Below are 72,089 nucleotides of genomic sequence, written 5' to 3'. Positions count from 1 at the left end.
AAGAAAGGGGAAGTGCTATACACTTTCGAACAACCAGATCTCATGAGAACGCATTCACTTTCAGGAGAACAGCAAGGGGGAAATCTGCCTCCTTGATTCAATTACCTCGCACCAGGTGCTTTCCCCAACACTGGGGATTACAATTCAACAGGAGATTTCGATGAGGACACGGAGCCAAACCATATCAACCTAACTTGAAATTTTCATCTGCTAAGACATAAAAAACCAAGTTATAATTGTTCTTAAAAATCAGGGTGGCTGACTGGCATGTGTAGAGAGATGTAAGAAAAGAGACTGGGTGCAGTGGCTCAAGCCTGTAATCCCAGCACTTTGGAAAGCCGAGGCAGGCAGATCACCTGAGGTCGGGAGTTTGAGACCAGCCTGACCAACATGGAGAAACCCCGTCACTACTGAAAATTCAAAAATCAGCTAGGCGTGGTGGTGCATGCCTGTAATCTCAACTACTCAGGAGGCTGAGGCAGGAGAATCGCTTGAACCCGGGAGGCGGAGGTTGCAGTGAGCTGAGATGGCATCATTGCACTCTGGCCTGGGCAAGAAGAGCGAAACTCCATCTGAAAAAAAAAAAAAAAAAAAAAAGAAAGAAAGCAGCTGAAGCTTGAGATGCAAAAACTACTTGTAAAAGGGATTAGGTTTGGAGACACTGGAAAAAACCTACTGGTCCAGGGCTTGCTAACGGATAGGTTGGAAGGACATGGGGTTATAATGGAGACGGCAAACTGGTGGCTCATAGACTGAGCTGAATCTGCTGCTATGGTTAACCCCTCTTTTGTAAAACAAACAAAAACAACTATAGTTTGTTTTTAACAATTAATAATAGGAAGAATTCACAGCACAGCAAACTGTGGAGTTCTGGCTTCTTTTTGAAAAATCAGAAGATAAGGCAGAGCAGAATCTTCCCTCTCCCAGAGCAAACACCACTGTGGTCTCTCTCTCCATGGGTGCTCCCAGCTCACCACGGTCCCTGTTCTACTCCTTTCTGAATTAACGCAGGTGGCTCCGTTACTTTACGTGGTTTACCTGTTCCCTGTAGCCACTGGAGTTTGCAGCTCTCACTTAAAAGGCACTGAGAGCCTAAGGACAAGGCAGCAAGGGCTGTCTGTTGGGACATGGTAAAGAAAGGTGACTTCCAAGTAATGAGTTAGTCAACAGTGCTTCAAAACACCTAGTACCAAACACAAATTACAAATTGTACCCCATAAAAATGCATGATTACAGTGTGTCAATTAAAAAAAAAATATATATATATATATATATATTTATTTATTTAAATAGTACCTAGACTTAGGGGCTTGGAAGGCAGGCAACACACATTTTTATCTTTGTATTCCAGTCCCATTAGGTCTTGTGGACATTTGTTAAAAAAAATAAATAAATGTTGTGAATATTTAAAAATTAGATCAGGCAGTTTCTTCTCCATCAGTAATTATAAATTAAGTGTAAATATGGCATATAGGTGCGACTAAGACCTTCAACTTCAAGATAGTTCTTATAAAAATGTATCTTCCTAGAACAGAACTGTCCAATAGTACTTTCTGTGATGCTGAAAATATTCTTTATCTGTACTGTAGACACTAGCCACATGTCTAGTGTCTAGTTTTAAGTCTAAAATTTAGTCTGAAGAGTTAAATTTTAAAATTTTATTTAAATTGTCATTAATTTAAATTTAGATAGCCACATATGGCTATTGGCTACTACCTTGAACAGTGCAGAATACAGGGCAAGCATGTCTAAGTTTAGAACTATGGAAGTTTAATATTTACTCATTCTATATTGTTAAGGGCAGAAATAATTAAGAACAGATTATCAAAAAAGTCAGATTCTATTGTTATATACCTTTAAAATGTGCACATGAGTAGAATACATCTGAAAAGATAGGTTCAAAATATTAGTAATATGTATTTCTGGAATGGAATTATAGTCTTGTTTTGTTTTTGCTAGGATTTTTATGGCTTTTTATTCTTCTGTATTTTCAATTATCTCTAAAATAAAATAGACAGTTTATTATAAAATTTTTAAGTGATTATTCTCATATTTGTCCACAAACTCCACCCCATCTCCAAGCACAGTGGTTGTAAAAAGTTTTTATTGCATTTAATTGATATACTATCATGTAATTGAGTTTCCTCCCCTTGCCTAGAAATATACACAAATTTGCACAGCAGTAGGAAGAGAGAGAGACGCAAAGGGATTTGGATGTGTGACATGCAGACATAAAGAAAGGTGGAGGCAGAGAGCCCACACCCCTTCTGGCTCTGGGTGGGCAACCTGGAGCATCACTGGGGCCCCAAGGGCCTGGGTACCCAACCTCAACCCATGATTTCAAGAAGCCCTCTAACACAGAGGTGAGTCATGGTCCTGGTGGAATGGGTCCTGATCCTGGGACTAAGCCAGTGGGAAGGCCAGACCCAGCACCACCCTCTAATAACAGACACAGACTCCAGTGGAGGCCAAAACAAATGCATTGCATCATCTTGGGTTGCTATCCTCTATCAAAGCCTCTATCCCTTGGGAATAGAAATTGGGTGGAGACAGAAAGGGAGGAAAAAGAAAGCAGGCTGTAAATATGTTCTGCTGTAGACAGATTAGTCCTCTAGGATCTGAATACCCATGGTGAAAGGGATCTAGAGGGGACATTGCATCCGCTCTCCTGCCTCTACTGCCGGAACCCATATCATCTCAGTTGTAAAGGTACTCTGTGTTTCCAGACCACACAGACAGTGATAGAGATAGGAAGTGATTTCTTGTGTTTAGTGTAAGTATCTCCAGGTGACAGTTCATGATACTTGCTTACTGCTTTGCTAGAGATCTATTGTTCTGTGTATGTACAAGTCTAGTCTCACTCACTTTCCCATACATGGCAAATACCTGTTCATTTTAGGTGTGTGTAATTAAGGTGTCACTCTAGAGATTATTTCTTTCATTCTTTTTCAAGTGGACCAACCAAGATAAGGTGGTAGGGAAAGAAAGAAATTCAAACTCTCAGTGGTATAAATTATATTGGGATAGTCATTTGATAAGTATGCCTTGATGATGGAATTAGAAAAAAGAACCCAACTTCCTTTTTTCCTAGATTGTTTACAAATGTGTGACCAAAGATATACATGACAAAGAAAGAAGATTGGAATATCTCTTCCTATGCTCCAATATTTCCCTTCCACATAGATGACCCCAAGTTGTAGACCCTACTGAAATATTTCCTCACTTAGAGTTGGGAACATTTCTCATGGATTTATAGTCCTCTCCCATGTTTTTTTTTCCTCTCTAATCAAACAAAAAAATCTTCATAGGAAGAAAAACATCAAAAAATTTTCCACTTCACATCTCCCATTTGAGATCCAGTGGATTTCTTTTTTTTTCATACTAAACACACTGAAACTCAAGATCTGGAATTTTACTAATGCAGATAATAAGAGAGACGAAAGTGAGATCGAATCAGGATGAACTAATCAGTCTCCAAGAATAAAGTATACAATCTCCCTCTCAGACACCACCTGCTCCATTTGTAAAATCCCATTACTCTGGTCAGGGCAGCATGCTGTTTTATCTGTACTGTAATACCCCCACTGACCATCAGAAGGTGAAAAAGATAGAGTCGAGGCTCTAGGACTGCAGCTGGGATGGGTCAAATGGATTGGGAATGGAGAAAAGAAAGAGGTAGCATTATCTCAGTAGTAAGAAAGGCTGGGCCTGGTGCAGTGGCTCATGCCACTTTGGGAGGCCGAGGCTGGTGGATCATCCGAAGTCAGGAGTTTGAGGCCAGCCTGGCCAACATGGTGAAACCCCATCTCTAGCAAAAATACAAAAATTAGCTGGACGTAGTGGTGTGTGCCTGTAGTCCCAGCTACTCGTGAGGCTGAGGTAGGAGAATTGCTTGAATCCAGGAGGCGGAGGTTGCAGTGAGCTGAGATCATGCCAGTGACTCCAGCCTGGGTGACAGAGCGAGACTCCATCTCAAAAAAATAAAAAGAAAAAAGAAAAAGGCTTGATACAGGATGGACAAGGCGGCATAAGCTCCCTCAGCTTTGCTGAAGCCAGAGACATACCAACAATGCTGGAGTTGAAGTTCTATGTTGGGTTGTAGTATTAGAAAAGGAGAGCCTGGGATACTAGTCTGAGGAACATTGACTCAGTATAACTGGCAATTTGGAATCATTGGAAGCTCAAGCAAAGGGATACTATGGCAAAAATTGTATTTGAGGAATATTAATATGTCAGGAGTATGCAGGCTTCATTTACAGGACAGAAGAGTGACTGCAGACAGAAACACCAGTAGGAGAATATTGCAAGGATCCTGGCTTGAAGTGATGAGGACTTGGAGAGAAGGCTGGCAAAGGGGATAATAATAAAAATAATGATATAGGTCATTTTAACTTAGCTCTTACTATGTGCTAACCATTGCACTAAGGGTTTTACTTTCATCAGCACATTTAATCATTATAACAATCCTATGAAGTAGGTCTATTATTATTTTCAAGTTTGGAAACTGAGACTTACAGCTGCTAAGTAAAAGCATGAATCGGAGAGGCATTTCCAAGGTACATTCAAAGGATTTGGAGCAGGCAGGGTTAAGGGAGGAAACAGAGAATGTTTTATGAGCCTGGATAACTGGAGGCATGTGGACGTCAGTAATAGAAAAAGAGTTTTGCAGGAGGAGTCCATTTGTGGGGGGAAGGGAGAGAAGCAAAGGGTCTTTTTGTATGAACTTTCCATTTCCTTCAAATTTTCAAATTCTGAGTTTCTAGCACACTTTCTCAATAGAATCTCCTTCCCCCAACATTTCTATGGCTTGGGAAATAGACCTACCTCATGGAGAAAACTGGGATCTGGCAACACTGACCCAACAGTGAACCAGACAGTGAATGAGAATTCTGTGATGAGGGTCTTCGTCCTTCCCCATGTGGGCAGGGGCTGCCCTGGTACCTTCTCGTTGGCCATGGGACTGGCTGAAGGCCCTGCTCCTCCCTAGCTCTTTGCCACGCCCAAACTCCCTCAATCACTGCAGGCTTCTGGGAGCCTGCGGGGACAAAACCGTCTTCATTTCTCCACAAAGGCACCATGTCATTCCTAGCACTTTGATTTCCTAGGGTCTGGGAGAGGGGTAGTTTGTGGGAAGATAAGAGCAGTAAAAACGTCTCTGTGAAGGATGGGACTTCCAAGGGGGTCTGGGAGCAGCATCCACCAAAGGCCAAAGGGAGGTGGGGTGAGCAGTTCTGACGTCAAAGAGCCTCCAGGGTCTTGACACAGAATGAGAGAATGGCTTTTTTTCCTGAGGGAGCAAAGCCCCCCTTGTCCCTAGGGTCTCGTGTAACTTGGGGCACTAGGAGGTCAACCACAGATGAAAGTTCTGTGCTTACATTGAGAATCTTCTCCCTGTTAGGTTTGCCTTAGAATACGTACTTATGTGACACACATATGCTCATAAATGCATGCTCTCTCTGGATAGAATTTAAATGTGACTGGTTTTTACTTCCTTATCTCTTTCTTCTGTACCTCTTCTCTTCAACAACCCCCCTTTTGACCTCCTCTTCCCCTTTTCTTCACCCCAGCAAGTTAGAGAAACCCCAGATTGCATGACTTCTATGAGAAGAGTGAGGGCAGATAATTTCTATTCTCCACTAAATCCATCAAGCTGAAGTCAACTGACCCATAGTCTAGTTGAATAGTTATCTGGGGAGGCATAGGACTCTTCCTAATGGTTTGAAGTATGGGATTCAGGTTCACTGAATGAAAGCCCAAAACAGCCCAGTCCTGAATTATGTCATCCTTACCAGACCTTACAGGTGCTCAGCAAGACCCACCATCCCATCTCCAGGTATCCAGGTAGGACCTCTGAAAATCTATCTTCTGTTGGGGGATCATAAAGGAAATAATCGAATCCATAGCTTTCCAGATTGGGTATTTTCAGAGCAGACAGAGCTTCCCTTTTCTTTCTGTATCAGAAGGTAGGAGTGCTCCTTGCCTCAAGATCTCCACATAATTGCCCTGGTGTGTAATTTCACTTTGCTCACAACATCTATGTCTAAAGTATTCCTTTTCCATTAGCATAAGAGTAGAGCTGTCTGATAATTTTGACCCTAACTTTTTATATAATATGGCAAGAAATCAATCAGTTAACAAATTAGTATTCTGACTAGAATGATGTGCATAGGTGGTAAGGTACTTCATATATTGTGTCCTCCCACAGTCTTTCAGGAAATGTGGGCACATTGCTAATGGTTTAGTCATTTGACTATCCCCACCTCTCTCATGCCCCATAGAACCTTTTGGCATATCAGTGTTGAAAGATAACACCAAACCCGAAAGGAGATGTAAGGAATAAAATCAACTTTTATCATTTTGCCTGGTTAGGAAGGCAGGTTTTTGTTTGCTAACTCGTCCCCCTAAGATTCAATGACGCTCTGACATGCACTTTGATGGGCAGAGGAGTTTCTTTGTAAGTCCTGCCTTCATGAGCTGATAGCTGGAGAGCACAGCAGCGACTTCCATGGGTCCAAGTGCACTTAAATTCCTGTGGCTGCTGCAACACAGTGCCACCAATTAGGTGACTTAAAACAACAAAAGTTTATTCTCCCAGTTTTGGAGGCATGAAGTCTGAAATCAAGGTGTCAGCAGAGCCATGTTCCCTCTGAGACTCCTTCCCTACTTCTTCCTAGCCCTGGAGGTGGCTGTGGAGCCCTGGTGTTCCTTGACTTGCAGCTGCATGGAGTTCCTTGGTTTGCAGATGACACTCGCTGTCATTATCACATGACATTCTTCCTGTGTGTCTCTGTTTCCTTTTTCTTTTTTAAATCATAATTGTATATATCTAAGATGTACAACTGAATACTACAATCAGGCTAAGTAACATATCCATGTCTTCCCATAGGTACCGTGTGTGTGTGTGTGTGTGTGTGTGTGTGTGTGTGTGTGTTAAGAACACAAGATCTACTCTCTTAGCAAATGTCAAGTATATGATACAGCAGGGATCCCCAATCCCTGGACCATGGACCAGTACGGGTCTGTGGCCTGTTAGGACCTGGGCCACATTGCAGAGGCTCCTTCCTTACTTCTTCCTAGCTCTCGTGGTAATGAAGTGGGCGGCGGGTAGGCAAGAGCAAAGCTTCATCTGTATTTACAGCAGCTCCCCATCACTCACATTACCGCCTGAGCTTCACCTCCTGTAAGATCAGTGGTGGCATCAGATTCTCACAGGAGCACAAACCCTATTGTGAACTATACATTTGAGGGATCTAGGTTGCACACTCCTCATGAGAATCTAATGCCTGATGATCTGTCACTGTCTCTTGTCACCTCCAGATGGGACTATCTAGTTGCAGGAAAACAAGCTCAGGGCTCCCACTGATTCTACATTATGGTGAGTTGTATAATTATTTCATTGTATATTACAATGAAATAAGAATAGAAATAAAGTACACAATAAATGTAATGTGCTTGAATTATCCTGAAACCATCCCCCCATCCTGGTCCATGGAAAAGTTGTCTTCCACAGAACCAGTCCCCGGTGTCAAAAACATTGGGGACCACTGCAATACATTATTATTCACTCTAGTCCCCACACTGTACATTAGCTCTCCAGAATTTACACATCCTGCGTAAGTGAAACTTTGTATTCTTTCACCAACCTCTACCCAATTCCCCTATGCCTCCACCCCTGGTAACCACCATTCTACTCTCTGCTTCTATAAATTTAACTCTTTTAGATTCCACATATAAGTCAGATCATGTAGTGTTTTTCTTTCTGTCCATGGCTTATTTTACTTGGCATAATGTCCTCCAGGTTGTCACTAATGGTAGGATTTCCTTCCTTTTTAAGGCTGAATAATTTTCCTATATATATGAATAAAGACATTGTGGCATATATATACCACAATTTATTGTATTTGTCTACCAACAGACATAGGCTGTGTTCATAATTTGGCTATTGTAAATAACAATACAATGAACTTGGGAGGGCAGATATCTCCTTAAAAACTGATTTAATTTCCTTCAGATATATACCCAGAAATGAAATTGCTGGATCATATGGTAGCTCTATTTTTATGGAACCTCCATACTCTTTTCTATAATGGCTATATCAAGCTCCATTCCCACCAACCGTGTATAAGTATCCCCTTTTCTCCACATCCTCACCAACACTTGTTGTCTTTTGTCCTTCTGATGACAGCTATTCTAACAGGTGTGAGGTGATAGCTCATTGTGGTTTTGATTTGCATTTCCATGATGATTAGGGATGTTGAACATCTTTTCTATACCTATTGGCCATCTGTATGTCTTTTTTGGAAAAATATCTATGTCTTTGTAAGTACTTTTTTGCCTATTTTTTAAGCAGGTTATTTATTTCCTGTTGAATTGTATGAGTTTCTTATCTATTTTGGATATGAACTCTGTCAACCCTCCATATCCTTGGGTTCCAGATCTATGGTTTCAACCAACCTTGGAAAAAATATTCAGAAAAACAACATTGTTGCATCTGTAATGAACATGTACAGACTTTTTTCTTGTCATTATTCTCTAAATAATACAGTATAACAACAACTTATATAGCATTTACATTGTATTAGGTATTAAAAGTAATCTAGAGATGATTTAAAGCATACAGGAGGACATGTGTAAGTTAATGTAAATACTATTCCATTTTATATAAGGGACTTGAACATCTGCAAATTTTGGTATCCACAGGGGTCCTGGAATCAATTTTTGTGGATACTAAGGGATGACTATATATGGTTCTGTCTTCTTAGAAGGACATCAGTAATGTTGGATTAGGGCCCACCCTAATGATTTCATCTTTACTTGATTTTATTTGCAAAGACCCTATTTTCAAATAATGTCACATTCACAGGTACCGGGGATTAGGACTTGAACATATTTTTAGGAGACAACACAATTCAGCCCCTAACAGCTACCCGCTTCCCCTTCATCACTTGCAAACTCACATGCAAGCAAGCACACAGCCACACAGCCACACAGCCACACAACCACACAGCCACACAACCACACAGCCACACAACCACACGGCCACACGGCCGCACAGCCGCACAGCCGCACAGCCGCACAGCCGCACGGCCGCACGGCCACACAGTCGCACAGCGGCACGGCCACACGGCCACACGGCCACACAGCCACACAGCCACACAGCCACACAGCCACACATGGCCAAGCCTTGCCTGCTGCAGAGGCAGTGCTGAGAGATAGGCTTGGCCATTAGCCTGCAAGCAGCTTCTGGCTCTGGGCTGATTAGCCATCTGACTGTGAGCAGGCCACATACTAATCCCATTTCTGAACAAACAAGGACACTGAGGCTTTTGAGAGTTTATCTAGCTGACCAAACACACAAGGAAGTTATGAGGATGGAATAAAGTACACTTGTGAAAATAAGCTGTAAAACCTGGGAAGCTGTACAAATGTGATGGAAGTCCTCATTTTCCAGGTCACTGTGACCTTTATGATGAGATAAAATCTTATATTTAAGAAGGTAGAACCAGAAATGTTGATTTTTTTTCCCCAGTGACAGATCACTTCCTTCTTTTCCAGTTTCTTCCAGAATCCAGAACTCTTCCATAAAATCCCAAGCATGTTTTTCCTGGAGCCCTTGTTTCCTCAATCACTGTTCCCTCCTGGGATTCTGAGAATATCCCACCTTCATGCCTGATATGTATGTACAAGGAACTTAGAAGAGCTTTTGCTCCCATTTCTGAGGGATCCATCTAAGTCAGAAAGTGGTTGGACGTTAGCCGCAAAAAAGACCTGTCTATGGAGCTCAGTTCTGACCATTTAGGAAGTCTGGCCACTGGGGAAGGACCAGAGGCACTGCAGTCCTAGAACTTGAGGACAGTTCAGTGTTCAATGCTATGGAATGGAGATGTATCCCTTTTTCCATGCCCTCCTGCCATCCTCTGCTGCACTTGCCACCCTGAAACCAGAATGATTGTTCTCAAACCCAAACCTGATCATGTTTCTCCCCTGCTCAAAAGTCATCAGTGAGTCCCTATGACTTACAGGGTAAAACACACCACTCTTGTCATGACTTGTCAGCCCTTCATGGCTTCGCCTGTCTCCACCATCAAGCCACATCTCTCCCCATGGATTTTCAGTATATCTGTGAAGATCTATTCTCTGTTTTCTGGATATGCCAGCCTCTCACCATTCATTTCCGTTTTATATTCTAGTCTTTCAATTAGAAGGAAAACAAAACATAATCATGTCTGATATTTTACCCCCAGATGCGGATCATGGCCCCATGCAGCCCAGGGGATTTGTGAAACTAAAGGTAAATTTTTTCTTTTTGGTCATTTTCAATCCACTTTCCCATGTTCTGCCTCCATTAGAGCAGGTGTTCAACTCCATCAGCTTCTGGGGTTCCTTCTACATTTTTGCAGCTGTTGTTGTTGTTGTCAGATCATCCCTCAGATTAGAGTCCAGATCACATGGACCTGGGAGAATGGAAAGTGTGTACACCCTGTGTGAACACCCACACAATGACAATAAATCATAGTAAGCGACATCAGCATCCCTGGTCTAAATTTTTCCTATCTGTGGAGGAGGCTCGAATCCTTGCATTTCCTCCCTTCCATTCTCCCTTCCTTCTATCTCCTCCTGTCCCAGGCCCTCACCCTGTCAGAGCAGGGCTGTCACAGGGGAACGTGGCAGGCCTTTCTGGATGCTCCAACTTGGCCTCTCCTCTCTGGGCAGTGCTTTTCCTTTCTCTCTTCTCTCACCTCTCTAAGTTCTCAGATTCTTTGGAAATTCCTGTTTCTTTTGTAACTTTCCCATCGATCTCCTCTTCCCAACCACTTACATTAAAAAACAAACAAACAAAACTCACTGTAGACACTGCAGAGAGGGTCAAGTAGGCAACAGTCTATCCCATACCCTTAGCCATAGGCAGCACTTTACATTCTCAGCTGACTACCGTGACACCCAGACATACCTTCCCAAGGATTACCTGTTTGGGGTTCTCAGCTCCAGGCCTTGCTTTCTGTCAAATAGGAGCCTAAGCATCCAAATCTCTCCACCAAAGCCTATGCCTGACTATACCAAGACTCAGTTGTTTACTCTCTTAAGTAGATAGAAACAAACATCTTTGACTTACCTGAAGCACAAACATAGGTGAGGACATTTCTACATCTCTCCCTTAGATAAATCAAAATTAATAAGGTGTGAGCAAGCAGGATAATCTCACTCAGAACCTCAGGGCAGACCAAGCAAGAGATGAACTATTATGAGTCTGAATCCTAAAGATTCCATTGGTGTATTGCCCTACGGATTCATGTTTTTGTGCGTTTTAATGTGAAGCATTCAGCTGTGACTTGGCCTGAGAGAGGGTGGGGGTGCTCAGAAATAAAGAGAGATACCAAGCTAACATGCCGCAAACTCAGCTTCCCAGTGACTTGCACCCTGAGAAATTCAATTATCACTTCTCAGACACACAGCCCAGAGGGACTCACAGGTCTTGGATAAGGTGCCAAAAATAAGGAAAATAAAAAATATAAAGAAATTTAAAAACTCCTGATCCTGCAAAGCATTTGCTTGATAATGCAAACTGAAAACTTGACGAGCTTCCATGAACTGGGAAGAGCACACAAGCTTACCTTTCTTACCCTCCACAAAAGAAAAGAAAAGCTCAAAACAGAAAAGCAAACAAGCAAGCAGCAACAACTGAAACAAATGTATACACTTTAGTTTTGTAGGGTGAAGTGGAAGGATAAGGCATGGCATAGGGCTTTAAGCAGTAGTTAGGTTCTACTATTAATAGATCATTCTCTTAACCTCTCTGACCATGTGTTTCATTGTCTATGTGTAACCCTAATAAACTCAGAGACCCATGTGCTTCAGTCTCAGAGCAGTTTCAGATTTAAGCAGCAATGTCCCCAAACTGAAAGTAACAAAGATGGAATTCTATTTATTATTCATGCCGCTCTGAAGACACTAAAGGGGATGAAAATATATGGTTCTCAGAAACACTTATGCAAATTCTCTTGCGTCTCCAACCTACTTTCTTATCGTAGCTGCTCTGGTTCTGATCTCCAGGGAGAAAATAAAAGGCTTCCTCTTTCACTCCTTACTCATACAGTTTTCTGCCACTTCCGTCCTCCCTCCCTACCCTCCAGTACTGTTATACGTAGATTTATCTCTTCTATCATCAAAAAGAATCTTTCCTCTTCGAAGACCATAGGAGGTGAAAATTGGACTAGCATTTACAGGATTCTTTTTGGTGAGGTTGGAAAAGGAATAAGTCTATAAGCATTTCTAAATTATTTATTCCTATATTATTAATTTTTGTCCCATAACAGGAAATGTGATCCTCTAATCTCTCCTTGCTTACATCACCAGTTTGTTGTATAGATCAAATAAAATGTTGCACATTCCTTTAGGAAATCATACATCACTATAATCATGTACAGTATTTTTATATGAATCTATGGTAAAAGGATGGGCATAATTTCCCTTTCTTGGATGCCAAGTCAAAAATATGGGGACAGGAAGGGAAGAGTTTCTTTCTAAAATAACTTTAAATAATTATACCTCTGAAACTGGTAAGCATATCCCTGTATTTTTTTAAGATGCCTTTTTGTTACTTTTCCAGATTTGTCACTCCTAAGAATCAGGTTTTGTTTTTGTAATATTGTGCATCTGTAAATTGAATGCTGCATTAATTAAGTAGCTAATCCATCCAACTAATAAAAATTTGTCACTAAATTAGCAATTCCTTCTCACATTAAAAAAAAATGTCTTTCATGAGTCAGGCACTGGTGTTAAATAAATCATAGTCCTTTCCTAAAGGAACTCACAATCTAGTGGCTGAGGTGACAATGTAAGCAGATATTTTAAGTCATTAATTCCTGATGGAGCAAATTCCAAGGAGAAAGGTGGGAATTAAGAGCCCAGACTACTGATGAAGCTACTGTTATTGTTGATACCTAACCCAGGTCCTAATTCTCCTGTGGACTAACACATCCAGAGGGAGCTCAACAGCTGTGGCAGATACTGTCGTTTGGCCATGCTTTAGCTATTTACATCACCTCTTCCTCTGCCCACGTCATACAATAGAGACTGAAATGTACAACTCACAGTTTCTAGCTTCCCTTGAAGTTGAGGTATCTATGGAACTCAGTTCTGGCCATTAGGGAAGTCTATTGAAGAGCTTTGTAAAAAAATTATTCCCGGCCGGGCACGGTGTCTCATGCCTGTAATCCCAGCAGTTCGGGAGGCCGAGGCAGGCGGATCACGAGGTCAGGAGATCGAGACCATCCTGGCTAACATGGTGAAACCCCGTCTCTACTAAAAATACAAAAAACTAGCCGGGTGTGGTGGGAGGTGCCTGTAGTCTCAGCTACTCGGGAAGCTGAGGCAGGAGAATGGCGTGAACCCAGGAGGCGGAGCTTGCAGTGAGCTGAGATTGCGCCACTGCACTCCAGCCTGGGGAACAGAGCGAGACTCCACCTCAAAAAAAAAAAAAAAAAAAAAAAAATTACTCCCTTGCAAAAGAAAAGAGAAGCAGAAGAAGGAAAATTTCCTGCTTGGTACCACTTTTTATTTCCAACCTTTGAAGACATGATGTGCAATTATACAACATGCATTCTGCAAATACATGTGGCAAGTTGGGGAACCTAAATCAATGAGCCTGTGTTCTTGGTGACATCATTGAGCCAACAAATTAACTAGGAGGCCATCTATCTCAGAAGTAAACAATAAATATTCATCCTTTAGGCTACTGCATTGAATGCATTTGGGACTAATTTCAGGCTGAGGGCCTGAGGAAACTCAGCCTGAAATTAGTGCTGTGGTGGAGAGAAAACCACGAGGAACACTGATTCAAGAGAACGTGGATCTGACACTGCCAGCTGCTGATAAGTTGTGTGATCTCAAACTCATCTCTTAAGCTCAATTTCCTCACCTGCACATGAGGAGATGAAAGCAGATGGACTACTCTAGCCACCAACTTGGACATTCATTCTAAGGCCCTCTGTGACTGACCTGATCAACGCAATGGCCACAGTGTTGCCTGATCATGGAGAACGCACACCCAGCTGGTCCCAGAGCTTCTCAGCACCTCATTTCCCATTGTGGCCCAGGGATCCTCGGAACCTCAGCAAAGTGGATCTCAGTCTGCATTTTCTCAGGGGCCTGGTGAGGAATGGCATGGCTCTAGGGCCAAGATAATCACAAATGGTAGTTGTCTTACCTGTTTTGTGTGTCTAGGGAGGATCCCAGCACTGGTGGGGAGAAATCACTCTAAGCATCACTTACAGAATACTGGCCAAACTCCAAACATGATAAAGTCTGTACCTGTAATTATCTGAACACTAATGGTGGAAAATACCCACTCCCTCTATTAGTGAATGCAGGTGTTTGGCACCTGCATGATCTTTTATTCTAGAAGAGGTTAGTGGCATCGACTGTCCACTGAGACAGCCCCTCCCAAACAACAGCCTGCAGGTTCACATGCTGGAGGCCCCAAAATAAGATAGCAGATTGACAACAGTCTAAGCAGGACCAAATCACAGAGAACATTCTGCGGTTATGGAAAGTAAGGGCCAGAGAGGTCACATAACTTGCCAAGCTCATGAAGCAGGGTAGAGACAAAGTCATGGTCAACTTGTAGCAACTCTAGAAGCCAGACTTGTCATCAAAGGATAAACAGCAGAAATAGTTAGAAGAACAGCTTTTAATGCAAATAGAAAGAAGAAATATATACCAGTAGTGAGAAAAATATCATCAAAATATAAACATGGGCTTCCAGAGTGAGTCTTTGTTGGATAAAACACTCATTTACATGTGTCAATCATATATGTTTATTAACAGTTAATTTGCAAAACTATAGTCACAATGCGTACATGACAATTTTTAAGCTCTTTTTGAATGTTTCTGGCTTACAAAAATTGGATTATATCAAAAATTTAACTCACGGCACCTTGCATTTCCCCTATCATTATGTTCATCACATTTGAAACATCAGTTTTCAATGTTTGACTGCTTCCCTGGACTAACGGCTTCTTGAAGACAAGAAACTATGTTTATCTTATTTATTGCTCTACTCTCAGTGCTAAGCCAAGCATATGATATGTGCTTTATATTATGTGACAGATGGATGAATGAATGAAAAGTTCTCCTAACTCCCCATCCAGAGCTCCATACTGCTAGTTAAACTTACTCTATTAAGGAGGTAAATATTTAAGGATTAGGAGAGCCTGGTTCTTTTCCCTTATGCCTAACCTTGTAGCATTTGAATTGTCTTTGAAAGCTGTGGTTTCACACTTGCACGTAATATCCTGACTTGCTGTCCAATTCTAAGATTGGGAGGGTTTCAGGGTCCCCCTTCCTCCATGCAGACTTTACTGCAGCTGAATCACCATTAAATTATATTCGTCAGTTCAACAATTACTGAATATCTATTCAGTATAAGGCAAGACAATCTTCTCTTCAATACCCAAATTAGAGTTAAGGGCAGGTTCCATGATTTTTTTTAGCCCTCAAGGGCCTATCATATATGTGAGTGTTTAATGAATACTTATTACTCCTTCCCCAGTTTAGTTCTTAGCAGCTGGCCTGTACAGAAAGTCCAAGCTGCACCTCACTGCTTCTGCTTGGCAGTTTTAGTTCTTTTGTTGATCCAAATTGGTGGAGAAAGAGATACGTGAGTAACTACTTGCGTAGAACCTGGCTCTGTTAAAGAGCTCCAATCTTCTTCCCCTCCAAACCACTAACCCTTGTGAGATAGAGAGGCCAGGGTTTCCCCTTTACATTTCTCTGTCTTTTTTCCAAGCTGATGACTGCACAACCACAAAGTAGCCAGAACTCTTGGTTCCTAAGTCCTCCCTTTGAGCTTGTTCTCTAAGGCCCTCAGGGTTCTGGGCTGCATAGGACCCTGGGGATAAGTGGTAAGGAGGGGCTTAGTCACTGCAGCAGCACTGGATGAGTTCATGTAATGGGGGATCCACTGGCCAGAAAGACTCTGGGAATTTGTTGACCAAGTCCCCTCTATCAGTCAGTTCCCTTCACAGGCGACACCTGCCCTGAGCCACCCACAGTGCTGCCTTGCAACACATTCAAGCCATCCTATTTATAACACAAGCAGATTATTCATTTTAGTGGTTAAGTGGAGCATGTGTCAGAGAGTCTTCAAAGCAGAACCACACATCTTCCCAAATTTTCAATTTTTATTCAGCTTGACGGCTCCCTCTGCCTAGAGTCAGAAATCTTCAAAAATAGGATGCTGGATCCATCTCAGCCTCCAATCAGGGATCCACAGGACAGCTTCGATGCTGTCCTAGCATACTTGCTGGTGTCAGCTGTCAACCTCATCCCCATCTTCAGCAAAAGTGACAGAGCAAGGAAAATTAGAAGAGGAAAAGGCCAGCCCAGATGGTGAGTTCTTATGTCTAGACAGGCTAATGAGTAAAAAGTGTTCTCAGAGGTCCATGAACCAGGAAAATAACATCAAAGAGTGACTCAATTTTTCCTCCCATCAGCCTATGCCTTCTGTCCTGAGCTCCTCGTCCCAGGCTAAGTGGGGGAAGACTGCCTCCTCTTGGCACTGAGGACTCTGCTCTGACAAGGTGAAGCCCAGCCTCCACCACCCACTCCCCTCCTGCCATGAGGTCCATTCAAGGCCAATGAAAGCAGGCTCACCTTCTTGGGAGTCTGTTCATCAAAACTGTCCTTTCAAAGATACATGGTATGTGGTCCCCAGTAGGACAAAATCTGAGTAGGACTGGGATGCTCCATTTCTTAAGATTTCGCATTACATTCCTTAGTGGTCCCTCAATTCTCTAAAATGCACAGAATCCCTTAATCCCTAAGTTGGCAGGTACCCTGAAACCTAGCCATCCTCTCTTTCTGCAGGATTCTACCCACAGAAAATCATTCAGTCTCTACTCAAAACCTTCTAGATATGGGGAATTCACAATTTCTCATTCCGTCTTTGGTCAACTCTGTTAGAATGGCTCTTCTTTTTAATTCATACCAAATGCCTATATTTTTGTAACAAGTTGACTGGAATTTTAGAACCATGGCACACATAGAAGACCTGGAATGGAATGTAGAGGAAATCTAATTTAGCCCCCTCATTTTCTAAGGAGTCCTATGCAACCAATTCTTGACTGACATCATAGCAGTAAGTCAGTGATACGGGCAAGACCCGAGTCCAAGCTTCTGATCAGTTCCAGGTGACCAGAACAACACACCAGCAGTTCCTCCTTCTCCTGGGACAAAATTCCACCATAGTAATTGTAGTCCTTTGAGTCTTAAAGCCCCAGTGTGTGGCAGACATGACTTTAAGTTGGTTCCTAACTATTGCTCTGGTTAAATGTCAGGTATTTTCCAAAGAAAAGCAAAAAGCTTCAATAAAAAACCCAAGATGGGCACCAGGAGGTGGAATGGATAAGCAGGTGATGGAAGTTTTGAAGGATAAATCTGTGTGCTCCTGTCCAGCCCCTCTGGGGGAGAACAGCACTCCAGGTGGTTCTCCTCTGGTCTGTCATCTCTAGATGCAGCTGGAAGCAGGGGGATGATGTGGGGAAGACATTTGGTCTTCACATTCACATGACAAAGTAGACTAAATTTATTCCTATTTTATAGAAAAAGAAATGGAGGCTTGCAGAAGTTAAATATGATTTAATCAAGTTCAGAGAACTTGTCATTGGCAGAAAAAAAAGACTAGAACCAAGATTTCCAGACTCCCAGTCCAGTGATGTTTTGCTATGAACTATGACCTAGGCAATGAGGAATGAGCTATCCATAAACAGTAAAATAATAGAATAGCGACTATGTATTAAGTATTTATTGTGCCTCATGAATGCTTCTGAGTATTTTTATGTTTCAAAGCATTTCATCTATCACAACCCTGTGATGTGGGTATCAGTTTTATTTCCATCTTAGAAGTGAGAAAACTTAGGCACAGAGATATTAAGGATGCTTAACATCTCTGTTAAACTAGAAAAATACCAAGTCAGGTTCCAAACCCAGGGAGCCACCTCAATGCACTGCCTCTCTGTAGGTGCCCCCAAACTGGCAGCTACGAGCTGCAAAATTCTCTGCTGGAATTTGAAGTGGGGCCCTGCCTTCAGTGAAACACCAGAGAGAGAGTTTAAGGCTCACATGTTTGTGCCAAAGCTCATATTCTCCGTCCTCAACATCCTATCAGTCTGTTGAGGCTGATAGTGTTTGGGCCAACATTGTCCTTCTAGCTGTCAAGCCTTGAAAACTTGACTCTTGGTTGTGAGTCAGTTGATGAGATGGAGGAGAGGTCCAAGTACCCCCCACCAGTGCTCTTAATGTCTATCTTCCCCTCCACTTCTCACCTCCTTCGGAATTGCTTGCCTCTTCTTGCTTGGTTTTCTGTCTTCACTTGTTTGACTGCCAAGAGTCTTTCTTCTTTTCTCCACCCTAACCACCCCTGTCAGAGCAGACATGACACACTGATGCTCTGAAATCTTCAGTGGCTCCCATTGTCTACAGTCTTAATTGTAATACATCATTACGCAGATTTCAAGGATCTCTATCATCTGACCACAGCTTACCTTTCCAGACAGTGAATCAATCTGAATGTTGCTTTCTCCAGAGTGGATCAGTGACCACTGGGGGATTTTCAGGCTCTGCAAATCAGTGAGAGCAGAGAGTGGCTCCGGCCCCTGCCCTACCATACCTAACATCCTGATCTTCCTTCCCTACACTTTTGCATCTACACAGTGAAGATTTAGGCTCATCCATGGGACTCTGAGGTCCCTTCAGCTCTGAAATTCTGAAGGAGTGGAAGGAGCATAAACCTAGACCTGAACTCTATGTGGGATGGAAAGACGAAGCAGGGGGGAGATTACTTAGAGAGAAGCTTAGAAAATGGGGACTTAGCTGCAGGGGAACTAGGACAAAAAGGGAAGATCTTGAAAAACTTCAAAGTTAGAGGTCCCAAGTCAGGGCCTGATACATTGGGGACACATTGAAATCACCTGGGGAACTTTATAAAATTCTGAAGCCTGGACCCCACTTTCCAGAGATTCTGATTTAAATAGTCTATAGCATGCTGTACTCATTGGGATCTTTAAAAGCTCCTTAGATGATTCTAATGTTCTGCAGTTTGAAAGCACAACCCTAAATGAAAGACAGGCATGCAGGGAAAATGACATGACTTTTATAAAAAGGAGATGTTGTCTGCATCAGAGTTCAGGGGAACTGGCCAGAGGAGACAAACAATGCAGCAAAACACCATAGGACCTACAACTCTCCCAGCAAATGCTGAATATTTTCCTAGGACACCCACCTCTTCGGGCCAGCTCAATTAGATTTACTCAGAGAAGTCTCCATGTGAGAGGACTGACCTCATTCTTATTACTAATTCCTGAAGACCTGGTGCCTCCAGCTCCACTGTCTGCAGGCCTGAGTGGCGCTGTAGGTTCTACCTGAGGTGCCAATGTTGATATCATCAACCCTGATGTGGACTCAGGTCTCAGCAAGCTGTGTCTTCCCAGCTCACCTTGAAAGCCTACTTATTTTTAGCCTTGCTGACATCCCATGTAGGTGAAAAGGCCAGGTATCTATCAGGTCAGGTAACTTTTCCCTCCTACACTGTCCCAAGTGAAGTGTTGAGCAGTACTAGAGAAGCCAGGAGACTGGTCTTAGAAACATTCTAGGGAGAGCTTTTGACCAAGGCCTCACCTTCCGGATACAATGAGCTGTGCCCTTTCTCAGTCAAGGGTCAGAACAGCTAACTCTGCTCTGGGACTGGAAGTGTGTGTGGTGCCAAGCAGCTGTCACTGGTCAGAGGATGGGAACTAACCCAGATAGTGGGGTCATCCCGGAGTGGGGGTTCACTTAAAAAGTAGAGTCAGCCTAGAGAGGGAGGGTCAACTGACAGCATAGAGGGTTAACCCAGAGAGTGGGACCAAATCAATGTATTTTTTACCTCACTGCAAAAGTTTCATATTAAAGTCTTTGGACAGAAGTTACCAAACAACTGAGGTTAAACACCTGAGAAAGTAAAGTAGAGATAACAGCAACCTAGGAAAAATTCCTGTTCTTTGCTTCTTTTTGTGCCTTCTGTTCATGCTCTGTAAAACTTTACATGTTTATTTGGGGTATGTGAGATATATCTGCCATTTGCCGTCCACATACACATCCCATTCTTTTCTACCCTGTACAACAGACTGCATGCACTCTCAACGAACTTTATCCGTCATCTCATACTGGCTGACCTCCAGTTGGATTTGACCAATGGGAGCAACAGGAGATGGAAGGGAGGAAAAAGAGTGATACTGGAATGTTTAATGTTGTATACTACTGTGTTTCTCCATTAGAGACGACAATTCCCATCAAACTGTTTTTCCTCTGTTTTCCAGTAATCACTCCCGTCTCTTGCTCCTTCTTGATTCATGGGTGTGACTAGCCTGGAGGATCCTGCACCATCCCTTGTTGTGCTTTTCTTAAACTGTGCCCAAGTCTCCGTAAATAGCTTCTTTCTTAAATTCTGCCTTTATTATACTCTCCTACTTGGACCATGAATGATTCAAGAGGTATATGTGTACGTGTGTGTGTGTGTGTGTGTGTGTGTGTGTGTGTAGTGGTTGGTTGAGGAACACAGGCTTGCTTAGGTTTGATCTTCAAGCCACATTCTTATGACCACTACAGCTGCATTCTGTCATCATGAGGTGGGACTACTGTCACACTGTTACAGGTCTGCAACTTTGTCATTCTGAACGTTTCAGTGCACACCGTCAAAGTCAGTTTTCCTAACATCCTGATTTCCCTGGAGCTATACAAGCAACAAAAGCTAGAGTTAATGGCAATCTTGGTCCTATGTTATCTCTGAATAATAGATAATATCACCTTCATTAAGAAAACTGAAGTTCTGAGAATTGAAGTTCTCATTCACTTCTTGTTTCCTTCCTTCGTTAAAAAGCATGAATTATCTATTATTTCCTCAATACTGTACCAGTTACTGTGACTACCAAAATAAGTGAAAAATTGTTTCCTCCTCTAAGAGTCTTGATATCTAGGATAAAGATGGAAATCATGAAAAAATTGATTTACATATGTGCAGCAAAGTGTTATAAGATTGAATGTCATATAGGTAACTTTTTACACAACAATAGAAAGCCAATAGGTCAACAATGATCCTAATCAAAGTATTTCCAATGTGATGTCTTTAGTTTTTTAGGTGGATTTTATGAGCAGAAATATTATCAGAGGTCATTTTATGATTAATTTTGAATAAGTACTCTATTAATAAAGGTTTTACATCCAAAACTATAGTTCTCCTTTAATCTTTTACTTATCACCTATAAGTCTTATATTTCTGATATGGACCTAGTGAGTTTAACTATCACTTTTTAAAGAACTTTGATTAATGTCTGGCCTCCATTAAAAACTTATTTTAAGGCCCGGCGTGGTGACTCATGCCCGTAATCCCAACACTTTGGGAGGCTGAGGTGGGCAGGTCACGAAGTCAGGAGTTTGAGACCAGCCTGGCCAACGTAGTGAAACCCCATCTCTACTAAAAATACAAAAAATTAGCTGGGCATGGTGGTGGGTGCCTGTAATCCCACCTACTAGGGAGGCTGAGGCAAGAGAATCACTTGAACCCAGGAAATGGAGGTTGCAGTGAGCCAAGATCTCACCATTGCACTCCAGCCCAGGTGACAGTGCAAGACCCCATCTCAAAAAAAAAAAAAAAAAAAAAAAAAAAAAAACTTATTAAAAACAAATCCTGAACTGCTTTAATAAATTTAATATATTTGATTTCATAGAAAAAAATTGTGATCTGATAAATTTTCTCTAGTACTTAAATGATTCCTATAAATTTAATAAATTAACCTCTTAAAATAGCAATTCTTAAGCTTTTGTAATTATTTGAACACAATACAAAAAAGATTTCAACCTAAATTTGTGTCTAAATTAATCAATCAACTACTCACTATAAATTGGAGTTTCAAGACTGATCTGCAGTTATAATAGACTGAATTCTCTTAAACATGGTAAGAACATAAACACCAAAAATTAAACAGATTTCTAAATATAAAATAATAATATAAACTTGTTATATAAATTTTCTATTCTTAATTATAAGAAAGAAATACATCATCCCAAACAATTCTAAAGGAGGAAGATTCCTTCTCAGTTGAGCCTGCATTGTAGCTAGTGATATTGGTCAGGATGGGAGGTCTGGAGCTGCTAGTGTCTAGAGAGATTTCTCACGACCCCTACTACCAAAGGGAGCACCTTTTATCACCCCAATTCCTTGGGCTTCATAAATTGGAAAAGAGAGTTTTCCCTCTGCACACATCCTGTTTTTGAGTCATGTCTTTACCTAATTCTTCCACCAATGCACCCATGGAAGTCTGCAACCCCAGCCCTGGAATCACCTCTATGGCAGAGAATAAAGCTTGGACCAAGGTTATGACCCTCCATCCACTCTACTCCTACTCATCCTTGGCAAGAAGTTTCCTTCCCAACCTGTGCCAGCAACCAGTCCTACGTCCCGGGTGGAGAAGAGGGTCCAGAGAGCTGCAGAGGGGGAGTGTTCACCTGGAAGAAACTTAGTCTGGAAAAGCACATCTAGCTGTGCTGCCCTTTTTCCTTCAGGAGGAGCTACAAATGCAGGGGGCAGCTATATGGATTATTTGCAGACTTAATAGTAGGCCAGGCCCATGGTGACATTCCCAGCCAACCACTCAGCCTCACTCTGAGAAATATTTCCCACTCTGCCCCACTCCTTTCTTTTCTCCATGTGATCTTGCCCAAGTTGGTACAGACACCCTGGGTGGCAAAATCCATTTGCTGTCTGACACACACCACTCAGCCTCTCCCATTGGCAAGAACTTCAGGTTTGCCAGGAGCCAAGTGAGCTTTGGGTAACCCCAGAGATGTGACGGCTCCTTGGAAAATGATCTCTGGTCTTAAAGTACATGTGCTCTCAGCCTTGCCATCTGTTTTTTTTTGACTCTGTCTCTTTCCCTTTCCCTCCTTCTTCTCCTTTTTGTATCTTTTCATCTTCTCTCCTGTATTTCAGTCTCTTCTATCTCTTTCTCTCATCTCTCTTCTTTACTTTTTCTTCCCTTTTGGAGGGAGTCAGTGATATGAATATAAATATTTATGAATTTCATTTTTAAGGGGAATGGTAGAGAGGTGAAATGAATATGTGTTAATGCCAATAAAAATAGTTAAACTTGTGAGCCTTTGCCATATGCCAAGCACTTAGCATGTATTACCATTTGATCTTCAAAACAATCTTCATTGATTGATTGACTGATAAGAGTATTGCTCACGTTTTCCTTATGATGAAGCTTAGGGAGGGTAAGTAATTTCCTCAAAATTAGCAAACGTGGTTTAATCACATGTCCCAGGAGTACCAACTCTAGGATCACTCTGAACCATGTTGCCATGATATGATCCAAGGCCAATTTCCCTCTTCATTTGGCTAGGGGGCTTCAATATCATTTCCCTGAGATCCTTGGATCCAGGGCCTAGCCAGGAGGCCCAGACCTCTGCCTCACACTGAGCTTATGGACAGATCACAGCCACCAATGGTAAACCTAGAAACTACTTTATTTCGAGAAACAAGGTGTGTATTAAATCCACCCTAAAGGGCAAAAGCTTCTCTGTATTCATGATTGCTAATATGTGGTAAGAACTAAGTAACCTGCTCTAGTTCAGAGTAGAGAAAAGTCACCTGAATGTGAACAGATAAAGAAAAAAGGGGGTATTAATGGGAAGGATGAAATTAAAGGAGTCTTGCTAGCTGGGGGAGAAGGTATATGATCTACAAAGCTCCAACCTCTGCCAAAAGAAGTATTTGTTAATCATCTGTGTATGTTAAGTCTGCTACCAGGCCCCCCAATGAATCATGCCTCCTGGTACTCACGCCCTCATGCAGTTCCTTTCACAATGACTCTGGGCTTGGCCATATGTCACTTGCTTTGGTCAAGAGACCTCATCAAATGTGACCCAAGCAGAGGCATAGTAAGCACTTGCACATTGAAGCTTTTCCTTCTAAACTCAACCATCAGATAAAGAAGCTCAGTCTGTGCTGTTGGGAAAAGAGGCCACATGGAGAACTGAGATACCTAAGCCCATAGCCAACACCAAAGCCCCAAACATGTAATTGACCCATTTTATCTTCTAGTCCCAGATGGGCCATCCCAAGGAGCACCATGTGGGACAGAGATAAGCCATCCCACTGAACCTTGCCCAAATTCCTGATCCATGAAACAATAAGTAATAAAGTCATTGTTTCAAGTCACTAAGTTTTGGAGTGGTTTACTAGGCAGTGAAAACAGATCATTGATATGACTTTCCCAAGATATGTGCTGAATGATTGCTCATTAGGTATTTTCCTACTCATTTCCCCACCTCCCTAGGGACAGCTGTGCTCCTGCCTCTCTTCATCCCTCCGTGCCACTGTCTCCTGGAGAATGAGGGCTCAGGAAATGAAAAAGCAGAACAAAGAGGGGCTTCCCCAGTAACTCATGGTACCCCTTGGTCCTTCCAAGCAATTCATGATAACAGGGTAGACATTATAAAACAAGGAGGCCAAATCTTTTTTGAAAGAAAAGGCTCCTTTTCACTGCCAGAGGTTCTGAGCTAATCAAACATGTTGAGAACTGCCCTTGATCATCCTAAGTGGAGAAAGGGCCTTCAGGCCTTGAAGTGAGCAGAGAAGAGGGTGTCTTTTCCAGCTACACGTCCCAGCCGGGGATATTCACAAACCGTAAAGGGAAGTGGGGAACAAGGGAATAGAGCAGTCTGGAGGCGGGAAGGACATGAATTGGTTGGGAGCTAGACCTCCAAGGAGGTGGTGGATTGCTTTTGGAAAGAAGGAAATTTTAATTAAAAGGAAAACATGGGAGGGGTCTAATCAATTAGCAGATAGATGCTTTTCCAGTAAATACAATCAATACATGCTTCTTTATCTTCTGACTTGAACAGCTTAGGACAGGAGCAATATCTTAATCATCTTTGATAGCTGGTACCCAGCACAGGACTGGCACAGTAGGATGCTCAAAGTCACAGTGACCTCAGGCCGGTCATTTCACCTCTTGTCTTTGCTTCCTCAACTGGAAAATGAGGGCACTGAATAGGTGTTCCCCAAAGCTCTCCTGATCATCCACAGAGAAAGGAGCAGGCTGGTGTTTTATTTTATGTGTTATGCTGGCAATGGCCTGGTTTCTCTCCCAGCACACTGACAGGTTGAACTAGAAAGAAGATGGAGGGAAGGCCAAAGATTAACCCCTTCCTTCCTGGTGGCGTCCCCAGGATTGAGGCCCAGGGAGGAAGAGGCTGAGACTGCCGAGCCTTGGCTGGGACCTGTCACCAACAGCATAAAATGTGGGCTCTCCTCAGCGTGGGAGAGGAAAGGAGGCAGGTGGAGCCGGAGCTGGGACAGGGATGTAACACAAATATCCCAAGCAGCTGAGATAACAAGAACCTATTGAGGAAAGAGGCATGTCAGAGGAAATGAAACCAACCAGCCCATAAATGAAAAAGTTCCTAGGAAAAGTCTTTCTGAAAGTGGGGGGGGGGGGCGAGGAATGAGAGGGCAAAATAGTGAGACTCAAAGCCCCCAAAATCAAATGGAAAAACATTGCAAATGCATGGCAAAGAATGTGGGGAGAAATAAATGATTTCACCCAGTGGTGGCAGGTCACAAACCTGTATCAGCAATGGTAGGGAGAGATCAGAAGAAAGCTATGCAGGTGGGCAGGTCCAAGGACTGAAGAGAAACAGGGCAATAGAACCAATGTCTCAGATTTCCTCTGCAGAGTGGTCCTGCAAGGTGAAGGCAGGGCATTCTAGACATAAGAGTTTGAAGTCGCAATTGTGATTTATATTCTGCCTAGTGTTTTATGCTTTATTTCATTTTATTTTTATAGTTGCTTTGGGAAATCAGAAGAGCAGGTGTCAGCACCTCATTTACTGATGAGGGAATGAGATCCTAAAGCGATTAAGGGACTCACTAAGGGCACTGAGCAGCCGGGAACACTGGGGAGTAGAATGTGGAATGACCATCAGGGGACCTCCAGCATCTGCTCTGAGGTCTGCTCACAAATTCACCACTTAAAAAAAAAGCATCATATTTTTGATATACTGAAATAAATCTACTCACACAACCTGCCTTTCCCTAAGAATATAATTTCTCACAAAACTAAAATGTATGTGCAATATTTCTATGAGTGGGAAACAAACTAGATGTTGCGAACCGTCGTGAGAGAGGCCATGATAGAAACACAATTTTAAGGAGAAGAGTTCGAAAACTGTCTTGTGCAATTGAGAAAGAGCAGTTAAAATGAAAACTCCATTCTTTGCTCCCTAAACGACTCCCTCAGAAAGAGTCAGTACATAATTGTGTGCCGGGGAAACTATTTTAATTCCGACCCTATCTTAAATGGTTTCTCTTAGAAGGGCTTATGATAACTGCGCTGTCTCAGAATTGCAGCGATTCCCAGCTCTTCCTTAATTGGGGTTGAGTCTTTATTCAGGCACTCAATCCAGCTGCTTGGCTGGGTTTTCATCAGGAAACAAGCTGCTGTATTTGGGGCTGTAATCCCTATCTGAACACACCAAAGGCAGTGAGCTGTGGTGGCTTTCAGTGTAAGAAAGAGAGCAGAGAAGTAGACTCCACCACCACTCAGCTCGATTTGCAGGAGAGGGAGGGGAGAATTAGGACAGAATTAGAATCAGGACTGCTGAGTCCTTTGGAGTCCAGGACGGGGGCTGCCAGCAAGAGAAGGTGCAAGTCAACATGTGCTAAGGCCCAAATGAGCCTTAGCACTTGGCTGGGCCCCACAAAGGTCCTGACAGCAGGGACTACGTGGTACTTACCATGCAAAGATGACTCACACTACAAGGTCAAATAGGAGGATTTCCACAGCACAGACACTAAGGAACTAAGGGATTCAGAGAGGGCTGCATATCAGAGGGGGCTAGGAAGTGCCCATGGAGAAGTCTGGGCAGTGTCCGCGGAGGAAGGCTGGTTGGACGTGTTCCCTGAACAGGGTAGAGAAAAGCAGGAAGGAAATCCCAAGGTAGAGATGGGACGGAAGAATGCTGGGTGTGTGTGGGAAACACTGGGGAGGTCAGTCCTGCTGATAGTGGTGAGTGCTGATGTAGAAGACATATGCTTAGAAGGGGCCTTTGGAATATATTGTGGGAAGCTCAGGGAGAGAGCACTGCCCTCAAAGCCAGCACTGAATCAGGAAGCTGAAGTGTTTCCAACTTTGTCACCACTGGCCATGTGCTCAGTCAAGCTATTTTTTCTCTCTCTGTCTTTCTGGGCCTCAGTTCTATTATTTCTGTAAGAAGGCGGTTAAGAAGACCATCACAATAGCTAATATGACTTATGTTCTCACAGTGAGCCAGGCCTTGCTCTAACATACGTTCACTCACTCCATCCTTAAACCACTGAGGAGGAGGACCTGGGATTATCCCCATTTTACAGATGAGAAAACTGAGACACAGAGAATTAAGTAACTTCTCCCATGATGCAAAGCTTATCAAGTGGAAGAGCTGGGACACAAAAAATCCTACATTCCTCTAGAGCTTGTGTTTTTCTTAACCACTACTCAATGCTGCCTCTTCAAAGTCCTCCCAAACCAGCATGCAAGTGTAAAGTTAAAATGAGCTGTCATCTGCAAAAGTAGGACACGTGACCCTTTTTCCCAAAATGACAAAGTAATGCCTTCCTCCTGTAGCCTGGGCTCACCCCAGACTCCTAATGACCCAGAAGAAAAAGTCACCTGGCTGAGCCCTGAGGCTGGGCCTGCCAGGGGCAGGTGTGTGTGTGTGTGTGTGTGTGTGTGTGTGTGTGTGGTGGGGGGACATTTAGCGATTGTCACTCCAGCCCCTGCAGCATATCTGTTTCAACAATGGCTGCTTATGACATGCTTGGCTTCTGTCCTTGTCATTATTGTGTGCTCCAGTTATGATATGTGTGCTCCAAGAATGATCTGAGGAATAATAATTGAAAGCTATTATTAATACGAACAAAGGCAATAGTAATAGGGATCATGATTGAAGAGCCCTCCAAGGAAGACATGGGTCACAGAACACAGAATTATAAAACACTGTGGTTGGAAGGTTGCTTAGAGATCATCCATCTCAGCCCCCTGATACTACTGATGAGATTGGACTTGAAGAGGCTAAGTCTGCTGCCTGAAGGCACTCAGCTTGTGGCACCAGCTCTGACCAGGACCCACATTTCCTGAATCTATTTACTAAAGATCGTGCTAGAAAAGGCAGGCGTCTCCTTTTCCAGTTCTAGCAGAGTGATTTTTGCATTCTGGGACACCCGCTACAATTCCTAGGACACACAGGGTTGCTGGGTTGGAAAGTGGGAGGTTTGGAGCTATGGCTCCATAAACTGAGAGGGGCCTCATGCCTTCCTCTTATTCATATTTCAGTCTACAGAAAGTTAAAAGAAGTCAAAGCACCAAGCTTTGAACACTCAATTCTCATGCATTTCTGTCCAGAGTCTAGAGCCGTTTTCAAGTTTTGACCATCACCTAGAAGGGGGGCTACAGCACTCAGAGTCTAAGGGCCTTTCCAGCTCTTGGCCTACCAGGGACCCCAAACTGCACAAGGATGGTTTTCAATGCATTTCTTAAGACTGAAGATCCATTGCTTTGTGCTGGGCCCAGAAAAGACCTTCTCCATCAACAAAAAGACTGCATTTACCCTGGCCCAATCAGTAGTCATGTGGCCTAGGCATATCAGTCCAAATTTCTGTGTCCCACTTTCAACAACTGCACAATAAATGGACTTTAAAAATGAATGCCATCTTCCCCAGGCTCCAGGAAGCGCTCGGGGCCTCACTGCTCTGGGTGCAATCTGTCTCGCTGGGGAGTCCCGATCACCAGCCCCTGCCAGCCAAGGAGGCGCCAGCCCCAGATGAATACCTAGAGAGGGACTAATCCTGAAAACTATATAGCATGTGCTGAAATTTAAGTAACTTCTTCCTAGGTTCCCCAAGATCCCCTCGCTTTTTTTTTTTTTTTTTTTTTTTGAGACAGAGTCTCACTCTGTCGCCAGGCTGGAGTGCAGTGGCACAATCTCGGCTCACTGCAACCTGCAGCTCCTGGGTTTCAGTGATTCTCCTGCCTCAACCTTCCGAGTAGCTGGGACTACAGGCGTGCGTCACCATACCCAGCTAATTTTTGTATTTTTCCTAGAGACAGGGTTTCATCATGTTGGCCAAGATGGTCTCGATCTCTTGACCTTGTGATCTGCCCACATCGGGCTCCCAACCAAGCCTGTTTTTATGTGTTTTTGGTGCCCCCGGTATTCTTGGCAAGTGCTTACTCTGCTAATAGTTTATCCACTTCCCTCTGTGTGCATTTGTTTAAGCTAAGAAGGAGGAAAAAAAGAATCACGAGGAAAGCATATATAGACCAAAGTATCCAGTTGTAGCTACTCAAGCTTGTTATAAACATCTCTGTGAGACAAGAGCATGGAGGCAGTTGGCCTATGACAAATGTACTCTATTCCAGTCTTTTTTTGAGATGGAGTCTCACTCTGTCGCCCAGGCTAGAGTGCAGTGGTGCGATCTCGGCTCACTGCAACCTCGACCTCCCTGGGTCAAGCAATTCTCCTGCTTCAGCCTCCTGAGTAGCTGGGATTACAGGTGCACGCCACCATACCTGGCTAATTTTAGTAGAGACGGGGTTTCACCATGTTGGCCAGACTGGTCACGAACTCCTGACCTCAGGCAATCTGCCCGCCTTGGCCTCCCAAAGTGCTGGGATTACAGGTGTGAGTCACCATGCCCGGCCTCTGCTTACTTCTTTTATACTTGTGGATTTTTTTTTTCATATGTATTCCAACTCCAGTGTTATCCCAAGAGATTGAGGGCCTTGCACTGACATTGGTCGTCCATCCAGAATAGCCCTTATTTCATTCCACTGGTCATGAAGCTCACCCCACTGTGGATTCCTCAAACCTCCTCACCCCCTCAATATCTCTCCAGTCTCCCTGGCCCTCCCTCTTCCATCCAGACATTGGCCAGCTCTCACATAAAATGTTTTACTGTCCTATCTTGAAGAACTTGGCTGTCTGGTCAGCCCATATTGCTTCCCTAAATTAATTAAATCTTATTTTTTTCAATGAATATGCAGAGTCCACTGGCATGAAGACATAATTTGCTTTGTCCTAGAGAGAGAGAGGGCTTACTCCATGCATATCCCTGCCTCTCCCTGCTCAGTGTCTATCCATGAGGGCATGCTGGTCACCACCTCATCCCCTGTTCCATCTTCATCCTCCACTACTTCTTTCCCCCTCACAGAACAATATTGACTGCATTTTATAGAAAAAAATACATTCAAGTCTTTTTCTTATCTGGGTGCAAAAAAAAAAAAAAAAAAGAACGTGCATGGGGCCAGGGGGCAAGATTATTTAGCAATATAGTTTTAAAAGAAATCCACGCAAACACTCATCCACATAGCTCAGCATTGATCACAGAATAAGAATCCTCCGGCGGAAAGGACCTGGGAAGAATGCTTCTTGTTTCAGGGCAAGACATCACTGTGATCACGTCAGACGGCTGGCCTCCCCTTCCTGAAGGTTCTTCAGGGAAGGAGGCTTCGGTAATTTTCCTTTGGTACTACGTTGTATGCTTTCACAATTCTGGTTGCAGGAAATGGTTTCTCAACTTTAATTCCTTTTACATCAACAAGGCTTGATCTCTGATCTTCCTCTGATGGTCACAACTTTCCATCGCTTTCTCATTTGGGAGAATGTCCCCATCAGCTTCATCTAGTAGGTAGGAGCCCTCAGGCTCCCATAAGGGCAAGTCACAAACAGAAGAGGAGCTGGTTAGGTCTGAGACAGTCGGGAGAGTGACAACAGAGGCAGGACAAAGGGTCCATGCCTGGGCTGATGGGGGAGGCTTACTCAGGGCTGTGAGTGGAACAGTGGCCCTAATGGGGCTAGAACTTTAGGGTTTTTATAAGAATCCAGAAATTCTGATTTTTATGCAAAACCTCCACACAGAAGTTCTGGGCCGAGGGCAGCCTGTGAGACTCTCATTTCCACCTCCCCTCCAGACCACAAACTGTATCTATGTGTCCATGTCCGGCATGCCAACTGATGCTTAATTTGCTCACAAACCACTTTTACATGAATTAACGAGCAAATAAGCAAAAGACTATCATGAGGGTCTTAATTGACAGCAGGAGGTCCTTGGCATTTATGTATTGAACATTTTTTGTGGCTTCAAGTTTTCCCAAGACACCCATGAATTCCAAGAATTGTGTAAATTGATCATTTTTGTTTAGGTGAATATTCAAAACAAACACACTTAATCACCATCAAACAATGGCCTTTTGAATGAACCTGGCCAACAACACAAGATCCAAGCGGGAAAGGGCTTTATCATTTGTCTTTACAGTTCTGTGTGCATTGCATGAGGGAAAGTGCAGAGCTAATGAATGAATGCAGTGTTTTTGAAAACACAAAAGCAACACCACAAAATCATAGAGCCCAGGGGTAGGAAAATGATAAAAGTGAGGCCTAGTTTGGAGAAAGCTTGGAAAGAAACCTGAGGTTGTCTGGCATCCCTGGTCCTGGTGGCCTAGTGATCCTTAACCCCAAGTAAAAGCCTGAGCAAATTGCTCTCATCTTTACCTCTGCTGATGTCCTAAAATGTGTTTCCTAGTCGGGGTAGCCTCCAGCGAAATGACCTGTATTGGGATTGGATAACTCTCAGGAGTTAATTTTTATTAGATGAACGGCACACTTTCTAACTCTCCTTTTGAAGAGACTAAGCTATTCTGGCTCCCAGGGAAAAGGAGATCAAAGTGAAATTCTGATACTGCCCAGGGGCTGAGAGCCTTCGGGAAGGAGGAAGGACAAAGCGGACTGGGCTGCCTCAGACGGTGAATGGCCTGGGAAAGTGAATCTGGGTTTGGGGCTAAAAGCAGAAAGCTGAGGACTCCTGGAGGGGGCTGAGGAGGATCCTGAGGACAGGTCGCAGCCCCGGTGGTGGCTGAAGCTGTGTCTCCCGTGGACTTTGCCCTCAGAGTGGCTGCCCAGTAGGTGGGCACTCGCACCTCCCCTAGACGGCCTGCACTCCTGGTTGGTTTCATGACCTCAGGCTGAAGTTGGGGGTAGTTTTTTGCATTCTCAAGGCTGGGGTCGCAGGGATAAAATTGTCAGGAAAAGGCACTGAATCAGAGGTCAGGAGAAGTAGATTCTGCTTGGAAATCTGCCTCTAATTGACTTTAGGCCTGTGGGCCTGTCCTCGCATCTGCTGAAGGAGGGCGCCCAGTGAGGTCATCTCAGCTCCCAGTGAAGTCATCTTCCCTGAGGGCTTCTGCAGCACCTGCTCATGATAAGCACCCTCACTCCCAAGACACACACCACACACATCCATACATGCCACACACCACACACACCACTCCCCACCACAGCACCCCTACCAGTTCACAGACCACACATACCCATACATACCATGGTGCACACACCAATTCACACACCACATACCCCCATACATACCACACACCACAGACACCACATATCACACCACACACACCTCACGCACCCCATACACCCCACACAAACCACATATACCCCTATACCACACACACCACACGCCACACACACACTACATACCGCACACATGCACCACATACACCACACGCCACAAACACACCATATACTGCACACACCACATATACCACATCCAAACCACACCACACATACAAGTTCACATACCACACATCCATATATACCACACACCACACAGCAGTTCACACCAGTTCAAAAACCACACACTTCCATGCACACCACATACCAATTCACACCACATGCACCAGTTTACAAACCACACACACCAATTCACACACCACATACCCCCATACATACCACACATCACAGACACCACACACCCCACCACATATACCCCACGTATCCCACACACCCCACACAAACCACATACACCCCATACACCACATGCCACACACACACCACATACCACACACACCATGCGCACCACACTCTACAAACACCACACCACACACAAACCACATATGCCCCATACACCACACACACCATACGCATACCACATACCAAACACACCACATGCACCACATACACCACACGCCACACTCTCACCACATACTGCACATACCACATGCACCACATCCAAACCACACCACACATACAAGTTCACATACCACACATCCATATATACCACACACCACACACCAATTCACACCAGTTCACAAACCACACATCTCCATGCATACCACACACCAGTTCACACCACATGCACCAGTTTACAAACCATACACACCCATACATACCACACATCACACACCACACCAGTTCATACCAGTTCACAAACCACACATATCAGTTCACACACTACACACACCCATGCATACCATACCACACACACCAGTTCACACATCACATGCACCGATGCATACCACACACCACACACCAGTTCACACACCACCCGCAACACACACCATACGCACTCATACATATCACTTACCAGTTCACATACCACACATACCCATACCTACCATACCCCAGTTATGCCAGTTACCCACATACACACCATATGCCACACACACCAGTTCACAAACTACACACATCCATACATACCACAGACCACACATACCGGTTCACAAACCACACCCACCAGGCAGTACAAATGCAGGTTTGTTACCTGGGTATGTTGTGTGGGTATATCATGCATATATTGGGTATGTTGTTACCTGGGTATGTTACCAGTGTCTATTGTTGCTATCTTTTTTTTTTTTTTTTTTTTTTTTTGGAGACAGAGTCTCACTCTGTTGCCCAGGCTGGAATGCAGTGGCACCTTCTTGGCTTACTGCAATCTCTGCCTCCCAGGTTCAAGAAATTCTCCCACCTCAGCCTCCTGAGTAGCTGGGATTTCAGGTGTGTGCCACCACACCCAGCTAATTTTTATATTTTTAGTAGAGATGGGCTTTCACCATGTTGGCTAGGCTGGTGTCAAACTCCTGACCTCATATGATCCACCCGCCTCAGCCTCCCCAAGTGCTGGGATTACAGGCATCAGCACCGTGCCTGGCCTATTGTTGCCATCTTTATGTCCACGAGTACCTGATGTTTAGTTCCCACTTATAAGTGAGAACATGTGGTATGTGGTTTTCTGTTCCTGTGTTAATTTGCTTTGGATAATGGCCTCCCTCTGCATCCATGTTGCTGTACAGGACGTGATTTCCTTCTTTTTCATGGCTGCATAGTATTCCATGGTATATATGTACCACATTTTCTTTATCCAATCTATTGTTGGTGGGCACCTACGTTGATTCCATGAACCGTGCTATTGTGAATAGTGCTATGATGAACATGTGAGTGCATATGTCTTTTTGGTTGAACAATTTGTTTTCTTTTAGGTACATACCCAGTCACGGGATTGCTGGGTCAAATGGTAGTTCTGTTTAAGTTCTTTGAGAAATCTCCAAACTTCTTTCCACAGTGGCTGAACTAATTTAAATTCTCAAGAATATATAAGTGTTCTCTTTTCTCTGCAGCCTCACCAACATCTGTTGGTTTTGACTTTTTAATAATGGCCATTCTAACTGGTGTGAGATGATATCTCACTGTGATTTTGGTTTGCATTTTTCTGATAATTAGTGATGATGAACATTTTTCCATATGTTTGTTGGCGGCTTGCATGTCTTCTTTTGAGAAGTGTCTATTCATATCTTTTGCCATAGGTACTTTTTAAAAACAGGAATGAAACAAAGTGTGTCAATTTAAAGTTGTTTTAAAGGAAATATTAGGTTAAAAATTCGGTAAATAAAAAAGATTAGGTAAATAAAAGCACGGGTGGTACAGGAATATGGCAAAAACCGAGAGATTGGTATGAAAATGACTGATGCTGGAAAACCCTCCCTGACCTACCAAGACACCCCTAACAACTAGAAGACCTTCCTCACAGGGAGCTGAATTTGCCCCAGATAGCTTCCACCGTCTAAGCTCTGTGTGTTTCTTGGGAGGCAGGGCACAGGTCTGGTCTTCCATAGGCAGTTTCTTCAAATACTCAAAGCCCGAAGAGGCCATGAAATCCCTCCCCTTTCCCATACTCAGCCTTTCCAGCTCCTCTGGCAGTCTGCAGCATGCCAGATGACCAAACCCTCTCTCCATTGTCCCTGCCCCACGTTAATGTTTGACCAGAACAGACTATCATCCTACTTTCGGGTTGTACCAGTCAAATTGTGGGGATGGAGGCAGCTCCCGCCACCTTAGCATCCAGGTCACAGCAAAGTTCAAGGAACTTATGGTAAAGATCAATCACACTTATGGCACTGCCAACAGAAGCACATGCTTGTGGAAAATAGCGTAAAAGAATTTTAAGGAGGAGAGCTGGGCTCTGAATTACACCGGAGGCAGAGCGTCTGGACAGTTTTCATCAGAAGCCACGTCCTAGAGGTAGCGAGCTGTAAACAGTCGTTAAAAGCAACGGAGGAATGTGTTAGGGTGGGCCCAGGAAGGTGTCAGGCCACGGCGGGCACGTGAGGGAATGGGCACAGCCTTCATTGTAGGCACAGAAGCTGGAGCCAGCGGGAGGAGGCAAGCGGGCAACCGAACAGAATGGTGAGTTGTCCTGCCGAGGATCACCAGATCCCGGATCAAGAATCCCTGGCAGGATTTTCATGACTACGGATCCCCAGGTGCCACAGGGACCAGTTGATTCAAAAGAGCTTGTGGAACATTAGTAAACATTTTGCTTGTTTATTGTTTTTTTTTTTTTTCTGTTAACTCCCTTGATGACTTAATGTGTGGTCAGAGTTGAGACTAAGCAGTTACAGAGTGTAGAATGCTGGATATATAATGAAATCTGGGTGAACTAAACAGATGTGATCCCTGCCCTCATAGAGCCTTAGAGCCTGGGCGAAGAGATAAACATTAAACACAAAATAAACACACAATTACACATTGTGGTTTGGGTTACAAAGGAAAAGAATGGGGTGGAGGTCGTGTGTGTTACAGCAAATGGGGCATCTTTCCAATTTCTGGGAGAAGACACTCAACGGCTATAAACACCATAGAATTCAGCTCCATGAAATCAGCTATATAAATTGTGACTAATGCTTCCGTGTGTTGTGCAATGGTATAAACATTGCAAAATATAATCAAGATTAAAAATTTTAAAAATAAAATACCAAGCACTATCTCTGTTTGCCCTCTCTGTGTTGTAGACACACGGTGCTAGAGAAGGTCTCACCCCTAAAGCAAAAAAGGGCATTTTGACTCTAAACTTCAGAGAAGCATGGAGGACTGGGGCAGAAACCATAATGAGGATGTAAGAGAGTCTTTGAGAAAGATGCAGCAGGATCTGGTTCAGCCTGGAGAAGAGGAGGCTGGGAGGGCAGATGGGAGGGGATGTCCAAACATATCCTGAGTTTTCTTATACCGAGAAAGAAAGATGAGTTTCAGCTTCTTCAAGAATTGTACATGGCCATGTGCGGTGGCTCACATCTGTAATCCAAGCACTTTGGGAGGCTGAGGAGAAAGGATCATTTGAGTCCATGAGTTCGAGACCAGCCAGGGCAACGTAGTGAGATCTGTCTTTGCCAAAAATTTTAAAAATTAGCTAGTTGTGGTTGTGCATGCCTGTAGTCCCAACTACTTGGGAGGCTGTGAAGTGGGAGGATCACTTAAGCCTGGGAGGTTGAGGCTGCAGTTAGCTGCGATTGTACCACTGCACTCTAGCCTGGGTGACAGAGCATGGCCCTGACCCAAAAGGAAAAAAAAAATTATACAGTATTTGGGTGAATCGTTTATCATTTAAACCATAGAGTGTTGGGGATTTGGAAATTAGTGTTCAGGGGAGAAACCGGAGGGACAGAATGGGAATTAATATATAGTAATATCAATAGCTATAGACTTTTTAAAAATTACGTGTCCTACCAGGGTACTTTTACCTTCCTTGAACCACAATTTTGTCATCCATAAAATTCAAGCGGTGCTCCTGGCTCCCTGTGGGTATTTTGTGAAGCTGTGTCGCATGCTTGCAGGGTGCCAAGCACTGTGCCTACTTCCCTGGGCCTCACTGGGAAAGGAAGCTGTCACCAGTCAAGCATCTGCCGTGGACCAGGCACTGTGTTTGGAATTTTAGAAACGTTATCTGTTTGATTCCTCACAACAAGCTCAATACTTGGAGCTAGGTATTATTTTTTTCATTTTCAGATGAGAAAAACCGAAGCTCAGGGAACATTTCCAAGACCAAGAGCTGAGAACGCTGCGGAGCTGAAATTTAAATCCAGTTTGTCAGACCCCCCCAATCCGGTTTGTCAGCCGCCCCCCATCCCCAAATGAGAATGTGAGAGGGAACAGAGTGGGTGGGGGGAGTGGAGTGAAGCCAGGAGAGGTGAAGGAGAGGGAGAAAGAGTAAAGAAGAAAGAGAAACAGGATGTGAGAAATCGAGACTGAGAGACAGAGAAACTGCGGGAGAGAAAGAGAGAGCGTGAGATAATGAAGCAGAGAAAGACAAGGGTGAGGAGAGGGTGGGGAGGGGACAGAGGGAGGGAGAGCCTGCCAGTAGGTGATGGGCAAAGTCTGGAATTTCTCTGCTTCACTGAGGCTTTAGTGAAATGACCCCCTTTGTCTGCTGACGCATCTGCTTTTACAGTTCAGGGTGTTCCCCACGTTTCCTGAAGCCACGGCCCTCCCCTGTGGTGTCCTACTTGCTCCTCTGTTCCCAGCCTTTCCCAGGTCCCTAGGTTTGAGCGAAGCTTGCACTCCGGATGCCTCTGGTTTGCTCAGACAATAGCTTAATTGCCATTTAAGAGAACTGATGCAACTGACCTTTAACACGCATTGGTTACATGACATCCGAAAAGAGACAATAGAGACTTCCTTTTGTGAATGACAAATTCTTACAGCAATTACTTCAAGAAGGAACCATGGGCAGATGGGCCTTAGCCACAGGCCGAAGGGATGGGGCCAGCTCTGTGGATTGTCTTCCTCTAGGGGCTGGCTGGAGTTTTTGGGTGATTCCCTGGGGTCCTTAGGGTCCCCTGACCTTGAGTGAATCTTCTCTTACAGAAAAGAAAGTGGCCAGAGACTCCTACATGATTTGCCCTTTTGAAGGTTTCAGAGCAGCCCCCAGGTTACCAGCTCCTGCTTCCTGGAGCTGCCTCTAGAGGAAGATAGCACTCTCTCCACTCCTTATGAGCTGGGTCATGGAAATGGCCCCCTGCATATGGAGAAGTATTTTATCATTGACATCGTTAGAATTGATGACTCTTTTTAAATCCTTTACAGACATTGTCCCCTCGTCCTGCCATGGCCCATATCCCAGGAGGACCTGTCACCATCCTCCACCTTGGTGAGACATTGCCCAAGTTAATGGGCCCAACAATAGGGTCAGACTACATTGCTGCTCCATTTCCAAGAAATTCTCCACGTGCAACATCACATTTCCTGTAACTCCAGTGCCTCAGGTCTCGACTCAAAGGTCACCTCTTCAGAGAGGCCCCTCCTAATGAACTTCCTAAGGTGACCCCATTCATTCCTTTTCCCAGGTTCTCTGAGGCCTGTCGCTCTCTTATATTGTCTTTGCAGCACTCACCCTGACTTGCTGTTCTCTTATTCCCACAGCCCAGGCTATCCTATGGATGCACTCCTCCCACCATCTGCTCTCCCAAGCTCTGCTGAAACCCCCCTGCCTAGAACAATTTGCTTCGTAGCTGACTTTCCATAAACATTCATACAATGGATACAGAAATGACACAGAGGTCAGCATCAGAACCCAGGATCCCCCAAAGCCCTGTTTCTCTCTTTCACAGCCTCTCTCTACCTTATTCCTATCACCAAGGGATTCTTCTCTCTTTCCCTCTTTCTACTATTTGTTAGAATGGAAAGCACTGGGCCGGTAAAGCTGTCACTCAGGATATGATTTTTTCTCTGCCACTTTCTGGCTGTGTGCTTTTCTTAAATCATGGAACTGCAACTGAAAACGCATGGATGACAACACAAGGATTATTTTAAAGATTAAATGAAATAACTAGGATGACTGGGCCTGGCATATATTAAGCATCAATTAACATTAATTGCTTTGCATCCTTCTCTTTGTTTCTCTCCTCTCCCATTGTTCCTTCCTTATAAATTAATTCCCTGCCTTTCTCACAATCTTTACTCCCTACTCATAAAGCTTCTGCCAGGGTTGTCAGCAGGATTTATGTACTTGAATTGAACTGAGTTAGGTAGGCATGAATGAAAGGCAAGTTATCTCTTTCTAGGGGGAGAAAAATTTAAGGCAGAGTGATGTGAGAAGTGTCGACAAGACCCAGGAAAGCCCAGGGAGAGGGGCTGGGGCTAAGGCGTCTGCCCGCTTGGCAGCAGCTGTGATGTTCGGAGTACGTGTTCAGACCAGCAGTCCCTGAGATGCTATTCCACTTATTCTGGAGACCACTCTGCTCTTAGCCCCGCTGGGCAGGTAGATTTGGAAATGTTTATTGCATGAGATGTGGGATGGAAGAAAGAAACCTGAATTGGGAATGAAGAGGCTTGTTCCACCTTCCCTCAATCCTGCCAGTAGCCAGCTACAGAGCTTAGGAAAAGTCTGTTTACCTCCCTGGACCTCAGCCTACCCTCTGACAATTAAAGGGAGATCACAGTTTTGAAGGCATCTACCAGCTCTGACGCGCTCTGGCTAAACCAGACCAAAAATTTTTTTTACAGCCATTTTTGAAAAGGGAGTGAGAGAAGAGAACTGCAGAAGCTTAAAGAAGCACCATTTGCAAAGTTTTTTTTTGTTCTGTTTCCAACAATCTTACTTATTCGCAGCACAGATTCTGTTAGGCTTAGACTTGTGTTTCGGTGGCACTGGATTGATAGACTCATACTAATTGGTGTGGGTGTCTCAATTTTCTCCGTCCAACTTTGCTGGGGTCTCGCCTTCTCTCTATGGAAGCTCTTCTCAGGCTCACAAGAGCTGAGATTTCTCAGAGGCGCCTGTAGATGGATTTGCCTTTTTTCTGCTATATCCATCTGAAGCCACAGCAACTCTCTCTGAGCCAAAACCACTCACTAATTAATACATTTCACAGGGTGAATGAAGCACTGGCACGACCAGCAGCTTGGGGCAGCTCCCAAAGCCATGGCCTTGCCCAGTGCCCAGAAAGTCCTGCCTGGAGACGGCCAGTGCCAGTTTCCTCCATGCCAGCACCTCACCCTTCTCATTTGAACCCAGAAATGTGTTGACTTCCAGTGCCCCCTACCACCCTAGCTGTGTCATTTTCTCCTTCACCTGTTTGCATTTCCAAGGAAGCACAAGTCACAGTCATAGGGGCTCGTGATCTATTTTTTATTCTCCCCTTTTCTGGGCAGAATGATGGATCAACTCTGGAAAACCTATTAGGAAAGGGCTGGGCCATCCTGCGTTTCCGCCAGGCCTGTCCAGGTGACTTTGAGTCAACCCACTGAGAGCTACTTGGCCACAGGCCATCTCTGTGGGGCACCATGTTTATTTGAACCACTGACCCTGGCCCTAGAAGAAAAGATGAAGACTTAGTGATACCCCTTCTCCCCATCTATCCCCACCAGGGGCTTTTTGGAGTGTCTTTAATTTACAGTCTGTTGGAAAGCACTCAGAATCACTCTACCCTACACTCAAGGCAGGACCCTTCATCATCCATCTGCGCCAGGCCAGCCTGCAGGCATATATCCCTGAACTTCCCAGTGAGGTTCTGAAAGAACTGGGAAACTGAGGAAGAGATTGGAAATAGAGGAGGCCCCAGTGATGGCTGTTTGTATCAATCATCACATTGATTTGCTTAGGGAAGTCTTATTCTAACATTACACTGGTTGGTGATCAGGCCTCCAGGCCCACTGGACTCCTAAGATAAGGCTCCAGCTCCACAGAGTTGGAAGACAAAATTGTCCGCTCCCTCCTTGCATTCACCCAGCCCGGGGTCTTATCTGGCAGATGATTGCTTGTTGCTCCAGCTTTCTCTGTCCTAACCTCTACAACCATAGTCACCAATGATTTACTTATTCTTAGACCCAGCCATAACCTCACATTTTCCATGAATCAGCTAGCCCCCTATGGTTTCCTGCAATGTTTCCTTTATTTTCTATTTCCTTATGACATTCTTTAAATGAATCTCCTTCTATAATTACCATTTGACCCCTGGGCTTTTACTCTCCACATTGCTACAAAAAAAAAAAAAAAAAAAAAAGTCCAGTTCTTTTTGCAAGACGCCATTCCTTATATATCTTTCCATCTTCCATAATGCCTACAACAAGGGTGACCACATCATAAATTATTGGTAAAGATTTCCTGGTTATGCCAAGACAGAAATCTAGCCTGCTTGGTAGTTACATTTCTTTAGGCAAAATAACAAATTGACTTTCTGCTTTGAATTAGGCATATTTATGTCAACAGGAGGCCAAATCACTGCTGGGTGAGTGACCCACTGCTAGGAAGATGCCCAGACGCCAACTGGGAAAAGCTTGGCCAAGCCAATCAGGTGCTGCCAGAGCCTTCTTTGTGATAGCAATGCCAACCCATGAACTAATACCCTCCTTTGGGAGAGATGCTGACACGCCAAGGAAACTAATGTTTTTATCTCAGCTGACTCATTTGCTGAGAACAACAGGTTTATAAGGCAACTCTTAGCTTGACCCACTCTACTCCTCCATCAAAATAAAGAAATAAATAAAGTTTTCAAACTAAAGAGCATTAAAGAATGATAACTTTTCTTTTTCTTGGTACTATCTATTGACCTATACCTGGTTTTCACTGTAACACATTTGTGGTATGAAAAATGACAATATGATGTCAGAGAAAATGAGAGAGACATTTTAGAATTTATCAGAATGTGACTATGGTCACTTAAAGTCCAACTTTCTCATGTGGGTTTCAGCCTGTGCTGGAAACAAATAGCCTCTCTTACCTCTAAAGTACTTGGTTCTGTGCTCAAAGTGGCATATTAAGTTCTGCTGATTACATCAGAATTTGGATGGTGTCTCAGGATCTCAGTTTCCTATCAGTGGAATATGGAGTTGGGTTAGGCATTATTTAAGATTCCCTCCAGTTCTACCCTGTTTGTTTTAAGGTTTCCTCTTATATTTTGTAACCTCTCTTCTACTGCTTTTTGGCAAGGTCTGGAAAAGAAAGGCTATGAAGATAGGCTTGAAGATAGGGCCCACGTTACAAGGGAGAAAAAAAAAAAGACGAGGTCTCATCAAATCAACTCCATACACACTAGCAAAATTAGGGAAGGGATGGAAGGGAAGGTGAAATTAGGGTGAAAATTCTGTTCAATGCTTAGCAGAATTGTGAAAGGCCAAAGTTGGCCTAGAACCCTGCCCATACAATTCCAATGCCCCTACCACCAAGAATTGTTTTTCTCCACCCTGGACTAGGCCTATCCCTTGGGAAGAATGACCACAGAAGAGGAAAGGAGGACAATAGACAGAGCTGCGGAAATGCCCCCCAAACTTGGTCTCGGCATTGTAGACCTGCAGGCATCTGTGCAGTGCATGTTGGGGGTAAAGCCAAGTTGAACATTAATTGTTGTCATCCAAGAGTCAATAGCTTGAGAGAGTCTTTCTGCAGCTGCTTTGTACCTCTGAGCCTCCTCTCCCATGGGAGAAAGCATTGTGAGGCAGAGGGCAGCATAGTCTCATAGAACTTCACACCTAAGTTGGACATGAATTGTAAGCTAGGCTCTACCACATTCACATTCTGGGAAGGTCACCTCCCCTCTCTGGCTCTCAGAGCCATATAATACAAGGAGAAGGTGGACTTGATCTTTAACATTCTTCCAAGTCATATACTTTGTTGTGCCACAGATAAATTATCTGTTCAGCTCAGAACTGCAGGGTGGAGCGGAAGCGGAGACAATGCTGACTGTTCTCTGTCATCTCACCTCCAATCCCTGCCCCTGTGCTTAGTCAGACAACCCATCTGACTTATTTCCTGGAAGCCTATTCCCTTATTTTAGCTCTTATGGTAGAAAAATCAGGACAGTGTGAGCCCTTCCATGGGCCGTGCCATTCATAGATACCCCTGTGATTTGTGACTGCTTCTACCCAGAAAGCTCCTGGAGGCATATATTTACCAAGCAAAGGACCCTTGAAGGAAGTAGCTGTTGTCCACACAAACCATTATGGGCCAGGGGGATATTAATAAGAAGGAATGTGTGCCATCAGAAGCACTCAGCATCTGCAGTAAACCAAATCCTCCCTCTGTAGGTATGGGTTGTCTAGAAGAGAAATTTTCATGCATGACTCAGTTGCTTGCCATGCAGTGCCAAAGAAACTTAAGGAACAGTGTTAGAAAAGGCTGAGATCATTGGCAATTAAATTGACCCTTCTACCTGGATGTGTATGGCTTAGAAACCAGAGCATGCTGTAGTTCCAGCCTTGAGAATTTTTGTGAGCATAGCAAATGGTCCCTTCACTTTAAGAAAGATCAGAAAAAGAAGATATGACCTAAATCAAAAGCAAAACAAGGCTATAATAGCATTATATGACTTAGATGCTAGACTCAAGTGACCAAGAGAAATATTTTTCCCAGGAGGAGGGAAAATGCCTCTTTTATAAATTGAGAAGTGCGCTGTTCTCATACGGGTCAGACAGTAGAACATAAGGATTTCTATGCCACTGTTGCCTAAAGGAGAGAATTTTTAATGAGAAATGTTTGTTGAGTCCTGTGATTCCATGAAGACTTCCTTCAGCAAGAGCAGAATGGGACAAGGTCCCATTCCAAATGGAAACAATTTGAGGGGTATTTTAACTATAATCCTAAATGATGATAACAATTGCTTCCACTTAATTAGAATCAGTGCAAGAAAAAAGTGGAATGGAGATCACTTTACACAAGTAAAAAAGAGCTTTGTTAAATTACAGTCCCCAAAGCCACTGCATGGGAAGAACTGACTTGCCTTTCTAGGTGTCAGGTTTTCCTATCAATGCTGTAGCTCCAACTTCTTCCAAGAGGCCTGGCTTCTAGGATCTTCCTTTCAGAAATGGCCAAAATGGGATAAATGGTGTAAAAAGAGTAGATAAAGTACACTTCTTCAGAGTGAGTATAGAAGCTGGGGACACCTGGATCTAAGCTGGAATATCCTAAAATCTTCCTTCATTATGGATAACAGGATGATCTACACCTTGTTTATGCCTCTAAGGAAAAAGAAAGGAGAAAAGAGTGAATGATGGAGAAGTGAATGAGGAGCTGCCAGTGGTTTCTTATCAGTAGCTCTCCTAGGGAAGGATAATGTCTCTGGCATTGCTCCAGGTGTCTGACAACCTCTCTTCACCGAAAGAGGCCATCATCATGACAACACGACCCTGCCGCCACTGTGTGGGGATGAATTTGGTTCTAGGTGAGTCCTGGAGGTCTTAGAGCTGGAAGGAGGTGTAGAGATATGGTGATCAATACTCTTTATTCTTCATGTGAAAGATCTGAAGATTGGAGATATTACTTGATTTCCTTGGGACCAGAGAGGGTACATGTGACAAATGCTGAATTTGAACTCAGATCTCTTCATTTCTAGTTAAGACCATATCCAAGGCGGGGGATCACTTGAGGTCAGGAGTTCGAGACCAGCCTGGCCTATATGGTGAAACCCCGTCTCTACTAAAAATACAAAAATTAGCAGGGTGTAGTGGCGGACATCTGTAATACCAGCTACTAGGGAGGCTGAGGCATGAGAATCGCTTGAACCCGGGAGGCGGAGGCTGCAGTGAGCCAAGATTATGCCAGGGCATTCCAGCCTGGGTGACAGAGTAAGACTCCATCTCAAAAGAAAAGAAAGAAAGAAAAAAGACCATATCCTGCCACAAATATTAATACTTTACTAGAATATTTCATTTTACCTCCCTGCTCTGTCTTCTAGGAACTCTCTACCTTGATTCCCTGTTCTTCAAATGCCTGCATTTTATGAATTCTGACCCTGCCCCCAAAATGTATCTAATTGAACAAGAGTGGACCCCTGAGCCAAGGACAGTCCATCCATCAGTTAGCTGGAGGGAAACCTGTGACCTGACTCAAAGGAATAGGTGGACCAGCCAGAACTTCTGTGTCAGGGTTTATTGTTAAGAGCCACTGAGGGAAGGTGGTGCTGGGCTTCAGAAGTAAGCCAAGCAGACCAGTGAGACATGGGGTAGGGGTCCTCAGGCAAGATGAGTTAGCACAGACACCTGGCAGGAGACAACAGAAAATGAAGCAGAATGAAAAAGAACTAGAACAGTGTGAAAATTGTGGACTCAGTTTCCATTTACTAACATCTAATGAGAGCAATAAGCTCAACACTCCAAGATAATCTACATAATTGCTTAAGTATAAGATTTTAAGATGTTTTTAAAAAACAACTCATTTAATACTGTGTGACATATAAGAGGAAAGAAAAGTTACTTTTGATTAGGGTAACCAGAGAAGGCTTCACAAAGAGGCAATGCATTATCTTAGTAAACTAAGAACCATTTATAATATTGAACCTTACAATATCTTGGAATTCATTATCTCATGAAAACATCCAGACTGAGAAATGACCTTTGGAACATGATCAGTCCCCTAAGTTGGGGGACCTCCTGCACTGCCCTTACTCAGACATCAAGGTAAAGTTCTTTAGGAAAGGTGCACTCTAACAGGTTAATTTAAAACAATATTGTCATCTTGAAATGTGCAGCACAACCAAAAATCACAGCCAAGGCCACCCATTTCTCCCAGTTCAGGGATCATTGATTGGTTCTAGTGTCAACTTAGCCCCTGAAAGATGACAGCAAAAAGAGTTCTGGTGAGAATTGCTTCCATTCAGTGTCTTCAATAGCATTCATAAAAAACCACTGGCCGTCCCTAATCCAGTTACCTGTGTGGCTGTACATTCTGAAACCAGTATTCCAAAGGAACTCTCACAGAGAGTGTACAGGGACCAATCATCCTCCCTTAAACTTACAGATCATTTGAGATCTGAAAATCTCCCTCAGGAGCCACAGTTAAATTGGGGTTTAGAAGGACCTGGATTTCACTTCCTAGATCACAGCCAAAATAAAGTCAGAAAAATCAAGAAAAAATTATAGTCCAACCGTCAGCCACCATATCTCCTGCTCCTTGTTCATTTGCTCTTTTATGTATCCTACAGGTATGGAGCACTTACTATCTGATCAGTCCTATTTGAGAAAAGGAGAACAAGCCTGGGGAAACCAATAGACTATATTAGTGACCTGCACTTAATATAAACACATGTCACTCTTTCAGTTATAAGAGACAAAACTCAACTCTAACATTTAAATGAATAAGGAAATTTACTGGGTCAAGTAATTGAAAAGTTCAGGCATGGCTGGACCCAGGTACACAAATGATATCATCAAGAGTTTACCCTCTACACCTCCCATCACCAAAATTCCAGGGCTAAATGTTCAGTAAACAAATTTGAGTACTTTACTATCCCTAAACCAATTAGTGTAGCCAGTAGCATGAGATGGGCTGATTGGCCAGATCTGGATTATGTGACCTCACTTGATCCTCACAAGCCCTGAGAATGGGAAAGGAATAGTTTCTCAAAGGAAAGTAAAGGTGCTGTTCCATTGCTTGCTGGGAGGCAAGAACAATAGATATCAACTACGAAATAAAACAGAGTGTTTTAGTCATGGCGAGTCCAGGAGCTCTGAACAGGGCCACTTGCCCAGCTGATGTTGGGGTTTCCATCATTTTTATAGGTAAAGAACCCACTGAATCACCCCCTTAGCCTCTCTGCATCATCCTGCTTCATGCCATTGTGACTGGGGACTCCAGGATCTTTCCTGGTCCTGGCCTCAGAGCCTTACTTTTTGAATGAACACACTGGGCTACTCTCTCATATCCCTGGCATCAGATGCTAAAGTAGCCCGCCTGCTTTCACGCCCTTATTCCAACTTCTTTCTGCAAACATGAGCAGTTTTTTCCTTATCCCTCTTGGTACAATTGCATGTTTCCACCCAGAGGAGTGAAGTGGTTTGTTGTTGTTGCCCTTGCTTTTCCCTCTGCCGTTACTTCAACTGCAATTTGATGTCTTCAAGCACTGGGGATGGGAAAGACATATATAATTAGCAAAGTAAATAATGATACAAAAGCCTTATTACTGAGGTTTTCTGGATGACTGTTCAAGTCAGAAAAACAATAGTGCTCAGAGGACGGAAATGAGCCCACACGCTGGAGAGACAAGGAACTGAAATCACGGAGCAGGGCAAAGCCAACTCAAACAGCAGGACCTCATGTCTTGCTTACATGAAAGAGTAAGGCATTCAGATGGGCCAGAAGCCAGGGATGGCATTGCTGGGGACTCTCAGCTCTGTCTCAGAAGCCTCCCTTCCCCCAACACAATCTGTTCAAAAACAAAGCTGGCCTGTGAGCTGTAAGCTGGAGACATGTGCGTTCAGAGACAGCAAAACCTCCTAGGCTGTGCCCCAGTATCAGATCAGTGGCATTAACCCCTAGTGGATCTTGGGAAAGATTTTGAGGACTTGTGTGATGGTGTTCTTGCCTTTGTGAGATTTCTCTGGTTGCTTTGGTGTTTTCGTCATGTCAATTTATTACAGGATCAATTTGCAAGAGGTAAAGTTGAAAAGGGCTGGTCTCATAACTCAACTTTGTAGATAACTAGAGTCAAACTGTCCCCCCAAATCCTCCCCCACCCAGGAAGGACACGAACAAAGCATACCATGAAAACAGTCATCTGCCCACAGACTAGGGACCAAACCTGACTTCAGGAATAGATATTTTAAAGGTCATTATGTTCTTAAAGGTTGTATCTACATGACCCCAACATAGCCAGTTGAATACTGGAAAATTCAGCCAAATCTCCTGACTATTTTATCAGGAAAGTCTAGTTCTAAAGATAGACACAAAGCACTCACTTCAGGAAAATTCCATCTGGGTCAGCAAGGACTTCTTTTGCACTTAGGGGGTGCCTGTACTGTGCTAGTTTCTACAGGCAATACAGAAAATGTCTGTGCTCTGACCCCTACCCTCAAGCTGCTCCTAATTTAGTTGTTTCGATAAAGCACAAATGTTGGGAAGGGTAGGAGTAGTAAGTGCTGCAAATCGGCAGAAATTCCTGAGCCCCTAAATTTAACACAAATCAAGCTCATTGAAGAGACCCTGAAAGGCAAGTTGGGGTTTTTCCTTCTTTTCAACCAAGGAGTCCCTTACACTCTGTTATTAGAGAAGTCACTGTGGACTGAATCCAGCTTTAGGCACTGGGGAAGGAAAAACCCTGACCCTGTACAGGAGGAGTATTCCATTTTTCGGTAGTGGAGGCCAAAGAATGAGTAGGAAAATATAGGCAGGTCAGGAAAAAAGGAAAGAAAATAAATTAGTATGCATAATTAGAAACAAGCATGAGTAAAAGCCGGATGTTGTACATGGGGGTGGAGGAGGGGGCTGTGGGTGGTGAGGAAGAGGTGAGGGGGGATGAGGAAAGGAGATTTGGGAAGATTCCTGGAAAAGTCTAAAGTAAAGCTAAATGTTTGAGTCCTGTGGAGAATGTGGCTTGGCAGAAATGGGAGGCTGGGAGAGTAGCTGTTGAAGAGGCACAGAAGGCCGTGTGGGTCACCCGCGTCCTCACTTCTCTTCTAGGGCCTGTATGGAAGCAGAGGGTTGCTCTGGCCTGTGGTGTCCTTTGTCTCACCCTGCCCTTCACAAAAAGGAAGAACATGGGCTTGGAAGCCAAGCCCCCAATTTCATGCTGATGTCCGGATGGGGGAGGAAATCATGAAACCTAATTGCCTTTCAGAACAGCACTTGTCTGATTTTCCCATGAGGTATCAAAGGGTATGGAGTGCAATTGATCACAGGGTAGCCAGGGTTCAATGTCTGTCCTGGCTCCACTTCCAGCATGACTCTACCCCTGGCAAGTGAGACAGCCTGATCTCAACAAGTAGTTTCAGCCCCATGCCAGACTCAGAGACCAATCTTGGTTTCTGGCAGTGGTCAACTTTTTGTCTACTCTTGCTGTCTTGCTACTGGTCCAGCCTGACTGTGGATCTCTTGTTCCCCAATAATCAGGTTCTTGCCTATTTCTTGACCAAGCCTCTCTTAAGCCCTAGTTTTCTCCTATGTTGTGTTTCAGTCCTCAGTGATTAAGGCCCAGGATTGTTTTTCAGTCTCTCCAGGGAGACTTCCTTGGAGCCCAGTCTCAACAGCAGCTGGGATGCCCTGCCCTTGACCTTGAATGCAGTCTCTGCCAGATTATCCCTGATGCCTTCTTTCTGCCTATTTGGACTTACTGTGTGCCTATCCCTTGAACCTCTGGTAATTAAGGTTTCCTTTCTGCCTGAAATTACTCTCTAGAGCTTGGTATTGGTGTCCGTCTCAGCCAATGGTGCTCCTGTTCTCTTGCTTTTTGGAATAACCTCAGATTCATAAATTAATATATCTGGATGCTGATTCCTGGCCTTATTCCTTATTCATGTCTATTGGGTTTAGCCAATGGAGAATCTGTCTGGCATTCAAACCTTCACTTAGCTTTGCCCATTCCACTGGCTGATGCCTGAGTTATTAATACAACAGAGAAAACACTGTAAGAACATTGTGTTATCCCCTTCTTGGATGCTTGGTCACTATACGACCAAGATCGGGACACCAGGAGAAAAACTTTCATGCCCAATTGACTCAGAATCTATGGTTCCTACTCATGAACATGGCCCTTCTAGTGTCTCCCCAAAAGTCTACCAGAATTTCAGTTCTCAAATTGACTCACTTCTCTCATTTTTTGTGTGTGTGTTGAAATGAGTTGAATTTTTAAAAATTCCTTCATTCCTGTCATTTCTTGGGATTGGACGGTATGACAAGTCCCAAGTCCTTCTGGCTCCTCTAGGTCAGAAAGGAAGTCTAAGAAATATGAAGAAGGAAGGCTCAAGGCATCATCCTAATGGTTGTGTTGCCATGGCAGCACTATGGCTTGTGTAGTCTCTCCCCTTGAGTGTGAGATGGTCTCCTTTAATGACTAGAATACAGCATAGAAGCAGTGACAGGAGGGTCACTCCTGAGATTAGGTTACCAAAACATTGCAGCTTCTGTCTTGCACTGCTTTCCTTTGCTTGTTTGCTCTAATGGAAACCAGATCCCATGTTCGGGGCTGCCCTATGGAGAGGCCCTATGGCAAAGAATGGAAGGAGAGCTCCGGTCAAACAATCAGTGAAGAACTGAGGCCCTCAGTCCAATATAGGGTGAGGAACCGAATCCTGCCAATAACCACATGAATGAATTTGGAGTGGATCCTTCAGATGAGACTGCAGCACCAACTGATATTTCCTTTACAGCCCCATGAGAGTACCAGCTAAGAGGCACTTGAATTCCTGACCTACAGATGTGTGCTATAATAAATGTTTGTTACTTTAAACAGATATGTTTTGGGGGTGATTTGTTATACAGCAATAGGTATCTAACACACACCTCACAGAACTGGAGACAAAGAACACAGCAAAATTTGGCAGCAAACAATTTAGGTAACTTTCACCCACCCTAATATTTCAGTTCTCCATTCAGCTAGACTTAGAGGAAGACACATTTATTTCATCAACATGTACCAAGTGTGGGCCCTCTCTGTGCCCAACTATGTGACCGATGTTATGGAAGATCCAAAAGAAATGAGTTCCCTCAGGGAATTGGGGAAAAGCCAAGAAATAAACAGGAATCTCAGCACCACCATTGTCACTAATTTCCCCGTTCCAAAAATTCCAGAAAAATCCCTCTACATTCCATAAAAAACAATATAAAAGAAAGGCAGAAAAGAAGTTTTGCTTAGGGTGGGCTGTTATGGGGCAGCCCAAATTCCATTAAAGACAAAGGCCAAACATCGGCAGGAAGGATCCTGTCTGCAAGCATTAAAACATGTTTGTTAACTGTATTTGTTAGTTTTTTAATTGATCACCAACCTATAAAATCAGAATATTTCAAATAAATATCAACTTTTTGCCTTTTCTTGACATATCAGAAGGCATGACCACACTAGGCCCCTACTCCTACTTTGGAACCATTGCCTATCACACAGTAGACCCTTTCCTTCCCTCTCACTCAGACACGGGCTATTCATTCTGCCACAGTTCCAGCTTTGCTAATTTAAGCTGGCTGGCATATTTCAGTTTGCAAAAGTTGTTTTAAGCCTCTCTCTGATCCTTTTAGAACTACAAGATTCTTCACCTCTTCAGTGGTTGTTTTCGCCCCCCACCCCCGAAAAAGATGGCCCTGATTATCCACCTCTAAAAGCCCTGCAGGTGAAATCCAAAGAGTCAGAGCGTAGTAGGTACTTAAGCTATATTCCCTTACTTTTCCACCAGAGACAACACATATTTTTTCAGGCTTTGTGAACCTTTTGCAAATAACAAATGCTTTGTTCTATTTTGGGAATCCTGGTGAAGTCCCAGACCTTCCCTCTAAGTCCCAGGCATTGTGCTCAGCTAGGCATATAATAGTGAACCAAAGAACTTGAACCCAGCTCTTACAGTCACCTGACAAACTCAAGAAGATGAATACTCTTTGAGCAAATGCAGTGAACCAGTCAGTATAAGTTTCCTAGTCCCTTCCAGGCACAGGAGTCTATCATGTACTCCCCTCAAGACACCCCTTTTCCTTTTATTTCTTCTCTCTTTCTGCCCTTGCCTTTTATTGTATAGGTCCCACATTAGGGGTATTGGCCCTTTCATGAAGCACAACACCCTGGCTTCTGGATGAATCTAGGGCCCACCTGAGCATTGGGAGGGCAGCAGGGGTAGAGAGTGAACTGATAAACAGTTTGTCTCATCTCTGCTTCTTTGAAGAGGTTCCTCACAACCTGTCCCAGAGAAATTTACTGCCCAAGCTCCCAGAGGTCATGCAAGAAGAAAGAGGGAAAAAGAGGCATTTAGCTTCTTTAAAAAGAAAGACAATGTCTGGATGAACAGGGCCCCCTGGTCTCCAAGGATAATTCATGCTGTCCTCATGCACATTTGGCTCGCTCATGGTCTGGCTCTGGTCTCGAAGGATGGCTCTAGACCAATGGACAACAGAGGAAGCAGAGGCTGCAGCCTGGGAGGACCCTGGCCAGGGATGCAGCCATGACCTCAGACCCTTCAGCTGCACCTGAGTACACATTTCTAGGGGAAATGTGCTCTCCATGGAGGAACGGCAGCTCTGGCCCATGGAGTCCCTGTGAGATCACCCCAGCTGGTCTAAATTAGTGTGTGTGACTCTCTGTCTTAAAGCCTAGAACACAGAATTTCCTTTTTTTTTTTTTTTAATTCTCAATCCCATACTCTGACCTTCTGTTAAAACAACTTTTAAAATATAATTTTCTCTTCTGCTTACATAAAATGTTTCTGTACTAAATTTGCTGAGCAGCCAACACATTCATAAAAGCACAGAGGCAAGCTAAACTCAATTCCTAAGCCAGCTTCACACCTGAGCATAAACAAGGCATCCGGGTCTCAAAACAGAACTGCTTTCCTAACAAAGAAATCGCTTCCCTCTGTGAGGGAGAATGTGCCCAGTCTGATCTCCCACTCCCCTCTCCTTTGTCCCACTCCTTCCCCCTTTCTTCTTTCTCTTACATTTCAGCTTCCAATGAACTCAGATCCCAAAGCCCAAATAAGGGGAGGAGATTTCGTGTCTTCTCAGCTAAATAATCCCAGTTCCCCCAAGCACACAATGTTCACACATCGTGTTTGCACATAGGGTTTGCTGCCTGCTGGGCTGAACTCTCTCTCCCCGCCCCTAGCCTCAAACCCTACAAGCGAAAGGCTGGAGGTAAAAGAAAAGTCTGCAGCATAGTCAGCTCACAGAGCGAGACAGACTGATTGCAAAAGGAGAGCAAACAGGAGACCTAACCATCTTTACTTCTTTTTGTTTTTTTTCTTAAATTTCTTTACTCTTAAAACCTCTTTACTTTTAAAAGACCTTTGGGTATTTTGCTTCATCAAACTCTGGTGTGAAAAAAAGCACACACATGTATACAACTATGTAGCCTTCTGCTCATGAGCTCGCGTTTACTGTGCCGTGTCTTCTAATGATTAAGGGAAAATGAGAACTTACCAAGAGAAAATGCTCACACAGCTTTACTTCTAAGACAAATCCCTCAATATCAGTCAGTGTCCAACCAAGAAGAATGAAAATCACATATGAGTTTCTAAAACAGAAGGATTTCAGTATAGCGAGTTGGTAACCCAGGGGATGGAGGAGCTGAGAGGCCTGACAGGGGACAGCAAGGCAGAGCAGAGGGAGGCAGCAGCAGGACCCAGCTGCATGGAGGAGGAGGAGCTGGAGTCAGGTGAACCAGGGGCCAGCAACACCAGACAGAAGCTGGAGCCACAGCACACCTGTCTAGTGGGGTCTGGAATCCAAGAAGAGAGGCAGCTGCTACTGGAGAAACCTCCCAGGCTGGGAAGGCAAAGGAGAAATAACATGACTTCTCTTGTCCTCTCTCCCTCCCTCCCATCTCCATCCAGTGCCTCCCACAGGCTAAACCCTACTGGAAGCCAGAGCATCCAGGAAGCTAATAAATGCAACCTGAAAATGGGCAGCCCCTGAGGCACACAGCAGAGCCGCAGAGCACGAGATGCTGCTGAAGACAGGAAGGCTTAGGACCCATCCATGCTCCTCTCACCCTGTCTCCACTGCCACCGTCCTCATCCCACCAAACAGAATGCAAATTCTAAAGGCGCTGGAGGCTAGGACTGCAAGAAAAGACACCATGGGGTACAGCTCAAGTTCATATCCAAATTCAGCTCTACCTAGCTCTGATACTGGACACCTTTTCCCCTATTACTAGGGGAAAATGTGGTCCTTTTCCCCTAATTACTAGGGGAAAAGGCAGTAACTCTGTCCAGTATGTATGTCCAACACCAGGACATGGGAAAGGCAGTGAATCCCACGCAGAGTGTGGGTTGTTACTGGAGACTCTCATAGTGAACATTAAACTGAAGCTGGGCTGGAAGTGTGTTCTTACCTTGAGGCACAGGGTGCTAAGTCCCACACGGTACCAAGAGCAATGGCTAACCACAAAAGAGCACACAAAATCAGAGAACAGATCACAGAAGATCTTCCTAGATAGTCCCTGAAGTTTCCTTTTAAGCTTTTTCAGCAACCAGGCCTTGCTAAACATGTATCCTTCACGCGCAATCCTGACCCCACAAAGCTGACACAAAGACTATAGAGACAGCAGGCTCAGAGGACTGCACTGTTCAGGAAGTCTCATGAAAGAGCTTGAATTTGCTCTTAAATAATGCACTCAGGATGGCATTCAACAAATCACAACTAAATCCTCCTTTTGGCAAAATGTTCCCATCTTAATTATAACTCTATTATTGCTTGTATGACTGAACATGTCTTCCTTTGCCCTTAAGAAGTGGGAGGGGGAGCACATGAAGGAGAAGCAAAAATATAAACAGAGGGATGGAAAATTACCCCTGCAAAGTATAATGGCTAAACAATGACTAAGGGGGCTGTGATATGCATCAACACAGACCCACAAGTGTAAACAGTGTGGTGGGAAGGGAGATGACTTGGATGAACTAGACAGAGGGGGAATTTAGGTGGAAAAAGAGTTTCCTCTCCCTAGATGGGGGTTGCGGTGGGTGGGAGGGGAAGGGCACCAGTGGGAGGATGGCAGAGGGGGCCAGATCCTTTTACCTGGTTCTGGGAGGCCCTGACTGGGCAGGGTATGGATAAGGGCACTGCTCAAACAGCCCAAGTGCCTTACGATTCACTGAATGAGGAAGAGAGTGAAGGGTCAGGCAGGATCTGGGACTGCCTTAGCTCATGACTGTGTTCCACCTCTTGCCTGTTGTGTCCCCTGAAGTCAATGATTTACTCCCTTAGAACCTCAGATTCCTTATCTATAAAATGAGATAATTTACACAGCAAATATTTGTTGAACAGCTACTACGTGCCAGGCACTCTTCTTGGTACTGAGAAAACAGCAGGGGAAAATATCATCCTTGCTCTCAAGGAGTTTATATTCCGATGGGAGGGGGAAGATAAAGCACACATTAAGAAATCCATGTACACTATAATTGTGAGCAGGGCTATAAAGACAAATAGAGCAGGTAAGAGGGAGTGTGATAACGTAGAGGTGTGAGCTACTTTATACTGAGCGGTCAGGAAAGAATAACTAAAAATGTGACACCTGAACAGAGATGGGGAAAGTAAAGGGAAGAGGTTCATGAAGGTAGGCATAGGGAGGCATTCCAGACAGAGGGAACGGCAAGTGCAAACCCCCCAATGCTTCAGAAGCAGGTTTTATGGGCATAATATAAAGAATTAGCACAGTTCCTGGCACACAGTAAGTACACAATGTGAGCTATTATTTTAAATCATAAGTGAAGTATCCATAAAGCATTTTTGCTTCAGGCAGAGCAGCAAGAAGCATGAGATAAGCAACTCCCCTCAACTTTGTCTTCATGTTCTTCTCCTACCCTGTGCCACAGCCTTCTGCTTATGAAGACAGACAATGGGCCGGGTGCGGTGGCTCACGCATGGGATTGCAAAGTGCTGTAATCCCAGCACTTTGGGAGGCCGAAGCAGGTGGATCACCTGAGGTCGGGAGTTCGAGACCAGCCTGGCCAACATGGTGAAACCCTGTCTCTACTAAAAATAGAAAAATTAGCCAGGTGTGGTGGCAGGGGCCTGTAATCCCAGCTACCTGGGAGGCTGAGACAGGAGAATCCTTGAACCTGGGAGGTGGAGGTTGCAGTGAGCTGAGATCGCACCACTGCGCTCCAGCCTGGGTGAGAGAGTGAGACTCTGCCTAAATAAATAAATAAATAAATAAGACAATGCTCTTAGCTTTCAGTTATCTACAAAATAAGAAGAGGCATAACCCAAACCAACAAATAACCTAAAATGCCATCCACATTTTTAGCAGATTACTTTGTACAAAATATTTACTTGTCTAGTTATGTTTTATTTACTCTAGTATCACCAGGAGGACACGTGGTACAGAAGCTGGCATCAGATGCCGTGCAGTCAACTCCTGGGTATGTGATATGAGACAAGTTCCTTAGTCTCTCTGAGCTCCCAGGGTTGTTAGGAGGATCAAATGAAATCATGAAGGTGGAGCCCTCTGTGAACCATAAAACTGCATTTGATTATTGTTGCATGCTGAAAGTTGAGTGAATCCTCTGCGTTCACAACCACAGTTAAGGTGGGACATGGCCCACCCACATTTTGGATGACTGCGAGACACAAGCCTGAGACCAACACCAGCCCCAAGGAAGTCACAAAGCCAATCAGAGTCACAAAGGACTCTTCTGTTTTTCATACTCCCTGGGATAAGAGTTGATGGCATTTGTTTAGATTGGCATTGAAAAGGAATCATTCTGTTGTGAATCCAAGTTGCTTAGAAGAGAGTTGGTAACCCTGCCAAGAATCTGACGAGAACAGACACACACTTGGGGGGAAGAAGGGAGGAAGATGTTTCTCTCCGTTTTCTTCAGAGGTATGGACTACAGCATGAAAGCCCTAGGCATGGCGTGGCTTCATGGGATTCAGCCCAGAGCTAAGACTAGCAAGGTTTCCAGTGCTGCAAATCAGATTCTTAACGTAGAGATTCACAGAGACCAATATGTGCCTTTCAGGCACTAAGCTGTAGAGTTGAAAGAAATGAAAAGGTCTCCACAAGTGAATCCTTCTAAGTGCTGGGCTTAAAAAGACCAAATAGAAGTTATAGAAAGTATCATTGTGGCTTCACCCTTTAAGGACGGTAACAACTCAGCAACATTCCAGGCTATTACTGGACTTAGGGTATTGGGGCCAGATACAGCACTGCCCCTGAAATTCAATTTAGTAGTAATTACTGGCAGATCAATTCTGTAATAATTAGTGGAAGAAAAGGAAGATAGAGAAAGATATAGAGGACTCACTTAAAATTCCTGAGACCCTGCCTGTTTATTTCAAAATAGAAAACATGTGATTGGGTTCAGATGGGTCAGGTTGGATGGGGTTGGCCTCCCACATACTTGTTCATTGTCAGAAATTCAAAGAGTGGCTCATGGGTATCTGACAAAGTTGCAAGCGAGCTCTCCACCCAAGCTTGATATCATGCTAGTAGGGTTGGGAGAGGACATGGTGGAGTGGAGAAGGTACATTCAAGCCTTGCAAGAATAGTGCTTTCAGGAATTCTGAAGTCTCACCAGTGCTTCTGAAGATGCATGTTCTCACGTTAAATGCCAGGTCCCATAACTCTCGGGCAAGTACCTATCCCTCATTTCATTGATCAGACAGAAGGGGACTTATGTTACAAAGCTCAAACTCTAATCTAACTTGAAGCAAGCACTGGTCAGCCATTCAGGAGATGAGAGGGAGTATGTGATGCCAGTGAACATGCCACCACATTCGCAAAGACCAGGTACAATCGAGGCTAGTCGTACTCGCCAGGCCATGAGCAATTGGCCAGACTGTGCCTGCCATGAATATTCCATTTGCAGGAAATTAATATCATCTGAATCTTTCTCACTACCTAACATTCCCAGTATCCTGGAACCATACCTGGGAGCCAACAGATGTGCGAATGGCAACTTTAATTTACCTGTGAGGTTGTGGATTATTTACTTACTGAGAAGATATAAGAAAGAGAAGCAAGATGATTAAGGAGAAATAAAGGAGAGAAAGAGGAAGGGGGAGAAAAAGGGATAGGATGAAAGAGGCCAGGGAATGATGAAGAGGCTGTATGGTGTTGCCTAAAAAATGTTAGCTTACAGATCTGAACTGGGTTCAAATTCTATTTTAGTCACTAAATACTTTTTATTGATTCCCACAGTCAAATAAGCCGACAGCCTGGGAAGGGTTGGTACTTTCTCTACCTCTGTCATTGTCTATTCATCTCTTTCCTGTTCTATCTCAAGTCTAAGAGGGACCCGAACATCCATACTGAACCAGACACCAAAGAATTCAGACACTTCCTGGACCTTTGTGCTAAGAACTTTGGAATCCTGAAGACAAGGAGCTTTTGACTTTTATATAAATGGTTAGAATGTGATATCAGAAGGTTCAATGAGAGTCTTGTAGAATACTTCATCATACTGAAAAAAAGGATCAAGAGAAAATGTGTTTGTCAACCTGAGACATGTGCCCCCTGGAGGTCAGTCCCTCCACCTGCCTACATTTGGTGGTCAGCTGGGGAGTCTTAGGGTATTAACACTAAATAGAGGAATGCGACCAGCCGGGGTGGCTCACGCCTGTAATCCCAGCACTTTGGGAGGCCAAGGTGAGTGGATCACTTGAGGTCAGGAGTTCTAGACCAGCCTGACCTACGTAGTGAAACCCCATCTCTACTAAAAATACAAAAATTAGCCGAGCATGGTGGCATGCACCTGTAATCCCAGCTACTCAGGAGGCTGAGGTGGGAGAATCTCTTGAACCTAGGAGGCAGAGGTTGCAGTGAGCCGAGATCGCTCCACTGCAGTCCAGCCTGAGCAAGAGCGAGGCTCCATCTCAAAAAATAAAAACAGAAAAATGGAGGAATGCTCCCAGAAGCTTGGGACAGAGACTTGGAATTTTGAGTTCTATGGAAAGCCCTTTATTGGCAATCAGTATTTTAAAATGTGCTTAACAAGTAGATAGAAAAAAATTGTCTAAAAATGCCTCTACTATACCAGACCTGTTTGCTTTGAGAACTGTGTCTGCAGTTATTATTTTAGGGGGAAAAAGTATAACCTTGGAAAAGGATGACTGACTTATTCAAAGTACCCTGGTCTGTGGGCCTTATCTTTAGAATTTCAAGGGCTTCCTTCTGTGATTATGTCCTCATATTTGCATTATTCAGTGCGCATCACTGAGAACCCCATGGCATCCGGCCCAGAGCAAAGGTGCCATCCTGAGAGACACATGGGAAAGGGCTGGATCCTTATGTATCTAAGGCAGACATGCAGATAGTATAGAATATTTGGGAGCAATAGATTATAGAAAGAAAAGTGTGGGTCGAATTAATATTGGAGTGTCTCATAACTTAAATGTATACAAGAGTCAGTGCTCATTGTTTATAAGTAAATTGAATTAAGCTTGTTTTACATTCAAAATCGTTTGGTTTTTAAATAATCCATCACCTTGGAAACTAAAAAATAAGCATAGACAAATGTCATATAATTTGAGATTCTACTCCAGTCTATGGATTTCAGAAACAAAACAAAACAAACTTGGGTTGGAATTCCTGTTTCACCACTTCTTTATCATATGACTTTGGATGGAGAATCAAACTCCTCATCTGAAAAACCAGGCTAAGAAGCCATTTTTTACAGGTTTGTCATAAAAATGAAAACCTTCTGTCCAGGTACATGCTACCAAGTAGGCATGCAGTAAGTGGGAGGTATAACTATTATTGCTGTGATTCAGGTAAGCAAATAGATAATTGTCTCACAAACAAACCAGGGAGTTCACAGATCTGTTAATATGAGCACACTCCCCTGGTTGAATTAGCCCCCATGAAGTCAGCTCCACCTTATAGCACATAGTGGAGTGGTTAAGGGCACAGCTTCATGGCAAATGCCCAGATTACAATGCTAGCCACCCTACTTGCAGCAGAAACTGGATGAATTCCTTAATCTCACTGTGCCTCAGTTTTCTCTTCTTTAAAATGGGGTAATAAGAGTATTATACTTTAGTGTAAAGATTAAATGGGATAATCCATGTAAAATGTGTTTGGAACAAATGCCTGACACATAGTGAAGCACTGAATGGAGGTTAGCTAGCTATCAGCACATGGTCTATTGTTTTAGAATAGGGCTAAAGGAATGGAGCTGCTGTTTTACACAAAGCCACTACAGTCTGTTTCATCTAATTTTTTTCCCTGGAGGCAAGTGAATTATGGGTATAATAGATTAAGTTGGAGAAACTACTTGTGTCTTATGATTTGTTAGGAAAACTCTGTTGATACAGTGAGAAAAGCTTGATACTGATCACACTGGAGATTTGAGGCCAGATCATCCAGTGCTATAAACTAATTCCTTGATGTAATATTAAGTTTCTTAATCTGTAAAAGGTGGGTAATAACATTTACTTTTAAGAGTGTGTTAGTCTGTTTTCACACTGCTATAAAGAACTAGCTGAGACTGGGTAATGTATAAGGAAGGGGTTTAATTGACACTGTTCTGCATGGCTGGGGAGGCCTCAGGAAACTTATAATCATGGCAGAAGGTGAAGGGGAAGCAAGGCACGTCTTACATGGTGGCAGGAGAGAAAGAGGGAGACAGAGCAAAGGGGGAAGTGCCACAGACTTTCAAACAACCAGATCTCGTGAGTACTCACTCACTATCACAAGAACAGTCCCCCCCCCATGATTCAATCACCTCCTACCAGGCCCCTCCCCTGACACATGGAGATTACAATTAGAGATGAGATTTGGGTGGGGACACAGCATCAAACCATATCAAAGAGCAACCCTCTTTGAAAACCCCACAAAATGATAGAAGAACTACATAAAGGTTTTGTCACCAAGTTGGTACACAATTGAATTGGTTTTATTGGAAACACATGGGCAATTGGGAGTAGTGGAATTCTAGGAAGAAGATAGCCAGGTTGAAATGCTAATGAATGGTAAGAACACCTACCCATTTCATTCTACCCACAGGAGGTATTTTCTAGGGGAGAGAGGTTGTGGGCTACGCATATTTTTGTACTCACTGGCAAAGTTCTGTAAAATAACCAGGTGTTTCTAGCACAATTTCTTTATAGTCCCTACTAAATATGGTACATATTGCTATTGATTAAAAACACACAGAGAAGGCTGGTGTGGTGGCTAACACCTGTAATCCCAGCACTTTGGGAGGCAGAGGTGCGCAGATCACAAGGTCAAGAAATCGAGACCATCCTGGCCAACATGGTGAAACCCCGTCTCTACTAAAAATACAAAAATTAGCTGGGTGTGATGGCATATGCCTGTAGTCCTGGCTACTTGGGAAGCTGAGGCAGGAGAATCACTTGAACCTGGGAGGCAGAGGTTGCAGTGAGCCGAGATCGCACCACTGCATTCCAGTCTGGGTGACAGAGTGAGACTCCATCACAAAAAAAAAAAAAAAAAAAACAAAAAAAACACGGAGCACTCTCAACATCCCTCCCACAGGGAGATCCACTAGTGTGGTGAAGGAAGATTGAAGGAAGATTCGATTCAACAAGGAAATCCTTGGTTTCTGTAGCTTCCATTTGCCTTCTTTCTGTTCTGGTTTAGCTGTTCTTCATGTAGCTATTCACTGCAACAAAACAGGGAGCTAGACATGCTCCTCATTCCCATTTTGAAGAGGAGGGCACCAAAGCTCAGAGCACTTAAGAAATGAACCTGAAACCTCAAAGCTAGCAATCATGAGAGCTGGGATTTGAGCCTATACCTTCGGATGCCAGGTTCCTTTCTGTAACCATAGTAGCCTCAGGTGCTCCAGCCCAGCCTGGGAATACAGATGGCAGACCTGGTCCCAAAAACCTGCACAGGCGGCTATGTCAGAAAAGGTGTGGGTGTGGGCTGGAGTTTTCTCTTCTGTGACTTTTTGTTCATTCCCAAATTTATTCCAAGAGGAGCTGGGATAACAACATTGGGGGCTGCCTGGTTTTGTCTGAATTCTGTAAGTTGTGGTTTTACTTAAAGCATCATTCTTTTTACAAAAGAAAAATTTAAAAGGCAGTTCTAGAGGGACTTAGCACCCTTTGTTGATGTTTTCTTGGATGCTTATAATGAGCTCATAAATGCTAAAGAAGAAGGCTCTGTGGCTCCCCAGCAGTGCTGAGTCAAACCAGCCACGTTAGAGGACAGAATTACACCAGGGTTTGGAATAGTCGTACCCATCCAGCACTGCGGGGCTGGTCATCTGCTCAGGAGGAGTGCTGCCTGCTTTGTCAGCCCTCATGCTTGCCAGCTCGCACCCTTGCCACAGCCGTCTCTTTGACCTAGATTATTTCCCCTGGGACGATGGTTTCAAAGGCCTCGCTTCAAAGTCAGCCTATGAGTTTTCAGCTCTCCATAGGCTTGGTCAGTAGGTATGTGCTGAGTACCCATTCATGTGCCCAGAACTTAGTTAGGAGCTGTGAGAAGTGATTCACCATACGCTGCCTCCTGTCTCATCATCTTGTATCCTCCACAACGTGGCCCTAAAGCATCTGCATCAATGCAATCCCAACACATAAGCAGAGACTCAGCAGAGAGTCTAAGAAAGGGGTTACAAGGCAGAATAGAATTAAGGGAAAATGATGTCTCCTGCTCTGACCATATCTAACATATAGTGCCATCACCACTCTAAAGGGACAGGGAGGAGGGAGCAACTACAAACACCCTGGCTGTAAGACAGGGTTGCTGTCAGGGGTCTTCAGTAGAGAAGCAGCAACTGTACCTGCAGCCCAGCATGGGGACACTATTCCATGACTTCATCCTCCTCCTCCAACCCTGAACAGGAGCCAGCAGTCAAGGGAGCCCATCAGTGCAGCCCAGAGGCAGCCTGTGGAGCACAGAGCTAGGTAGAGAGGAGGTGCAGTTCTAGTCTGAGGGGGGCCAAAGGAGATGATCCAGCAAAGCAGCTCTCCAGCCTCCTCTCCTAAGGCTTAGCTGAAGGAACCTGAAGATTCAGGTGGGCAGGACAAACTGCTCCTGCAACCAGCTATTTCCGCTGCCTGGTGCTTCCTCAGACATATCTATTCACAGATCTACATGTTACTCATTTCCCAAACTCTACAATAAAGGCCCAGTTCTCCTTGAAATGTTCTCCAATTTGGCCTTGGATTGCAGGCATCTTTTGCATTTCTCTAGGGCCGCTATTCATTTCTGTAGATAGTTGAAGAAAAGAACCATGTCCTGCACTTGATGTGTTTTACACAGAGCAGAGCTTTCTCCAATGTATATGAGAAGGGTGGGTCAGGGCTGGATGGGTGGAGGGGTAGAAGTCATCTCTTGCCCTTGAGGCCCTCAGACTATCTATCCATGCAGTTAATGGATTAGGAAGTAGATAATTCTAATTAGGACCAAGATGGACCCATGACAAGTTTATGGCCAAATTTTATCTCCCATCCTCTGCCTGGTAGCTTAAGGGATGAAGGGAATATGGAAGTTGGAAATATGGAAGTTGATCTCAGTTTTTGCAGGTCTGGAAAAACACACTTTGCACACTGACTAGCATAATTTTTTCACTTTGTGGAGTATGTAAACATACCCATGTATTTGCCCTAGAACATTGTTTAAAAATCACTAAAAGTCTTGGTCTACTGCATTTATCTCTCTACAGCCATTGCAGCAGTTATTCAAAGAGGCAGAAGGCATGGGAAGGGAAAGAAATAAATTGTAGATAAAAGCACCTTGCATGGTGCTGGCCCCACAGTATGTTCTATAGAAAAAAAAAAAATGTTGTTTACATTTAATCCTCACAGTCCTGTCCTGTCATGTAATGTTCCCAACTTGAAGAAATTGAGACTCAAGAGAGGTGACTTCTCAAGGTCACTGGTTACCCAGCGAAGGCAAAATGAATGAAGCGTTTGATATCTGATGTGCATGGCACATGTTGAGGATCAGTTTTGGCTCTTCCAGAGATGAGGGCTCTGTTTTCCAAATCTGCAGCTGGATCTTCTATGCTTCCTTATGGTCACTATGCTAGGCCCTGGGCTCAAGAGAGGAGAGCCTCCTCTGCTCCTACAGGAGGGGGAAACCAGCCCTGCTGAGGCCAAGAGGAACACACGGAGGCAATCTAGGGTTTCCAGGGTCTGTGCTGTCACCGGCATTAGGGTCTCTTTACCACTGAGGTGTCCTGAGCTTCTGGAATCCAGGGCTCCTGGAAATGCCCTGACCTGCTTGGGGAACACAGCACCTGGCTTTTGAAGCTGTGTGTACTGGAAAGACCTAGAGATTGTATGTGGCCTTCTGAGAAATCCTCACATTTTCATTACTTTCCTCTACAGCATCCTTGCTTCTGGCAAAGCCTCTCTTGCATAATGGAGTCTGGCAAAGTGAGACTGGATAGACAAAGAAGATACCAAAATAAAAGGTGGAAGAATAAAATAGTCCACATATATTTAACATACTGATAAGCAAATCTAGGCAAAGCATTATACAAGTCTTTGCTTGTAAGGACCTGCTCCCTCTGCCCACTCTCCCACTTCCTGCCACGGAACTTTGACTTGGAAATGGCTTATCCACATAAAACGAGTTTGGCTTGGTCTATTCAGAGTGAAGGTTGAGGCCAAAAATTTTCACAGGAGTGAAGGAGTTAAAGTAATGTACACCATCTGGCCAGAATGAGTTAATTAGATTCTTTGTCTAAAAAGAAAAAAAAAAAAAAACAAAAAAACACAGTGAAGAAGATAAAGGAGAAAGTGGGTGGACACATTTCCAGAAAGAGAGAAATGTGTGTGTGTGAGATGGTGTCTGAAATGTGTGCCTCTCGTTGGGATGAGTGTGTGTGTGTCATGTGTGTGTACATGCATTCACATGCACATGTGTGCACACATGCATTTGTGCACACTGGCAGAGGAGTTGCTAGGGGAGAGCAGTAGGAAGAGCTGACAAACTGAAGCACAAAACTGCTAACACCAAGGAAAGGGGCATCTTCTAAACCCCCTCCTGGCCCACTTCCACTTAACTTTCTTCTAAGTCGTCTTCATTTCTGTCTTAGGTTTCCATAAACACTGCAGTTATTTATTTTATTTTTGTTTGAAATGTTAAACAAGCCCCAAAAGGAAAAGCTGTCGGGGCAACTTGTGGCGTCTCCAGAGAGGAGTTGCACTGCAAGCATTTTCTGCAAGGGCTTGGCAAGGCTGCCTCTTGCCTGCATGCTTGGCCCTGGGTTTTGCAGAAGCCCCATGCACCCCTGCCCTGGCTTCAGGGCACTGAGGCTCCCTGATCTGATCCATTTCTGTTTCCAGGGTTCAGCTCATCTCCCATCCCCCTCCATGGAGAACTTCTCTTCTGGAAGGATCTCTTGGCTGAGAGAATGATGGCTGACACTAATAACAACAGCAATGCCAAGAATAATGGCTAACATTAACGAGCACTTACTGGCAATAGGTCCTGTTGAAAATGAAGGTGAGGCACGTGTAGTAACACATTTCACTCTCAGCACAGGCCTGTGGGGGAGATGCTATTATTATTTCTATTTTACAAGTGAGAAGCCTGAGGAATGAAAAATTTAAAAATTTGAATTTAAGAGACAAGGCCAGCCATGCTGGGCCTAGGATAACATGAGTGAGATGTCTTGGGCACAAAATGTAAGGGGTTAACCAAAAACTCAGTAGTCAAGATAAATACCATTTTAATGCCATATTTTAAAAAAAAAAAAATTGGCCGGGTGTGGTGGCTCACACCTGTAATCCCAGCACTTTGGGAGGCTGAGGCAGGTGGATCATCTGAGGTCGGGAGTTTGAGAACAGGCTGACCAACATGGAGAAACCCCATCTCTACTAAAAATACAAAATTAGCCGGATGTGGTGGCACATGCCTGTAATCCCAGCTACTCAGGAGGCTGAGGCAGGAGAATGGCTTGAACCTGGGAGGCGGAGGTTGCAGTGAGCCGAGATCACGCCATTGCACTCCAGCCTGGGAAACAAGAGTAAAACTCTGTCTCTCAATAAATAAATAAATAAATAAATAAATAAATAGTAAAAATGCAAAAAACCCACGAGGAACAAAATATCAAAACTTCAAACGAAGACAGGACCAGTCAGTCAGTCTGGCTGTAACCCTTCACCATCACACCATGCTGCCTTGTTCAGCATTTGTCTAGGATCTAAGATGTGCCAAGTGGAGGCCCTGCCTTTGTACAAGTTCTCTCTTTTATTCTTGTAGCCTTGTGTGATAGGTGTTGTACTCCTTATTGAAGGGATGGGAAAACTAAGGATTAGTTTATGTCTGTGTCTGCCTTCAACGAATTACAAACCCAAATAGGATTCCAAGCAGGACTTGATGTCAAGTTGTCTCTGAGTCCAATGCTCTTCCCCACTGTCCCTGTCCACGGTGTCCCCAGCTAGAAAAGGAATCTACCAGCTAAGAGGCATACAGCTGTACTCTGAGTGTGGTGCAGAGACAGCAGGGGAGGTTACAATTCCAGGCAGGCCGGTTCCCGACAAGCATTCTTCCACTGCCTCAGCCAAACCCTCCCCTGAGACATCTCATGTCTCAGCCAAGCCAGTCCTCCTTGGCCTGCCCCCACCCTTCCTGCACAGAGTCAGTGCAAATGCACAATAGACCCTCTCCCGTTTCAAGTTCATCACCAGATTGCCCAGGGCTGCCTTGCTGTCCAAGCCTCTCCTTCCTGCCCATTCCTGACTCAGCAACACATAAGAGACAGGCATGCATGTGCACAAGTGCACACACAACCTCCACCCCTACTCCCTGCCCCAGCTCCTCCAAGGAAGGAGCCTGCAGTGGGAGTGGAAGAAAATGAGGAGGGAGGTGGAAGACCTTGGAGCAAGAATCCAGGTCCTGAAGAAAAGAAATGGAACCGCTGCTGTTGCCATCCCAGACTTGACGTCATTGGAACAATCATAGTGTGGCACAAATACTTACTTGAATGTGCTCTCTCTGTTTCCAATGAGCATCATTTTGGGAGATTCTGCAGGGGATCCTAAAGAGCTCAAGGAGGCAGAGTCAGCCAGAAGTCATCTCATCCCATCCTCTGTCTCTAGGAAGCTTGGCTGTCCAGGCTCAGACACAATGGCCTCTCTCTGGCTCCTTAGACCCAATGGTCATGTGTCTCATCTTTCTCCTAGAGATACCCCTCAACTTTTAACTGCCCCATCCCACCCTCATCCATCCTCCAGGGTGAGAGAAAGAACAGGGCTTCGGAGTCAGGCAGCAGTAGGTTCAAATCCAGACTTTCCTCCCTATTCCCTGGGTAGCCTAGGGCAAGTTGCTTGCTCTCTTACCTTCATTTTCAATGTGTAGAATATGATAATGAAGGACCTGGTATGGTCCTCAGCACACAGAGAGATGTTTCACCTCTTCCCTGGCTTCTTTAAGACCTTTTCAACATGGTCTCATCTTGCTTGCCTGTGGAGTGATAGATGCCCCTTCTGGAAACTTTTAGTGACTGTCTTTAGGATTTAGCCTTCACAGCAACTTCCTGGGTCTTCCTACCTCCCATCCCCACCTTTCAGGATCCAACATCGCTTGTCATCAATGCAAGGACAAAGCTAAGTGTAGAGCTGTTTTTAGACTCTTCCCTCCACGTCACTCCGCCTTTGCTTCCCAACTAACTTCTCCTGATGACGGGTAAGGGGTGGAATGGTGGTATCCACTTTTATACTCCCAAAGAAAAGGAAGTCCAAAGTCATAAAGTAAGAAATAGGTTTCAAAGACTCAAGGGAGAGGGTCATATGGCACATGCACTCCACCCACACCACACCCAAGTTATTGAATGCAATGAGGGATGAAGAACTTATGGAGGGCCACATGAGGGTGGGAAGGCATCCCACAAACAGCACCCCTTTTCCCACCAGAATTCTGAACCAATGGGGAAATAAGCAGAAAAGCATAAGGCAGATGGAGAACTCAATATCACTGGAGAACTCAATATCACCTCTGTCATTGTTAAAGCTGGTGAATGTGGCTTAATTATGGGGCAAGTGGGCTTTCTAAATTTGAATCCCAGCACTGTACAGAATTATCTTCCCAGTGACAGGCCTCACTGGAGAAGGACAAGCTCTCTTACAGGGCAAACCCTTCCCCTGAGAACTCGAGACCTACAGGAGCAGGGGAGAGTGTATGTGCTCCAGAGATGGGCTCGCTCCAAGAGAAAGAGGACTGAGAAGCGACTGGGTAACATTTTCCCTTCCGAATCTATCAGATGAAGTCACTCCTCCTCCCCTGATGAAGAGAGCCCAGGGGCGTTATCCTAGTGGAAGGAAATATTAAGAATGAGGAAGACTCACTCAACATCCCCTACTACCACACCACAATTCTATTTCCTTCAATCAGCTAGCAACAATCAAAACAAAAAAGATTTATATTAGGTTATCTAATAAATTAGAGAATAGTAGAGACTAAATATTTTTGTGAATAATAAATGGAATAATGGCACTTTGCACATAGTAAGCCCGTAATAAATGCTAATTATAATAATTAGTATAGCAACTAAATGCTATACTAGGTGCCATGGGATAGGAGAGACTTATTTCATCACGTGTATTCAGAACCTTTACTGGGTACTGGGGTTAAAACCAGTACACATAAATTTAACTTGAGGCTGAGTAAGAGGAGTACCAAAACAGAAGATTCTAGTGGAGGGACAAACAGCATTGATGGAGGTGATAAGGAAAGTTCCTATGGCCAAGATAGCATGAGCTAGGCCTTGAAAGATATTTTCAGGTAAAGACAAGGGATCAAGGAGAGCAGTCCAGTTTGAAGGAGATGCTATATTCTCCAAGGGATTAATGAGAGGCAAAGTTTTCAATTTTTATCCACATCCCAAAAGTCTCTTTGGGTTTGGTGTCCATCCTTACCTATAGGACAAGTAGCAAATGAGATGAGTTTGCCAAACCCTTTGTTGTAGGGAATGGGGTGTCAACGCCCTTCCAAGCCACTTGGCCTCACATCAGTGTTCTTCCTCCTATGTGGGACGCTGTTCAGAGCTGAGAGTTACTCTCTGTCTACTTCTAGCACCCCCTGCTCCCACCCATCCCTTAGGGCACAACCCTGTCTCCTAATTGGTCTATTAGGCAGTTTCCCCCCAGCTTATGTTTTCTTTTGCTCCTCACTAGCCCAGCCCCTCTGGGCTGCAACAACATTCTAGCCCCTTCCCCAGAGCCCACGGCATACCACCAGCTGGCACTCTCCTATCAGGCCACCTCTGGGAACCAGCGATGCAGAGCAAGCTCATGTCAGCGCTTCCACCTCTCCCCCCAAGCGGTCCCTCCGGCCCCATAACCACATGCCATGCCTTCTTTTGACTTTCTTCCCAGCTGTCAGCACATTCCTAGTCTTAAGCTAACCCAGGCCACACTCTCCTGGAGACACATGAGAGCACCACCCTAGCCTAGATGCATGAATTTTCTCCTGGTGCCACAGAAATTGTGGCAACAGAATTGCAGAAGGTTAGAAGCCTGTCAGAGACACCAGAACAAAGCCCTGAGTTACCTGCAGGAGCAAAGAGTATGCAGTCCCTTCTGGGCTCCAGGGCCCCATGGGAGGCTTCTAAGTTGAGCATCCTCATGTTCAAATTAGTTGAAGATTGGCTTCTTAAACCGAATTCCTTTTTTAATTTAGTTGTAGTCTGGCAGAAATTTCAGCAGTCACCTCTGACTCCTCCTTAAACCCAGTTACCAACACTCTCATCTGAGTTCCTTTTGTCAGGTGTAAAATGGAACCAGGCTCAGTTCATCAGCATTTTTCCAATATTGGGGGAGAGCTAGAAACAACCCTGACTTTGCATTTGTTCCAGGACAGGCAGGTGAATACCAAACGCCATTTGAATGAGAAAACACTACATGGTTGCTAGTTGTGTGAAGACCGCTTCTGCTCAGGGGCAATGGTTCTCTGTTCAGAGAGAACCTGACCAAAAACATTCGGAATTCAGTCCTTAGAAATAAGCAATTCTCTATAGTCTTTTAGTGGAAACATCTTTTGCTGGGTACACCCATAAGACATGACAATATTTCCCCTCAGAAGCAGAAGTAAATGTCCGTGTTCAGCTGGACACAGGCTCAGCTTGGCTGCAGTGTCCTTCCTTCCCAGGCACCACCAAGCTCAGACCTTCTCCCTTTGGAATAGCCTCTTCCATTTGCCTCTTCCTTTCTTCCATGTCAACACTCTGAAGCCAGATTTGTTCTCTTGGCTTTAAGTCACTGCTAAATAATTCTAATTGCTCTGTACATCCTACCCAAAAGCAGACTCTTTAGCTGTGCCCAAGGGTCCCCACCTCCCCCTCCAACCGTAGGTGCCTCAGCTCCCTTCCATGGGCTCCAAGACACAATCAATTCTGTGACTCACTATTGCCCAAATTCTACCTTCTGGCACCCTGCCTTTCTTTTTGTAGAACCATCTCATTCTTCACCCCCTCTTCCCCCTATTATCTACCTATTGACTAATACCATCCCATCAGATCTGGCTCACGGCAAGGGAAATTTGTGATATGCTGACCCAGCAACCCTTTAAGGATTTCACTTCTTCCTCCCTCCATTCACATGGGCAGGCCCCTGTCCCAGAATGGCCAGTTCAAGTATTCCATGTCCAAGGAGGAGGAGTTGGTTCCCATTTGGTGCTGAAAGCCTTGCAGTAGCAACCAGGGTCTTCTCGAAGGTTTGATGAATGGGTGCTGGAGAGGAGGAGGTCTGCTGGGTGAGGATGTGGCATCTGAAGAGAGTTGGTCTGTCCCTCCACTCCAGGCTCTGTGCTGTGGTTGGTTTCATTACCAGACAGCGTCCTGATAGCATCACAACTCTGGATATATCTGTATCTGAACCCAGCTCTGTCTTTTAGCTCATGAGTTGTAAGAAGCAATAATCAATTTCCTGTTTGCTTTCAATAAATAATTTCTTTGTGTTTTAAATAAATAATTCCCCTTCTGCTTAAGTTCAATTTGGGTTTCTGCTACTAAGAAAGTTAAAAGAGCCCTGACTTTGACTTTTACATTTTGTTATGAGTACAAAGACATATATATATATTCTGCCTTATGTTGTTTACTGCAGTGTAAGCATTATTCCTAGGTAGTATCTGTAAGCTGCTAGAGGGCAGTTTACATTATGAACATCTGTATCCTCTATGGTACCTGGCACTTAATATGGCTTCAAACATATCGTTTGCTTGGCAAAATGAATGAATCCCATTGACCACCCACATTCATCCATAAACCTTGGAAACATAGGCAAATACATGTTATGTTGCCAAGGAAACTTCTCAATGTGTAAAAATAAAATAAAGTGGCAATATCTTTGTTTCCAGAATTTATGAATATCCTGTAGAAATCTAAGTGTGAAAACATGACTTGGGGCTGGTTAGATAATACTTGCATGGATTCAGCCTTTCCAGCATCTTTCCAGACAGTCTGAGCTGAGTTTCCTGAAGGATGTTGCCATGTGTTCTAGCAATGACCAGGCTTCCCTGGACCTGGGAACCCCAGTACCTGCTGAAAGAGGCTTTAGAAATGAGACGGCAAAGTTCAGACCTCTTGAGGACCAGCTGCAGGAGGATCCCTAAAAAATAGGCTGGAGTCAAAATACCCATGCCAGACAAAGTCTGGCCAGACCCTCCAGGCACAGAGAGCCTGCCTGCCATGTTTCTCCATATGGAGGGCAAAGTCAGACTAATATTCCTTCTCATTCTAGGAGAAGATGATCTAATTATCAAAGGGGTGGTTAAGGAGTGCTTTCATTTAATTAGTAGTTGTATCTTTTGAAATTTCCTGTTTCTTCTTCCCATGTTTAGGATGGGTTGTCCCACTCTTCCAGATAGCGGCTTCTTTGGTACTGGAACTACTGGACCAGCCACGCCTGCATTTGCTTCTGACATTCTTGCCCCACCAGCCCCTGCCCCCACCTACCCCAAACCACTGTTCTTCACTGTTCTTTGGAAAGAACCCAGTGGCCCAGTGAGTAGCTGTTTCCAGTCGGCTGGCCAAATGGAAACTGGGTCAGAGCCCCATCCCACTGTGCCTCTTTTGTGCCCACTGAGGACGATGTGTAGACAACACTCCAATTGCATTTATTTTCTTTGCACATGCTTTGCAGGGCAGCCCCTGATTCCCTCCAGTTAACAGAGCCCCCCACCTTCATTCATTGTGTGCTCATAGGAGATTAGGACATCGATGCCACACCTAACCAAATCTGTCCTGTTGCTTCACGCAGGGGAAAGACGTCCCCTGTTGGGAGTAGACATCATTGGTTTGTAGGTGGGGGCCACATCTTTCTCCCTGAGGTCAGCCTTTTTCCTGTGAGAACGTCCCATCTGCCCCTCAGTAAGGCTTACAATCTGGAAATGCGAAAAAATGTGACTTGAGCTACTAGAGGCTCTACAAGGTGTGTGCACCTGTGCATCCCTCAATGCTTGTGCACACACATGTGTGCACAAAGATGCGCACGTGCCAGCCCTTATTTGACTGTGCCTTGTGTAGAAATACGGGAGAAGACACGAAGTGGAAGAAAAGGATAGGACAATCAATCCAGGACAGACAAAGACAGATAAAGGCAATGAGCAAAAGAGGCATCCCTCTCCCCACCTTATCCTGGCCCT

At 44.2% G+C, this 72,089-nt stretch overlaps 2 long non-coding RNA genes across 2 annotated transcripts, besides 4 other annotated features; one reads left to right on the top strand and one right to left on the bottom strand.

Moving 5' to 3' along the window:
* Positions 134-203: an enhancer, noted in NCBI's record as "active region_17103". NCBI's record gives its function as "activates an Ori minimal core promoter by ATAC-STARR-seq in GM12878 lymphoblastoid cells {active_cell/tissue: GM12878}" and the evidence as "EXISTENCE:reporter gene assay evidence [ECO:0000049][PMID:35858748]".
* On the top strand, positions 35,291-41,684 carry LOC105373873 (uncharacterized). The gene is made up of 4 exons (XR_923877.3): positions 35,291-35,595; positions 37,192-37,290; positions 38,269-38,502; positions 38,605-41,684. It is a non-coding gene; the product is annotated as an uncharacterized LOC105373873 (long non-coding RNA).
* Positions 36,884-38,083: an enhancer, noted in NCBI's record as "CDK7 strongly-dependent group 2 enhancer chr2:217928846-217930045 (GRCh37/hg19 assembly coordinates)". NCBI's record gives its function as "activates an origin of replication core promoter dependent on BRD2, BRD4, P300/CBP, MED14 and CDK7 cofactors, with strong dependence on CDK7, by STARR-seq in HCT116 cells {active_cell/tissue: HCT116}" and the evidence as "EXISTENCE:reporter gene assay evidence [ECO:0000049][PMID:35650434]".
* Positions 42,706-43,000: an enhancer, noted in NCBI's record as "tiled region #4936; K562 Activating DNase matched - State 8:EnhW". NCBI's record gives its function as "activates a minimal TATA promoter and a strong SV40 promoter by Sharpr-MPRA in K562 cells {active_cell/tissue: K562}" and the evidence as "EXISTENCE:reporter gene assay evidence [ECO:0000049][PMID:27701403]".
* Positions 47,217-47,266: an enhancer, noted in NCBI's record as "active region_17102". NCBI's record gives its function as "activates an Ori minimal core promoter by ATAC-STARR-seq in GM12878 lymphoblastoid cells {active_cell/tissue: GM12878}" and the evidence as "EXISTENCE:reporter gene assay evidence [ECO:0000049][PMID:35858748]".
* LOC105373874 (uncharacterized) lies at positions 60,283-71,357 on the bottom strand. Its single transcript, XR_923878.3, has 3 exons — positions 66,791-71,357; positions 64,926-64,993; positions 60,283-63,883 (listed from the first exon to the last, which is right to left on the bottom strand). It is a non-coding gene; the product is annotated as an uncharacterized LOC105373874 (long non-coding RNA).
* Between the last annotated feature and the right edge of the window lie 732 nt (positions 71,358-72,089).

This window comes from Homo sapiens, chromosome 2, assembly GCF_000001405.40.
Source record: "Homo sapiens chromosome 2, GRCh38.p14 Primary Assembly".
In the NCBI taxonomy this organism is placed as follows: Eukaryota; Metazoa; Chordata; class Mammalia; order Primates; family Hominidae; genus Homo; species Homo sapiens.
Note: the sequence above shows the minus strand (reverse complement) of the source record. Positions and strands in the feature narration are given on the sequence as shown.